The sequence below is a fragment of the Glycine soja genome, chromosome 15 (assembly GCF_004193775.1).
Source record: "Glycine soja cultivar W05 chromosome 15, ASM419377v2, whole genome shotgun sequence".
Lineage (NCBI taxonomy): Eukaryota > Viridiplantae > Streptophyta > Magnoliopsida > Fabales > Fabaceae > Glycine > Glycine soja.
The window spans coordinates 25404489-25476577 of record NC_041016.1 but is presented as its reverse complement, the minus strand read 5'-3'; the positions used below and the strand labels follow the sequence as shown (position 1 = coordinate 25476577).

The 72089-nt window shown below is 33.1% G+C and overlaps 2 protein-coding genes and 1 pseudogene across 2 annotated transcripts; 2 read left to right on the top strand and 1 right to left on the bottom strand.

The window, feature by feature from the left end:
- Positions 1-20314: 20314 nt before the first annotated feature.
- Positions 20315-20721, bottom strand: LOC114387802. The gene has a single exon (XM_028348006.1). The coding sequence runs from the start codon at positions 20711-20713 to the stop codon at positions 20327-20329; it is 387 nt and encodes a 128-aa protein (XP_028203807.1). The 5' UTR covers positions 20714-20721; the 3' UTR covers positions 20315-20326.
- An 8536-nt stretch (positions 20722-29257) lies between these two features.
- Positions 29258-30956, top strand: LOC114387315 (annotated as a pseudogene).
- Positions 30957-68045: 37089 nt separating this feature from the next.
- LOC114386829 lies at positions 68046-71219 on the top strand. The gene is made up of 5 exons (XM_028346884.1): positions 68046-68668; positions 69433-70185; positions 70281-70339; positions 70438-70512; positions 70766-71219. Exons 1-5 carry the CDS (start codon positions 68336-68338, stop codon positions 70926-70928), a joined length of 1383 nt encoding a protein of 460 aa, XP_028202685.1. The 5' UTR covers positions 68046-68335; the 3' UTR covers positions 70929-71219.
- Positions 71220-72089: the final 870 nt, after the last annotated feature.

Here is a 72089-nt window from a genome sequence, read left to right as displayed (position 1 = left end):
AAACATTGTTTTCTATAAAATAAAATCAGCATGCAACAGGGACAGGCAGATATTCTCATAGCTAGGTTCCCTGACCCTAACTATGGTGTCAAAATGGTAAATCTTATAATAAACTCCCCTCACCTATCGTGAGCTTCCCGTAGGTTCCTCTTTGCATCACTTAGAGACCTCTTTCTCGTTCACGCTTGTTGGTCCAACGCGAGTTTCTATTACGCCAAAACGAAGGAAATTACTATGGATTTCAAAAATAAAGCTAGTGACAATATTCTGAGTCAAAACCCTTGTCAAAACGTAAAGGGCTAAAGGGCGTTTTGGATTTTAGAAAAGGAACATCATTTGAAATTCTGATCACGCCAATGTGACCAGGATTCAGTGAAGGTCACGAAAATAACACCCATTTCAGAAAAAGATAATGTTTACAAAGTCTCTTTCTCTAGGGTTTTTCACAGGAAGCGCAAAACATACAATGGTGGTTCCAAAGTCAAAAAAGATGCAATGACAAGCTGAAACTAACAAGGAACAAGCATAGAATCACATTAACCTCAAGGAAAACCACGAAGGTCAGACCAGGGCTTCATTCTTAACCAAAACCGCGAGGCAAGTTTGGAAGATTCCGCTTCGGTTGAAGGATTCCTCTCTGTGTGGGGTTTCAATGGAGAACAACGGTGGTCCGTGGTGGCCACCAGTGGTTATGGGTGATGGAGAAGGAGCTTGGGACGTTGGAAATGGTTTTGGAAGAAGGAAGGAGAAAGAAATGGCTATTTTCTAAGGTTACACGAAATACAAAGGCTGAAACACTCAAGTGCTTCTACTCTCGGGAAAAGAATCGTTTCTCACATACCAGAAGACTTATCACAGATCTCAATGGTCTGATCGTTAACATCTGTCCTATGAACCTGTAGACCAAATTTCAAGAAGATCCAATGGTTAACGAATGCAGGAGGGCACTTTTACCGAGACAGTTTCGGACAGCTTCCTTGAGAAGCTTCATTAAGAGGCTTCCTCGAGAAGCTTCCTCGTGAGGCTTCTTTGAGAAGCTTTCTTGAGAGGTTAACGCTTTAACTACCAACACTCTTCTAATAATTAAACTCACCTTCTTGAAAATAAAACACAGATAAAATAGCACAACAAATATAATCAAACATCAAATATAATTACTAATAATATTTCAGGGTGTTACATAACCTCATGTTAAAAACCCCTGTTTATGCCATTAAGATCATCGAAGATATGTACTCCAACCCTTATAACAACTCAATGGATATGAGGATTATGAAGAGAGATGTCAACCAGGTGGAGAAAGATGATTCCCAAACTAAATTGGGAAAACATATGCAAGCTCTAACACTGAAGATTGAGACACTCATGAGAGCTCAAGCCCATGTTCCCATCACTACACCTTTATTCCTAACCTATGATAGATGTGGGATTGTGCATGGGCCAGGAGAATACACTATTGATTACAAACTAGCTATTTCCATGGAAGAGATCAACTTTTTTAAGGGAGAAAACAATTCTTACAATCAATATCCCAACAATTTCAATCAAAGACAAGGCTTCAGGCAGAATCAAGGGATGTATAGGCCTTAACCTATGCAAAATCATAAGCCTAGACAAGATGAGAGAAAATCCATTCTTCAAGAGACCATGCTTCAATATATGGCCCAAAATGATCAAAGAATGAAGTTGGTGGAGTCGCAACTGACCAACATACAATCCCTCTTGTCACAAAGATAGCCAAGCAACCTCTTTTCACAACCTGAACCAAATCCTAAGAGGTAGGATGCCAATTTATGATGACTAGAATCAAGAGGATTCAATAGGACTCCAAGGAGAAGGAAGGTTCTTTTCCAAAAGCTATAAATGGCATCCTTACTGAGAAGGACCAAGCACCTAGGAAAGTTGAGGTTCCTACTAATGGGAATCCAATGGCAAATAAGGAGAGTGAGAAGGAGATACTGACACCTCTTCATGTAAGTGTTCCCTTCCCTCAAAGATTGAAAGACAAAAGTGAGGATGGACAACTTGCTATATTTGTTGAGATGCTTAAAAAGGTGCATATTAGTGTCCCCTTCGCTGAGGCAATTTCTCAAATGCCAAAGTATGCCAAATATTTAAAAGAACTTCATATAAAGGAAAGTTGGGGGACTTTGTTTCATTTGGTCTCAATGAATAATGCTCTACTATATTTTTAAGGAAATTGCAACCTAAGCTTAGTGATTTAGGTAGTTTTTTAGTCCTTTGTACTATTTGCAAGTTACAAATTAATAGAGCTTTATACAACATTTCTCTTTTGCTAACAAACAAGACTCTTACTTATCCATGAGGAATAGTGGAAAATTCACTAGTTAAAGTTGGAATTTTTTTTTTCCAATTGATTTTATGATTTTGGATATGGAGGAGTGATAAATGTCACATTTACCGTATTTTCTTATGTAATTTGAGACATTTAATTGATACTTTAGGCCTTGTTTTCAATCAAATTTGTTATGTTTTCAGTTTTTAATATATTTTAGCTAGGAATTACGATTTTAGAAGTTTTTATAGAGAAATGAGGCAATTTAATAAGGTAGCCTTGCTCAAGCGAGGTATAGGCCGCTCAAGCCATCTCAAACAGAGGAAAAGATGAAATTTTACAGAAGATATCTCACTTAAGCGAGGAGTGCACCAGAAAGTGTGTCCATAAACTAAATTAATTCAAAACAAAGATGATTATGGAGATATAACTCGAAGATAAATGAAGAAAATCAATTGGAAGATAATTGCAACAATTAAAACATATTATATCAATTGAAGAGATAATTTCCTTGTATAGATTACATTATTTTGTAAATTAAGGAGATTATTTGTCTCTATTAAACAAATATATGATCCTATAAATAGAGAAACATAGGAAGCAGCAAAAAAACCCTCTACACCCCACCTTTCACTGAAAACCCCTATTCTCTTCTCTCTTCTTGTATTTCATGAGTGGCTAGTTTCTTTCTTAGCTAGAAGAGGAAAAGTTTGAACCCTATTCGATGTAATTTTCTCACATTCATATATTGTTTGAGTTCATTATTCGCCTTCTATACTTAATGCTTTGTGAGTCTATGCACCTCATAGATGATTCCAGGAATTGAGGTGCACTTTGGCAAGTCTCATTGAAACCCAAACTGAATTGAATGCTTAATTGGGATTATCTCTAGGGATAGAATAATATTGGTTAGGCCTCACTAATTCCCAAACAGTAGTGTTGATTGCTTGTGCTGGTTTGCCAAAGGATTGGGAATCAAGGCAAATGATTTAAGGTCTATCACCTAAGGGATTAGGGATAGAATACATTAGTAAATTGGGGATGAACGATATAACGACATAGAAGTGTGAGGAATTGCAGCAGAAAGGGGGGTTTCGAGTACAATCTCTGCATCTCAACGTTATTGTTTTTGTGCATAATTATTATCGCGTCGACAAGTAACTTCTTACCTTTTCTTTCAATTTCTATTATTAAATGTTCATAACATTAATCTCTCTAGAAAAAATATATCTTTTATTTTCTGTTTTGATTAGTTTTAGTTTTAGGTAGTTTAAAATATAAAAACAAAAAAAATGTCTTTATCCAAAAAGTTTTAATTTGAATATTTATCCTTGCATTATTCCCTTAGGAGACAACCTGAGCTTCGGTTCATTACTACAATTGGGATTCAGTTACACTTGGCCGACCTAAATCCTAACATAATTAAAATGTTAACAAGGAGGATGAAGAAATCCCACTTATTTGGGACAACCCTTCCTCTACATAGGAGGGGTTTTGATTGATGTCCAATAAGGGAAAATAATTTGGAGGTTGGGTGATGAGGAGGAAGTGTTTAAAGTGTTTGATCAGACAATTAATTCCTCTTCCTCCCCTACAATGTAATTTTGTGCAAGTCACCAACAAGATGAAAACTACTCTGGCTAAGCCTCATCCAATTGTGGGGATGGAAAACCCTCCAAGGAAGAAAGTCATTCCAAAAGACCATGGAAAGAGTATAAAAAGGGAGATAGCATCACCATTCAAGCTCTTGGCTATGAAATGGATGATTATTTTAGAGGATCAGTGCAAAAAGGGAAAATCACCTTGTTCGAGGGTGGTTGATTTTCTTCCCTTTTTCATCCGTTAGGCTCGAGATGTTAAACAAGCACTTCTAAGGAGGCAATCTAATTTATGTTACGATTTTTCCTTAAACAAGCACTTATGTTTTGTTTTAGTACATTTTCCCTTTTTATGTATTTTTCATTTTTAATTTAAGTGCATTGAGGACACTGCACTATATAAGTATGGGGAGAGGTATTATTGCTTCCCTGACTTTGAGCTCTCTGTGATATATGTGATCTTTTGCATTGCTATGGTTCTAGTATTATGAAAATCTCTAGGGTTTAAAATTTTGTATTTTTAGTTATTCCCTTGATAAAAAAAAATGTGAGTATTGGGGTGGTTGGAAGTTTTCTTCAGGAAGGAACATTAACATGCATGAATGATTGAGCATTTGTAGTTTAGTATTTTTTTATTCTTCTTAGCTTATTTGACCTCTCTTTGACTCCTATTTTCCCACCTTAACTCATTTTTGGTCTTAGACAAATGATCGAGCTTAATTGAAATTGTTGCTTATTTTTTTATTTTATGCTTACTTGACCTATTTGCCTTGTACAGGTCCTATAGCACACTACAGAACTCCAAATGGAGTAGGTTAGTTGTCCCTGGAAAGCTAAGAAAAAGAGCTTCAATTTTGTCAGAAATACGCTTGGGCCAATTCTTCCATTTGGAGGGCTAAATTTAGCTTGAAAGTCAGAACCTCTGCACTTGAATAATTGAGCCGCGAATTTAGGCTTTGCCTTGTGTAATTAGTTTAATTAGATAGATTAAATGGGCCTAATCAAGGCCCATCCTTCCCTTCTTGAGTAGTCACTGTATATATTAGTGGATTTAGTTGGTTAATTAGTTAGTTACTTCCTTTTGTACAAAAACAAATTTAGAAACTTGTTGTGCAAGCTTTAGGATCAAACTTTTTCTCTCAACTGTTCTTCATTCTTCTTCCTCTTTTCACTTCTATTCTTCCTTTTTCTTGCAAAAATTTTGTTGTTCTTCCACTGGTGATGATCATAGAAGGCTAAACACTCAATCAATTCAAGGATCCACTCCGAGCAAAGTTGAATTTCAGTCATGGTTTAGTATTTATATTATGTGTGAATGTTCATCCTTTTTTAAATCATATTTTCGATTTTCATGATTATAAATATGCTTAGGATTGAAAATGAATTAGGTTATGGATTCATTTCGTAATTTTGAAATTTAATCATAGATTGTTTGGATGATATTCCCACCTAATTTGCGATCTCAATGAATTTAGGGATTAATTCGATTAAACTAACTCTAATGACATTGATTGAACTTTCACAACATGAACATTCTCTGTAGAACCGTGATAATTCGAATTGATTAGTTTGGTGAATTGGATTGATGATCTTGAATCTATTTTACAACCTATTTGTCCAATTCTAGATCTTTCTGCAATTTCCTTTATGTTTTTGCAACTAAAACTTTGTTTCAATTTAGATTTTGCACTTATGTTATGTGTTTTTGTATTTCTTTTCATTTCCTATAAACTATTCGTTGAAATTCCCTCTGTTGTTTATTAGTGAATTGAAGTAGGAACCAAATTTAATCGTATCTTTGAGTCAACCTAGGTTAATCCTGTACTGTAGAATTTCTTAGTTTTATTTGTTTTGAAGCGATTTGAAAATCGTTATCAATGACTATAAACTGTTCTTAGAGCTACCCTCAAATATGTGAATATTGAGCTTTGATTATTTTAGTGTGGGTGAATTGATCCTTTCTTTAGCATTATTCTATTCTCTATTTTGACATGCTTATCCTTGAATAACTTCTGAATAAACAGAAAAGATGAGACTCTAATAGGCTTTCTTGAGACCTGCGAATTATTTTGATTAGTTTTTTTCCTTAGTTGACCACTTTGAGCCTAAATGATTATTCTTTGTTGGTCCTTGAACTAATATACATTGCAACTTATGCTAGTAAATGAATCTCAAATCCTTCTCTCAAGTGAAATCGAAGACAAAAAGGGATTGATAAAAAAAAAAGAGAAAAGAAAGAAAGAAAATATATGTGTGAATTATTGCACCCCAAAACAAACAAAAAGATGTAGAAAAATGATCAAGCTGAATGTTTTGATGATGCCAAAGGTTCACATGCATCTCAAAGCTTTATTCAAGACAAAGAAATTAAAGATATTCAAGATGGATGATCAAGACAGTCTCTAGAGTCATAGAAAGGGTATATTAAATAGGAAGGGAATTCCAAATGAAGTAGCAAAAGGTTTGGCCAAGAAATTTAAGTTAAAAAAGTCTTTTTCAAGAAATTTACTCTCTGGTAATCGATTACCAGAGGATGTAATCGATTACCAGTGGCCAAAACTGATTTACAACAGCTATTAAAATTTGAATTCAAAATTTGCACTGTGTAATCGATTACACTTATATGGTAATCGATTACCAGCAGTTTCTGAACGTTTTAATTCAAATTTTAAAGCTTGTAATCGATTACACACATACTGTAATCGATTACCAGAGGAGTTTTTCAGAAAACATTCTCAACAGTCACATCTTTTTATCTGTTTCTTAAATGGCCATCAAAGGCTTATATATATGTGACTTGAGACACGAATTTAACAAGAGTTTTCAAGAACAAAAAGGTCTTATCCTCTTAAAAAGCAAAATCGTTTTATCCTCTTACAAATTCCTTGGCCAATACACTTGTGATTCAATAAGGAATTATTTGAGTGCTGAAATTGTTCAATCTATCTCTTTCAAGAGAGATTTCTTCTTCTCTTCTTCTTTATTCTGAAAAGGGATTAAGAGACTGAGGGTCTCTTGTTGTGAAAGAATTCTAAACACAAAGGAAGGATTGTCCTTGTGTGTTTAGAACTTGTAAAAGGAATTTACAAGATAGTGGAACTCTCAAGCGGGTTGCTTGAGGACTGGACGTAGGCACAAGGGTGTGGCCGAACCAGTATAAATCTGAGTTTGCATTTTCTCTTCCCTTAAACTCCTTTATTTATTATTGTTTTATATTCATATTCAAATTGTTCTATTTGAATCAATATTTAAGAAATTCATTATTAAGGGAATTTATAACTTGAATAGAAAGTTAAATAGAATTTTTAATTGGGAAAATAATTTGTAATATCTTAATTCAACCCCCCCCCCTCTTCTTAAGATATCTGAGGCCACTTGTCCAACAAAAGAGAGAAGGGATAAAAAGGACCAAAAGTTAAATGAAAAAGAGAGATGCAAAATCAGGTAAAAGTTCCCCTGATTTTCTGAGTGTTTTCATATAATTGAGTGGAGTCTTTTGATTAGTCTGTTTCTTTCAGTACCTATCTTACATTACATGCCTTGCCCTATTACAACCTAACATGTCTAGCTTATTTATAATTTTTGGATTTATTTGAATTAAGTTGATTGATTTACAGAATTGTGAGCTTGCTCATTGAATTGTAATCTTGAGTTTAATTGTTTGTCTATATAACATAGTAAACATTGAGGGATGGTGAGCTATATGAACTTGAAGCTCTTTTAAGAATTTTTGCAAGTTAATTATAAGCCTAATAAATTACTAAGTAATTTTTTTATGCCCCATTGTGAGTTTGTACTTGTTGAATAAATGATAATTTTTGTTGCATGAGTTCTGACTTAGGAAAATTTGTTTTGATTGAGAACTAGAATAATTGCTTGAGGACAAGCAATGCTCAAGTTTAGGAAGGTTGATAAACTACTTTGAGTGGTATTTTGTGTGAGTTTTTGGACCATTTTGCATGCATTTTCTTGGCAGAACTCACATTTGGACACTAGTTTTGTATTCTAAAAGCACAACTGCTCAATTGAGTGAAAGAGTTGGAAATTACACAATTTTATGAATATTTGAAGACTCTGCACTTGAACACAATCGTTGTAATCAACATGTCCACAATCAGATGATAACAACCCTATAGAACAGCGTCAAAGATCCAACAGTGGTCATGGTAAACTCACCATGGTCGTGGTCAATCAAGAGGGCCATAGTCAATCCATAATGGCCCAAGGCTTTAATGTCACTTTCGACCACAGTCGTAGTGCGCCTTTTCATGTAGATATATCTAAGAAAATATATATAAGTCTCTAGAATTTGCAAAAACAATCTTTAGTTTTATTCTTATCCTTTTACGAATTTGAGAGAAACTTAAGGGCTTTTGAGAATGGAAGAGCGTGGGAACACCGCTAGCACGAATCATGATCATCATTCTTGCCTAATGATATGTCAATGTTTATCTTCTGTAGGATTGCTAGTTTTGCTTTGACCATAAGCGGCTAGTCCCCCTAGTCTGGGAGTTATGATGTAATTGTCCATTTGTACCCTTCTCTTTCTTTTTAATGCAATTCCTCATTGTTTTATGTTAATTAATTTTCTTCCTTGTTTTACTGTTTATTTGAAATCGACCATTCTAATACTCAATTGATTGCATAGTAGTTATCATCTACATGTAATTGGTAGATCTAGGTAGAGAATGTTTTTCTTCAAATTGCATTATCAAACTATTTGGATAATCTCTGATAGATTAGTTAATCTATAATTAATCATCCATAAAATTGATTTGATCCTTTAACTAAAATAAAATGTATAGATCCATGATCATTGGGGTATTGATTTAAGGCAAAGAGCATCTTCTAACCTTAATCATAGGTTTTAGTTAATTTTGGGAACTGGTAATTAACTATGGAAGGAATTTCATTAAGATTAGGATCTGGGAAAATTGGTACTAGTGAGTCATAACCCCTGTCATTCTTATCATCACTTAAACCTCTCATTATATGTATTTATTTGCTTTCTTATAAAAACCAAAACCATAAAAATATTTAAATCCTTTTTTTATCACCTATACTATTAGTTCAATAAACTTAACTAATTGGAAATACAATTGGTTCTTTAGGTTTGATATATAGACGTTCAAGTCCACTGTTATTATTGTGTATGATACACTTGTCCTTGTGCAAGTCTAACATATTTTAGGCATCAATATGGATGATTAACATTGAAACTAGTTTGTCAAAATGACATTTTTTATATGAGAATACTTAACCTTTTATACTTCCTTCACCTTGTTACTAATCTTTTCTCATCAAAATAATAGCCATAAGAAAGGAACTAAGTTTCCCAAACTTAGAAATTTTTCATAACAAAAGTAACAATGATGCACATGAAATATCATATAAGATTAAAACTTATCTTATTCTTATAATATCCTATTCTTATGGTGCTTTCATATCTTCTAACTTATTCTATCATATTTTGGTCACCAAACAAGTCTTTATCTCTTTTTCTCTTTTCTCTATCTTCCTTTGCTCTTTCTTTTCTCTTCCCTCTTGTCTCTCTTTTTCTCCTTTCTCTATCAATATTGTCGTAGAAGTACCATTATTTGTATTTTTTGAATTATTAAATATTAAAAATTATTTTTGAATTATTAAATATTATATAATATTCAAATTATTTTTAAATTACTATATTTAAAAATTGACTAATTTTTATTTTGGTAAAGTATAATTTAAAATTTTGATTTTTAAATATGTATCAAAAACATAAATTTTACATAAATTAAATTTCTTGTTCAAGCTAAAACCTTAAAATTTAAGAAATTTTGATTTATCTAAACAAAGCATTTAATTTTTTTAAAATTAATGCAATTTAAATTTTAAGCATTTCAAATCCTCTAAATTTTAAAATTTCAAATACTAAATAAATGAACATAAAAATGAGCCAAATTAAAACAAACAATTAGAAAATTAAGGTTTATTTTTAAAACCTCATCGGATTAGGTGCACACTGCTAGATGGACCCATAATTATAATAGCCCAGAATGCAATTTTGGCAATTTCTTCCTGCACCTCTCAAAAAGACTTGAACATACACAAATACCTCTGCCTCTCCCAAGCAAGTCCAACCTCCACTGAAGACCACCGTCAAACCAAACACTGCTGCCACAACCACCCACCACCATCGTTGTTGACTTTCGCAAAGAAAAAAAAAAGTGTTGACAAAGTCGAAAAGAAAAGCTAGGTACAAAACTTGACCCTGTTCTGAAAAGACCTTTCCAAAATACATTTTTTTTACACTTTTGGAAGGGTCTTTCTGGAGATACATTTTTTTGTTACTTCTGGAACAACCTTTCCATAAGTAAAAAATATACTTTTGGAGAGGTCTTTCCGGAATATACTTTTCCTTTTTACATTTATGGAAAGGGTTTTTTGAAAATATATTTTTTATACTTTTGAAAAGGTTGTTCTTGAAGTTAATTTTTATAGTTCCAGAAAGGTCTTTCAAGAATGCAGAAATTTTCTTTACTCTAAAAAGATCTTTCCATAAGTATAAAAATTGATTTATGAAAAGGCCTTTCCAGAATATTCTATTTTTTTGTCTTTCTAGAAAGGCCTTTCTGCAAGTATACTTTTATACTTCACAAAAGATTGTTTTGGAAAGGTGTTTGGAAAAATTAAATAAATGTCTTGCCAATACTCAGACATCGTGGTGGTTGAAAGAGGGTAATATCAAGACCAAGCTAGGAGTGGAAAGAAGTAGAGTTCCCACTCACAGCGGATGGCAGATTTGTAGAAGGGAAGGGTGTCGGTGGAGGGGATTGGTGCACAGGTGCCATTCTGGTGAAGGGTAGTTCTGTCAATTCAAGTCTTCAGGAGGTGCAGAAAGCAAAATTGGTGGTGCAGGAAGTAATTTCCTGTAATTTTAAATCCAATATTGTTCCAGTCTTCAGGCCCAACTACTAAAACCCTTACCCTAGGCTAAAACCCTAGCCTTCATGAATGTTACAGCTGAAAAATGAGTAAATTTTGATCGTGAAAAAATGGCATGTATCTCTCGATTCTCTCGTCTGGCCTCCTCCGTCTCTTCCAAATTCACCACCCCCACTTGGAAACGTGATTACTACAATATTCCAAGAGTGAGACGCAGTCAAAACGAAAAGAATCCAACACCACCAACAAACACATCCCAATCAAAAAAGAGGCTTCTTGACCTGATAGGAGAGGAGATTCTGGTTATTGGGATTTAGACCGATTGGGCACACAGTAGGATGCTTCTGTGTCCTGGCCGAGTGGTGGTGCTCGCCTTATCCTTTGACATACTTAAAGAAGAAGAAGAAGACTATTCTTATTTATGGAATAGAGGAAGTACTGGAAAAAAAAACTAAAAGAAAAAAAGGTGGGGCTCTTGTGATGATGACCTATGGAATAGACATGTCATGGTGACGCTGCGTCTGTTTCCGCATTGGATCAATTCGATGTATATCAAGATCATCAAATTCATGGAGATAAAGCTTTTTTCAGACCTTGCTATACATGAAGCTGATGATGATGATGATTAAGACGAAGAGGAAGAGAACGATTTACATGATGATGAAGATGGTTAGATACCTAGAGACAGAAAATATAGGTACTTTGTCTAAATTATATCATTACTTATGTCTAAATTATTTACGTACTTTGTTTATGTTAAGAGTGATGCTATTTGTTACAAAAATTGAATTCACGAATTGCACGAAAATTGAAATGAGCGGTGATGATTTTTATGGTAGATATTGATTAAAAAGAGTTAAAAACGTAAGCCCCTTTTTGATTGAAATCACTAGCAGTGTGTTTTGACGAAAAATGCTTTCATAGCAAATAGTATTTTCCTCATGTTAAACGTGTCTATCAGTAGTTGCATATCAGATTTTCTGTTACAACAATATTTTAGGCAGGATGTATATCATAAATAGATGTTTTTCCAATTTAACAAAAATCTTACGTCAATACATAATTAACTTATTTTCAACATTATCATGATGCAAATAAATATGGAATTAAGTATGAAAAATAATTTAATAAGAAAATAATAAAAAAATGTCAATTATCAATTTAAATTGATTTGTATAAAAATAAATTAAATCAAAATATAATTAAAAATAATAATTTCAGCAGAGTTTGATGGATCAAAATTTAGTCATTCATGACATTTAATGCAACAGTTGTTTTTGGAATTATTTAATTTAAAATGAAATTAATCATAAATAAAATGAAGCTAGGCGTTTGAGTGTTATAAATTGTTTGGTCTTCGAATCCTACATATAAAAAAATCATAAATAAAAATTAAAATTTATATATTTGTTAATTGGAATTCATGTATTTATGAACACACACACACACACACATATATATATATATATATATATATATATATATATATATATATATATATATATATATATATAATTCATTACATATAAGTTTGTTTATGAAATAATTCTATCTATAGATCAATAAGTTTGTTTATGAAAACGCTTATTTTACCTAAAATAAGTTGTTTTTTTTACTTATTTCAAGAAGCAAATCTTATATGCTTATTAAAAAGTATTTTTTTTCTATTTTAAAGTTGTTTATTCAAGTTTGAACAAACTCACCATTTTTATTTAAACTGTTTTTACTTAAAATAAGTAATTTTTGTTTATTTCAATAAGCAATTCCTATCTGTTTATTAAAAAGTGCTTATTTTAAATTTATCTTTTAAGTTTAAATAAACTCACCCATTGTAATTTAGAATGGATTGTTACTAATGAAAATACATTAATGTATAACATATATTTAAGGAAATAATTTAATATAAAATTGTTTTTTGTAATAATTCAAATTGAAAGGAAAAATGTCATAATAGAAATAAATTTGGAATTAAATTTTAAAAATAATTTAATATGAAAATAATCTAGATAGTATAATTGAATTAACTAGTTTTGATACTTAATTCCATATTTGTCAAGTATCAATGAGTTGAATGAACAACTTTCACTTTAAAATTAAATTTTCAAAACTTTTAACTGACTCGTGCACTATTTTTACTATGCATATTCATTTGTAAAATGGATACAGAAAGACGCCTTTTTTATCTAATAAAAATCAATCATGATTAGTTGTAGAACTTATTTGATATAAAAAAAATATGTTTTTTCTTCTACCATATCCTACTATTTAATAGTAGGATGTAATCCAAGTTTACTCACTAAAGCGAAATAAGAATATTTTGACTAAAAAAACAAAACTACACGTGACTACAATAAAAATAATAATGTTGATAATTTCAAATAAAAAAATGAGGATAACAATAATTTTAATTTAAATAAAAAAAAAATAAAAAATATAAATAGATCGAGAAGGGATAAAAAAAGTTGTAAGATTTGTTCCCCTTTGTGTAAAGATTACAGAAATACATCCAGACTATCTACTATTGGTATTCGGGAAGACTAAAACGCAAAACAAAAAATTACACAGAAACTAAACAATCAAGGAGTTGGAACTCCCTGTAACATCAGAAAAAAAGAAACCGGCTTAAAAATTAGCATAGGGTTGCTAAAAAATCAAGGACCTTTTTCCCATGTTGCATGCATGATTTGCTAGGGTATTTTCACATCTATTGGCTTCTCGGTAAATGTTCTTAATGTGGATCTGCTATAGTTGGAGTCTAATATCCTGCTAATGGCTTGTATTAGGCCCCAACCGAAAATACTTCCTTGAACAAGTATCTAGCCACTTTATGAGCATCTATTTGAATTTCTACCACAAGATTAAGCCAAGGAAAGACCTTCGTGTACTCCGCATAATTTTATTTTATTTTATTAGTACGAAGAATTTAGTAGTTTTATTAATAATTAATCATTTCTAAGAAATTTGATTGATTGCTTTTAATAAAATTTCTATTTTTATATATTTTTTTCATTCACAATACATAAACTTAAAATCTTACCTAACCAGGAGTAGGTCTAATTCCTATAATAATTAAAATGGTTTGCTTTACAACCCACTATATATTGGATACCGCTGTATCATTCATTCACTAATTTTATTTAACTTTTCCAATTAATTTCCAACCTCAGGGGTTCACATGCATGATTGGGATAGATCTTTGTCCCTATCCTTTCAAACAATACTTCAGAGAATATCAATAGAGGTAGTGAATGCTGATTCTGTGCAACTAATAAAAGGGGTGAATCCATTAAAAAATGATTTGTCTCTTTATCCCTTCACTTAACCGTTGACTCGACAAAACCAAGTGGAGGACCTGTTCGGGGAGCACATTAATTATTCGCCCTATCAATGTATTCCGGTCCGGTCTATAATTGTTTTGCAATATAATTTTATTTTGTCTATTCTTTTTTAATGTGAAAAATATTATTCTTGTTCATATAAAGTGGTAAATAAAAAGAAGCTCGACATATTAATCATATATAAGCGGGACTATTCACATTAATTTGATTTCTTTTTTTTAAGGCACTCACATTTCTTTTTTCTTCTTTTTTTCTTGATAGAGACCACCATTTATTGGTATCTTTACCTCATTAGTCCATAGACTAATACAACTCATGTTATTACTAGTTCAATAGAATTTTACACATAAAAAAAAATCGAAGATAAACACGTGTTTTTACAAAAATGATAATTCTCCCATATGTAAACACATTTATACCATTACATCAACCAAACGGGCCACTCACATTTTATTTCAGATAATGTGAATAAAAGATTATTAAAATAAATAAATTTCACTTTAATTATTTATATATTTTAAAAATATTAATGCTCAAAGGTTGATTTAAAAAAGAAAAAACCCTATGCATAAAAAGGATTAGAGACTTTTGGATTAAAAAAATAAACATAATTAGAAAAAGACACCGCACTGAAGAAACTAGCCAAATTTTTAATAAAAATTAATCTAAGATAACATTAGTAAATACTTCACATCAGTGCATAGAAAAAAAAATATTAAGTTTTATTTTAAAAGTAATTACTAAGAAAATACATGTCTATTTTCATACTGTTGATAATTTACATTATATTTTAAAATGACAAAACCATTAAAAAGGATAAATATCATTTTAATCCTTTACATTTTTTTCATTTTTCTACCTTACTCTTTTGATTTATAATTTTCAATTTCATCGTTTATGTTTTTAAAAAGACTCATTTAAGTTCTAAACCTAACAAAAAGAACAAAAATAGACCTCTTTAAAAACGTAAAAGATGAAATCTAGAATTTTGAGACAGAAAGGGATTAATTTTTTAAAAAAAAAACATAAACGATCAAAATAATAAATTATTTCGTGTACGTAAAACAAGATCTTTTTTAGGTTTACATAAAACAAGATTTTAATTCTTGACTTACGCGGGAAGTTTATTTATTTTACTAAGACTAAGGTAGTATTGGCTAAGGTTTTTTTTTTTCTTTTTTTGTTTCCCACCTTAAAAGGAGGAGTTTGGTCAAATACATTGGAGGAAAAGTTTTTAAAAGATTAAGGAACTTATTTTCAATAAAAAAAAAGTGAGAAAAAAATTAATGTTAGAAAGGAAAAAAAACTAAAATAACTTTTAAAAATAAGTTATATACTTTAGTTACTCTCTTCTTTTTATCATGAACTAATTGATGTCGGACAATGAAATGCAATTTTTAATTCAAGGCTTCTAAGATAAAACTGGGAATTAAATCACTTTCACTTAATTTATTTTTTAAACTATAATTTTAATATAAATTTTAAGCGGAGATAAATACACCATTTTATTTTTTTATATAATTAATAAGAAAAAATAAAAACTTTAAATTAATAAAATCTTACCTGTAATCAATAATGTCTCAAGAAAAGTGGAATAGATTGTCATTTTATTAATGAATTATTTTGAACTCCTTAATGAAAAAATTAAAATTCAATAAATTACGATGATTTAATGAGTAACTTTTATTTTCTAGCTTTGATTGTCATATTTTTAGTATAAAGAATTCATTGTCTTCATCGATAACTAATTTTTGCGAGAAATCTGACAGATTAACTTTAGTGAAAAAATTTTCTTCTAACCATATTTTTTCCCTCCATGTATAAGGCTTGAATCCAAAATCTTGTTTAAGGAAATCAATTATTTGTTGGTTGAGTAACTTTTATTTAAAAATTCAAATAATAAACTCTAAATAAAATATGATATATTTATTATTTAGAAAGAGGCTTATCTTAAAATATATTTAAAAACTAAATATACATTGGACCACTTCTCCAAAGAGTCAACAGAAAATCATATATTATTTTAACAGGCATAAACACATTAATTCTTATTAAGAACATTTCCCATCAGGAAAAATGGACCCTAATGAATCAAGGTTTTTAATTTTTAATTTTAAAAAAGCAACCTTTGTATACATAAAAATTTCATATTAAATAAAAGAATACTCATCTTGATAGTGATTCCTGAAGAATAAAAATTTAGAATAAATTAAAACATCCTATTCCTTTGTAAGAATTTGGAATCACATAATGTGTTTTTATATACGATGGCGATATGGAAGATAGAGATTAAGGTTCGGATTTCTAAACTTATGTTTAATCATATTATTTATTTTAAAATAGGTGTAATTTTAAATTTTTTTATAAATATTTTAATTAATTAAGGATTAATTTGAAAAAAAAAAGTTGATAGGATGAGCAAAATGAGATCCAAAAGAAAGAAAATTAAATAGTTTAAGGATTTTATTAGTTGGAGTTAAATTTGTATTTTATAAATTAAATTTTTATTTTAAATAATGAGATGTTGACACATGGATAAAAAGTTTGTATTTGATTAACACCAATTAGGAAAAACAATTAATAAAGAATATTAATTTTATGTGTATCTCTTTAATGGTATATTTTTTAGGAGTAGTGTAGCATACTCTCTTTGGTGCCTATCAAAAGTTTGTTTTATATAATGAGAAAATAGATAACATGATAATTTTTTTGGTTAAAAAATCAATAGTATTAAAATCCCACAAAATTTTGGGGTACAATAGAAACTCTCACGCTTTGTATGCACATTTTAAAAATCGTTTCTAAGAATCTAATATTCTCACGAATTATTTTTTAATTGAGTTTTCGAATGACACATTTTCATGAGAGGAGTGAGAATCTAACTTTTCTAAGTTAAAAATAAAAATTATTGTAATAAAACCAAACAAACTTTAGTTATTTCTAGTAATCATCATTTTCAATTTTCATAATTCTTAAAAATCAATGATTATCGGATATAAATTTTTCCCCTTATATCAAACATTGCCTATGTTTCAATTGTCGGTAAATTGAACTTACTATGATTTTGAAAAGTAAAATAATTAGTTTTATGATTAACTCACCGTGATTTTACACGCATCGTGATTTTTTGCCACCAAATCAAACACTAAGAATATGTTAAAAGAGTGTTCCTATTATTTCTCTTAAATAAATAGGAAAAAAAGACACTTCATTTAAGATACTTTTATAAGTTGTAAAGACTGAAGAGTAGAAGTGTCGAAACATTACCGTTAAAAAACTGTGAAAGCATTGCAAGCAAGGAGAAGTTGGCCTTTTTCATTATTTGGGAGTATTTTTTTAAATTATTAAATCGGGTTACTTTTTGAATTAATTTTCATTCAGGGATAAATAATAAAATAGTTGTGAATTTGTATAAAGATTTACCAGTTCTGTTTTTGTAACTGCTTTCACAATTTACTCTTAAATGAAAATTAATTCAAAAAAATATCCATATTTGATAATTAAAAAAAAACTCTGAAATGATAAAAAAAAAAAAAGACGAGAAGTTGTTACTTATTAGATGGCATGGTAGGTGAGTCACGATGGATTTAATTGGTAAACGTGGTGCCGTGCACATAGTAACTGAATTTGAAATTCCTTTTAGTTTCCTTTTCAATTCCAACTAGGGAACCTGCCTATATGCCTGTCATTCACGCTTTCTTTGTCACCATCTGTGTAGCTTGTAAAGAGAAATGTTAAGTGAATTTTTAATTTATTGCAAATCTTAATTTTGTTTGATAGATTTTATTTTTCATTTAAATGATTTTATTTATTTATATTATATCAGAAATAAATTCTATCAAAATTAATGATTTTTAATAATTTTTAATCAATTACAAAGAAAGTATTTAAGAGAGAATGTCCAAGAGAGTGTCAAAGTAACCAACAACTTAAAAAAAATCAAGTAATAGGCTAACAAGCAATGAGGCGGTTCAAGTTGCGATCAAATGAATTCGTTCATATACTAAAAACAAATTGCTTTTTTTATATTTATGCCAAATTGGCAATCAACTTTCACCGTTTATAATATATTTGATTCACGTGTATACTGAGTACAATTTCACTTGTACGAATAACATTTTGATACTTTTTATTTATAATTAGGATATTAGTATGAAATAATTTTTGTTAAAATGTAATTATTTTTTTTTCAAAGATTATAAATATATATAATATGATTTATTTCCTATTTAAAATTAAAAATTTAAATCTTAAACTACTTAATTAAAAAATATAAGTCAGTTGTCACTCTTGAACAACCATCGTTGTTGGTTAAGATTCTGATACTATACTTCTAAAATTAACAATAAGAAATTATTAACTTCTAATTCCCAAACGCAATAAAAAAACAGTACTCCTGTATGAGCTTTCAATCTTGAATGAGAATATTATATTTATTATTTTATTTTCTTTCTTCTTTATTATGTCACGTCATTTCTCTTACACTAAGTATATAATTTTATTTTATTATTATTTTTTCATTATTTTTTAGCACTATTACTTTAAAGTTTAAATTTTAATTATTTATATTGTGTCACTATTATGAACTAAACAATAGCTCAATAATTGTTAGTATTCGAGGTTTAGGACCCTTCTAAGAAGAAATGAAGAGGAGAAATGAATTCTATTATTTTCTCTGCTGTTTTCTATTACATGATTCATTCATATATATATGTACCAAATGCTAAAGGCTGTTGTCCGATTCCAGCACATTCTAACAAGCAACACTAACCATGTGTTTGGACGAGGGATTTAAAAATTTCTAGGAAATTCAAATGCACATTATTTTAATTGTCTTGATTTAAATTCTTTTCATTTTGTAAATATTTTGTTTGAATTAAGCAATTCAATTGTTTGTCTTTTAATTTTCTTGTTTGGATAAAGTAATTCAATTTTAATGAAATTCAAATTTTCATTTTTAAATATTTATTTAAAAATTAAAATTTCAATATTGAATGAAAATAAATATGAGTCATTTTTTAAATAGTTAAATATTCAAAATAAATTTAATACTATACAATATTTAATAATCATTTTTTTAATATTTAATAATTAAATAATCAAAATAAGCATTAAACGAGCCCTACTTTGACCTCTTCAACTCGTGGATGGGCTCCAACTGCTGTCTCAACTGGTACGGCATCAGTTGCGACGCCACCACCGGCCGCGTCAGCGACATCAACCTCCACGGGGAGTCCGAAGACCCAATCTTTGAGAAAGTTGGTCGCTCCGGCTACATGAATGGAAAATTCTCACCAGCGATCTGCGGCGTCGACACCCTCACCACCCTTGTCGTCGCTGATTGGAAAGACATTGTCGAGGAGATCCTCGCCTGAGTCACAGTGCTTCCCTCCCTCCGCATCCTGAACCTCATTGGCAACAAGCTCTCTGGCGAGATTCCCGCCGATGTCGAAAAACTCTCATGTCTGACAGTCTTGAACCTCGCCGACAACGCCCTCAGCGGCAAAATTCCAGCGTCCATCACCCGACTGGGCTCACTGAAACACCTCGACCTCATCAATAATCAGTTCTACGGTGAGATTCCGGAAGACTTCGGGAATCTGGCCATGCTGAGCCGCATGTTGCTGAGTCGGAACCAGCTAATTTGTACGTCGCTGAGAGAGAGTTACGGAGAGTACGTATGGCTGAGAGAGGGAGAGAGAGCTGGTGTGCGTTGAGGAATTTTAATTCCTTTGTTTTTAGTGAGAATTTGAAATGTTGTTAAGTTAGTATATTAAAATGCTTTTAAAAAATGATAGTATTTTAATTACTTTTAAAATATCTCATCCAAACAGATTACATTATAGGAAGGCATTTTAATATCTCTGTTGAAACACTTTACCTGCTTTAATTTCCCCATCCAAACACATTGTAACAGAATTTGGCAAATAACAGAAAAAAACATAGATGACAGACAACATATGCTTATGAAGCCAATGAATTCCTGCCAACTCAGCACTGTTGTTGGAGTTGGTTACATAGAATCATTTAGAGATATTGTGGCTTGGTTATCTTCCTCTTGGGCCTTTGGTTTGGGCCTGCTTGTTGTGTATCTGGTTGCTGCTACTTTATTCCATTCATAACATTCCTTGGCCCATCAACAACACCTTTGTCCTCAAGGTGTTGGGGCTTCAAACCATGCTTCCAAAAGTAATACCAAGATCCCAAGGTCTGTCCCGGCAAAACTCACTTAGTTTAGCAGCCGTCCATAGTGCAAAAGCAACTGGTTGGCGCTTGCGTGCGACCATGGCAGACCCATAGGACTCAACTACCATCTCAAACAGTGCAATGTCTCTATGTTCCAAAAGCTTGTCATGTGGAACCGCTGCATGACCATAATGAACAACAACACTTAAGAGGTTGTCGAGGGAAACAACAACACGAACGTGGTCGAGCTGGTTGAAGACGGAGGATAGCCCGTGGGGCACTTGGTGCTTGCTGTTGGCGGCAAGGTGAGGAGCAGGCATGGGTGCTTGGCTTTGTTGCATCGGCACAAGGCATAGAGGCGCAATCGGCATGGAAAGCGAAGCCGATAATGATGCGGGACTTGGTTGCATGGGTGCGAGGCATGGAAGCGGAATCGCCATGGGCGACAGAGTCAGCATGGACAACAAAGTCAGCATGGGTACTTGTGCAGGGGGTGCCTTCGCAGAGGAAGAAGATGGAGGGTATTGGCTGATTAATAGGTTATCCATTTTTAGGAGAAGGAGATCTAGTTTGGTAGTCATGGAGGCTTGGGTGACAGCGAGATTAGCAATGGCGGCCTCAAGACGATCCAAGCACTTTGAGAAAAGTTTGTCGTCTGCCATTGAAGCTCTCAATGAAAACACCAAGTTGTTATGAACTGAAAAACAACTCAATGATTCCTAACATTCAAGGTCTAGGACCCTACTAAGAAGAAATGAAGAAGAGAAAGGAATTCTATTACTCTGCTTTTTTCAGTTACATGATTCATTCATATATAAGTACCAAATGCTAAAAGCTGTTATCCGATTCTAGTACATTCTAACAAGCAACACTAACAGAATTTGGCAAATAACAGAAAAAGCATAAATGGCATACAGCATATGCTTATGGAGCCAATGAATTCCTCTCAACTCAACACTGTTGTCGGAATTGGTTATGCAGAATCATTTAGAGATATAGTGGCTTGATTATCTTCTTCTTGGGGCTTTGGGTTATGGCTCCTTACTGTGTATCTGGTTGCTGCTACTTTATTCCATTCATAACCGTCACGTTCATCTTTCTTATTTCAAATAAACTAAATTTTAAGATTATTATAATTGTATTCAATTTTAATTTGAAATTGGTTTGTATATTTTGACATACAATACGGATAGAGATGTTATATCTTAATTCCAATAATTTGTTTTCGTATTTTTCATTTTAAATTTTTTATCTTTCATTTTATTTTTAAAATTTATATAATAAAATAAAATATTTGCTATTAATATTTTTTTTGGAAATACATTATTAATAATAATAATGACATACACCATTTTCTTTAGTTTTTATTTATAAATTTTACTTAAATTTAAAAATACTCGTATAATTTAAAAAAAAAAAAGCTTGTTAGCCCGTAGTTTTTTTTTTTAAAGTTCGTAGTTAAATATGTATTAGAAAAAGTTCTAATTAAATCCAAGAAAACACAATGTCCTTACTTTTTTCAGATGAGAATGACATGTCATCGTTATCATAAACTTTACCTACATTTTGCCAGTAGTACTTTTTGGATCTCAATCATTAACAATCTGTATTTAAGGAAAGATCATGCAATAGCTTACCAAATATGTATGGTAATTTTAATGAAAAATATTTAAATAAGTTAATATTAATTTAATATTTTAAATTTAAATTTTATTTTAGGGATATTTATAGAATTAAATGTTTTTTAAGGTATAGAACTAAATTATTGACACTAACTTAATCGCTTCTAATTTTAAGCCACCATTTTTTGGTGATTTCAACAAAAAAAAGACCACCAATTTTTTTTCCACTAGTGATTGTATCATGAAAAAAAAAAGAAAAAAAAACCTATAGCAAGTCATTTAAGGCTTGATACAGGTAAATGAGTTATGTCATGGTTGGTTGAGAGAAGAAAAATAGGATGAATAAAAATAAAATAGGTGAATAAAAATATGTGAAAATTAAAGATGTTTGATTCAAGAGAAATAGAGAAAAAAAAATAAGGATAAAAATAGAGAGATAAATGAAAATAAGTTAGAAATAAGTGTATTTTTATTCTTTTTAAATAAAGCTAAATTAAATTTAAATATTAGAAAACCACTTTTTAGTTTTACCCGCATGAATTTTATTTTTTTAAATGGTTTCTACTTTCTATAATTATTTACCAATGATGTAACATACACTTCACAACATTATTATTATTATTATTATTATTATTATTATTATTATTATTATTATTATTATTTTGCTAATTAAAGTGATAGGAGGGAGAGGCATTCTCAATATTACTTGATAGGACACTAATGACATGTTGCAGATGTAAACAAAGCCAAAAGATCGCCTAAAGGATTATTACATAGCTACTCATTTAGTCCCTTGGCATTAGAAGATTTTCCTCAAGAGAGTTGCCCATCAAGCGAGAAAAGCAACGTGAGAGGCACATATATTTGATTACGCTAAAATAACATGTGATGTGATACTACTTTCTCATGTAATAATCGTTGTGGAAAAAGAAAAATAATAAATTTCAAAATAGTGTTATTTAAATTTTTCAATATAATATTAATTATTTTTTTTATTTATATCCCTTACAATGTTAATGATGAACAACAAAAATTAAAAATGAATTAATGATAATAAATTTAATTTTATAAAATAATTATTTTTCTTTCATCTACTACTGGTAAAATTAACTTATAAATTAGCCGAAAGTTTATAAGTTATAAGTTTGGAGTTGAAAAGCTTGAAGCTAACCGAAAGTTTATAAGCTAGTTGAATTAATTAAAAATATTTGATAAAACTAGTTGACGAAGGTTAAATGATATAAAATGATATATTTAATATTTCTAACATGTAAATTTAATTTTAATAACTTATCATCTAGTAGGGTAATAAAATGATAAAAATTTGGTGATTTTACTCATATTATTTAAAACTAAAATTTTCATTTTTTAAAAAAGTAGTATTAAATTAAATAAATTTTATTAGAATTATATTTTTTGAAATATTTTTTGAAATATTTAAATACTTCATTAATATTATTATTTTAAAAAATAATAATAAAATGTAAAGTTGATATTGTAATGCCCCAAAAAATAAGTAGAGATATTTATTTTAAAAAAATATATTTGATTTTCGTTATTCGTTAAATTGAGATTCTTTAATGTTGCGAATTTTATGCAATCATCACGTGAAATACAGTTTCCACCCCAAATCCTAATCCAATACCTTATCAACCACAATATTATCCTTAGTTCCATTATTTGCACTTATCAGATGTAACCTAAGACACTTTAGCTTTATCCCAATAAGAACAAAATATATTTGAACCAAACACATCTTCTTTTACCCAACTTCTTTTTGTACCATTTTCACCAATTTTTTTGACTCAAAAACATTTAATGCTTGTGAGGATCATCCTCACACATGCTTTAGTACCCTTGCAATAGAGCCTTTCTCATCAACTCGACCAAACGCGTCTGAGTTCACAACATAGTCAGACTTACCTAATGAAGAACTTGGCCCCTTTAGTGAGGACAAAGATGAAGTTCTTCATAATCAATCCCAGGAGGAAGATGATGAGGAAGAAGCCCGGCTTGTGTCACCAATCACAACCATACCACCATGCTTCATACCACCCCACATGAAATTTTTTGAAGAATTCTATTTTCAAGATTTTGAATATGGGCATAGCTTGGATTGCGAAGAAGTCCAACATCTGATGGGGACTCTCTTCAAAGGGATGTTTTTCCTGACAAAATAAGACGTACAAAATGTTTTGCAGCAGTATCATGTGAGCAGAGGAGCTAACTATTAAACCCAACAAAGCTAATTGTAATTTGTAATGACGATAGTTGTGCTTGGAGGTGTAGGGCATCATACATCCTTGCCTCCAAACAGTGGGAAATAAGAAAGCTCTATGAACCCCATCGAGAAAAGAAAAGAAGTACTAAGGGTTATCCTATCTCCACTCGTATCCACACCGAAATGAATATCTGAGAACTGGATCAACCAAAGCAATGTTTTGTGTGTCGGATTATAGGTCATTCAAAGAAAAATTGTCCTCACCATATAGGCTTAAGCCACCAACGTTAAATGTATGTCATATTGTTTGTATTTATAAAATTTTATTGTATAAATTCAAATTTAAATATTTTGTTTAGTTGTTGGTAATTTTAAAAAAATTTGTTTGTCATTGGTTACATATTTTTTTTCTAATTTCAAATATGTTTTTTAATAATAAAATAAAATGAAAATATAAAGGAATAAAAACACTCCTGTGGTTAGTGTGTTGTGTTGAGGGACATATCCGCCCATGATCCTTATTTGACTTTTAGTTGTAGTTGTAAGAGCTATTGCTACGTGCTTTATCGGAGAAAAAGGCCAACCTTCAATTCCAATGAAACTAGCTAATGCTTATGGACTTATGAGAATAATAAAATCCAGAAATGTTTCACCTGTCTAGTCCCATCACACATGCTAGCATGTGCATGTAAACTTGTATCAATGAACTTGTTAGTCTCCCCTACATTGATTGAACACACCTCCCCGCCTTTGCAAACCGAGGGATTCTCAAGCAAATGACCCAAAAAACTTTTGGAAAAATTCACTTCAACTTATATTTAAATAAATAAATTATATTTTCATTTTATAATCAATAATTAAAATTATTATATAAGTTTAAAGATGAAAATAAAAATAAACAACTGATTTAAAAGAGATAGACATACATTAAAATTATGAATATGAAGAAAATTACTTTAAAAAATTCTATTAACTGTTATATATATATATATATATATATATATATATATTAATTTTCATTTAATCTATTTAAAAGTTTTATTTGGTCTTTTAATATATTTACAAATGTATTTTATATTAAATTTTTTATATAAGTCTAATTTTTCTTTATATTGGACAATAGACTCATAAGTAATTGAGAAAAAATCTATGTTAAACAAACTATAATATATAAAAATCAAAGTTATCATTACTCAAAACATGATAAAGATGAAAATAATAGGAATAACCAATAAAATAATATAGTAGAAGTATAATCTTAAAATTATTTTTTAACAACACTTTCTCTTAAGTCAACTTTATTTCATTTTAAACAAAAAATAAAATTTAAAAATAAAAAAATAATACAAAGTATTCTCAAACTAAAAATTATTTCCAATTTAAATTTTTTAGATATAAACATAATTAATTAGAAAGGAAAAAAATAACAAAAGAAAATCAGGAACTGATTTCATAACGTGGTGTTTTAAAAAAAAATAAAACCTTAGTTTAGAAATTAGTTCCCCTAGAACTGATTTCTTAACTAAGGAAAAAAAACTATTCACAAGGAATCGATTTCTTAACCTGAGCAGTAATTTGTATCATTCACATAAATATTTTTCTACTTGTATTATTTGCGTTAATAATTTATTTTTTTGTATTATTTACGTCAAAAGTTCAATGCTTCACATTACAAGAGATTGAAGTAACTTCTTTTAGGAAGTAGTATATTTGCATATGAGATCAAGCTTATGTTCCACATTATTGAAATTGAGCTAACTTCTTCAAGGAAGAAGTATATCTCTACATGAGATCCATATGTTTGGTTTTATACCCACAAGAGATTGAGGTAACTTCTTCGAGGAAGAAATATATCTCCACATAACATTTAATGCCTTGAAATTGGTTGATTTAACATTTATTGATTGTGATATAATTAATGATTAATTATTGTTATGTGAAAGGATTGTGTGATGACGCTATAATATCTAATTATGAGAAAATTATTATTTTATGATATTTACATTCTTAGTATGTTACTTTTGAAGAATACATGTACTATGGTTGATTTTCTCGATTGTCGCACCAGTCGAGAACAACATTATTTGTGAACTATTTTATAAATTAAGTGTTTTATTCATTGAGATTATATATCTCATTAGTTAGTGTTGTTTTCAGAGCATGGAGACAAAATCATTAGGACTAAGGAGGCTTGAATGATTACTATCTCATTTATTTAGTTTGATTTTAGATTGGTTAAGATTTATTAGAATAAAGGGTCTACGTGACTTAATAAATTTTATTGTTTCTTATTTAGGATTGCTAGTAGTCATTCGTGTTTTGAATTTCATGATTAAGTTTATATACAAATGCATTATATTGGATATTGTAATATGTCTTGATTGTTGTTTCGAATCTTTTTGACTTTTAAAATTTAGTCTTTAGTGAATTTTATATATAATTTATTATTGTAATGAAAGGATGTTATAGATAATATTTAGCAAAATTGTAAGGTTCATATGATTCAAATAATTTCTAATAGTAAGGAATGATGTAGTAATGACAATTGACAAGTTAGCCATCGGGAGCGTAAGAATGTTAAATTAGATAAAAGGGCTTTTCTAGACAAAAAAAAAAGATAACCACATTTTTAAATTAAATAAAAGAGTAAAATGAAATTTCAAATAAAATAATAAGGGTAAAATTGAGAACAAAAGAAAACTAGTAGCTTATAGGTAGCTTATTTTTCATAAGTTACTTCAAGTAGCTTATGAAAATAAACTACTTGAAGTAGCTTATGGAAAATAAGCCACTAAAATAAGGTCATTTAGCAAACAAACTTATTTTGGTTAAAGTAGCTTATAAGTTAGTCCAAGAAGCTTATAAGTTCCTCAAAAGCCTTATCATACATATACTCCTCTATCCCAAAATATTAGTAGTCCTAAGTTGTTTTACACATACCAAGAAAAAATAATAACTAGATGAAAGAGAATAGTAGTTTTATAAAATTAACCTTATGTCATCATTAATTCATTTATAAATTTTGTTTTTTTACCATTAATATTATAAGGGATATAAGTGAAAAAAACATAATTAGTGATACACTAAAAAGCTAAAATAACAATTATTATGGGACAATTTTTTTCTCTTATATGACAATTATAATGGGACAAAGGGAGTATTAATTTTCTTGGTTTATGTAAAAAAACCTAGGATGACAATCATGGCTATGTTTGGCAAAACTAGCTCAAAGGTGAAAAATTTAGTGGGAGTTGGAAGTTGAAAAGATAACTTATTTAATTATAAGTGTTCAGGAAAACTATTTGTTGTTAAAGTAGCTCAAAAGTGTAAAATGATAGAAAAATAATAAAATTATGATTTATTTAAAGAGGATAATCAAGAATTTTGATAAATATATTAAAGATAAAAAAAGAAATTATAAAAAGCTAAAAGCTAGTGTTTTAGAAAATGCTACTTCAAGTAACATTTCAAAAAATGTTAAAAGCTACTAAGGCTATGCTGAAAAGTTAGCTGGGAGCTGAAAAATAAGTTGGTAGCGAAAAAGCTAACTTACTAAATTATAAGGCTATGTTTAACAAAACTGACCGAATGCTAGAAAGTTAGCTTTAAAAAATTACTTTATTAAATTATAAGTGTCTAATAAAACTAGTTATTGAAGTAGTTGACAAATGAAGAATGAAAAAAATAATAAAACCATGATTTACTAAAAAAAGGTAATCAGTAAAATGAATAAATATATTGAGGATAAAAATAAAATAAAATATAAAAAGTTAGAAGCTAAAATAAGCTAGCATTTTAAAAAATGTTACTTCAAGTATCATTTCAAAAAAATGTTATAAACTACTAAGAAGCTACTAAAAAAAGCTTGTTTACTTAACAATGAAACAAGGTATTCAACTCATACAAACACAAACTAGAAGCTAACTGAAAATCCTCGCCGAACGTTACCTTAAAAATTACTAAAAAAAGTTTATTTTCTGAATAGTCAAACAAACTTTTTAACTGATAAAAAAAAGTTAAAAACTACCTAAAATATCTTACCAAACATAACCTATAATGAGATGAAGCTGGGGAGCATATTTAAATGCATGTCAAATTATCAATAAAAAAAGAAATTAAATATGATGACCATAATCAATAGTTTTTTTTAATGACTAAAATTAAATTTAACTATACTTATACAAACTAAAATCATATCTACTTTAATTGAAAAATCTTATGACTGAGGAATATTGAGTACAAGAAACTCAATCTAACTAGTAAAAAGCTGGTTAATTTTCTTAACAAAAAATTAATGTTTAAATTCTGTAAATAAAGAAAAAAACAAGGGTAAAGCCTTTTCCTCTAAATAAATTAATCCAAGTTGATTCAAACTAATCAGATAAAAAAACACTTAAAATACCTGAAATAGACAAAAATAAAATACTAGATACACTGATACAGGGAGTAGAGAACAAATTTTTCAGTATTTTACAACCAGCCAATCTAAATGATACTGAGAGGGCAGAAAAAATAGTTACATAATAATCTGTCCAATATATTATTTTTAATGGTTGTACGAATCTAAATGTAGCCGTTGAGAGGTTTGATTGAACATTATGACAACCCTGCACGGATCAGCAACAAGATACTTTGTAAGATACAAGAGAAATGTCCATAACACATTTTCTTAAAATAAAGTTTTTATTATTAATTAAATTTAAGATAAAATATATTTTCAATCCTTTTATTCTCATGAAACTTGGTTCTGCACTTTAATTTTAATCAATTTAATCTTAAACTAATAGTTTTTGTCTCTTCTTACTATAAAAACTGTCTATAATAAAGGACAAATCATTGTTGTTCTAAAATTTAAAGATTAAATTAATCAAAATTATAGTTCAAGGATTAATATTAATTTTTATTAAAATAGAGAACTAAAAACATATTTTATGCTCATAAAATTACGCAGATTCTATTTTTTATTTGATGAATTTCAGTGTTTTTTTAATTTTTTTAATCAAATGTGTGTACCAGTGCCACAGACCCGTTTCTAAGGTAAACTATGTAGCAAGAAAATCTATCAAAACTGGTGGCCTAATTTTGTCCTTCCACTTTTCCCATAAAGTAATGGCATTATGGCAATAGCTGTGGGATACCAATTCCTCCTTTCTGGCTTTGACAAAAAACAAACACATTCTGCTATCCAAATCGATCCACCTTTCCACTCATCATTACCATGATATTAAAGAACAAGTCCATGGCATAAGAAGCAAAGGGTAATGTATTCATGTTCATAGTTTGTGAACTTTTGGTACATGACCAAAACACAATGGCTGGAATGCTTCCTGGAGTTGAATGTGCTAGAAGGAGAAGGTTACATCGATGTTTGGATTCAAATTCAACTTCTTTAACTTCACATGCATCCACAAGGCGTTCTTCTTTCTGTTTGTATGCTAGTAACCACGAATGTCGCCTTTCCTTATCCTCTTCACTGGTTTGTACTAATTTCCGATAAATTAAATACCCTTTTGATTTCTATACATATTTTTCATCATCACTGTTGATGGGGGTGTGTTAATTTTTCTTCCTGGATTTGAATTGAAACAGCAAAGAAGCATGTTATACCAGCCACACCCTGATGAGAATATGGGAGGAGTGGTCAGAGAAGCCAACAGAGATTGGATGACAAGTTCAGAGCTCATAGGAATTCAGAAAACAAAAGGTATAACAAAATTAAGACCGAGGAAGTTTTTACTTTTACACAGATCTGATTGTTTGAGTGAAGCATCGGTGAAAAATAATAGATATACAAAATTAGTGTGAGATTTTTTCCTTTGTCAATCAATTAAAAATTATCATTAGTAAGACTTTTAAGATGATCATTAAACTTATCATATATAACATTCTGTGATTAGATTACACCATACAAATTCTTATTTGTATGTCTTTGTCTAATTGTTTGTTTTTTTTTTAAATTGTTGATTTATGTCATAGTATGACTAAAAAGTTCAATTTCAGCATAAGATACATGATCCTATGCATTATATTAAGTTCAATTTCAGACTCAAATAAAATCTTGTATGAAGTTTTTGGAATTGTTGGTTCATGACTAAATTCTTGAATCAGCATACAAGATAATATGATCCTATTCATTATCCTCACTTCAGGCTCAAATAGCTCTTGTATTAAGTTTTTGGTATTATTGGTTCATGACACCTCTTAGAAGAATCCCTCATAAGCAAGTGATATTTTATCTATTTGTTTTTGAAATTTATGATCAAATTAATTACCAGGCAAAACAGCACAAAATGTGTGGAGGGCAGAAGAACACGCATAGCAGAGTTTCACACAGAGGTATATGGGTCGAAGAAAAGTGGTTCAAGGAGGTTCAGTTGGACCAAATGGAGCTGGAAGGCCTCAGAACAAGAGGATTGTGCTGTGTGCTTGGAATCATTCAGAGTTGGAGAGACACTGATCCATCTTCCTTGTGCCCATAGGTTCCATGACAGATGCTTAAAACCATGGTTGGAAAATAATTCTCATTGTCCATGCTGTAGAACCACCATTTTTTCCCTCTAGATTTTACTTTTCCTTGTCCGCAATTGAAGACTTGGTTGGATGAATGATGAAATCAAGAATTTTGACCATGACTTGCAGTTTCTTAAAAGGTTGGTTGGATGGTGAAGGTTAAAGGAAAGGAGGAGAAGGTTCTGCATTCGATTCCTTCTATTAACAAAAACAAATATTTTAACAATTAATATTTATTGATAAAAAAATTGTTTGTTAAGAGGTCCGTGTCCGTAGTTTGAACATTTAAATTTTGAAATCATCCTTATTTTCTTAGATTCAATCCTTAAAAATTAACTTATAAGATAAAAATTATCCTCTATTTATATATATATATATATAGTTTATAAGATAAGAATTATCTTCTATTATATATATATATATATATATATATATATATATATATATATTATTTTAATTGTATCACTTTTGATTTGGGATCTCCAACAACATGAAGATCATTCACTAGTTATTTGGGCAAGCAATAGTTTATAAGATAAGAATTATTTTTTATTTTATATATATATATATATTATTTTAGTTATATCACTTTTGATTTGGGATCTCCAACAACATGAAGGTCATTCACTAGTTATTTGGGCAAGCACAGATCAAATTATTATAAAGTTGATACGAAATATCCACAGTGTCATATTAAAGTTGATGTGAATTAATCGAATCTGTGATCTACAAAATTGTTTGGAATGGAATTTTGGAACCTAAGCTCAGCTGGCTAGAAAAACCCTGATCAAAACAGTTGGGTACGAGTTATATGCATTATGCAAGTAGGTCTATTAGTCATTCGGTGCCTCTCTTTCCTCGTATAAAATGAGAGCCACATGTGTAAAATTTTTAGATGCTATATTCTAAGAACCACGAACACTTATAAGCGGTACTCCTTGTCTTAACATGGACACTTCACACTCCAAATACTTTTGTTGCAATTCTTAATTTTCTTTTGTGAAATTTATACCAATATCAATTGAAATATCACAATAATTATATAAGTTGTAATATGAAGATATAAGATTTGGTATAGTAATTAAAAAAATTATGAATTTGAGAATCTCCCACTAATAAAAACTAACAATAATAATAACTAACATTTATTGATAAAAAAAATACAAATTGTAGTATATAAATGATTTAAAATTTATATTGTATACCAAATATTTAGATTCAGTTTATATGTTATATTATAAGTGACTATAGAGATTTTTTTTTACTATCCAAGCATTTGTGTTTAGTCCATAAACATTTTTTAAATTTGATTTTTAGTCTTTGAATTGTCTTTTGTTATGATTTAATTCTTTGAACAAAAGTTTGACCAGTCAAAATTTTTAAACTTTTGAAAATTCAGTTTAATCCCTAAAATTCCATTAAATAGTAAAAAAATAGGTTCAAATTTTTCTTCAGAGACTAAAAATTGAGTTTTAGAAAGTAGTTAGATATCTTGATTGATCAAACTTTTGTTCAGCAACTAAAATCTTTAATGAAAAAAATTGAGATATCTTATGCAATCAAACTTTTATTTAAAAACGAAAACCAAATTTGAAAAAATTTTAGAAACTTAAAACTTAACTAACCCTTGTAAATAATGGAATGAGGGTTTGCTTTTGTCAAATAAAAAATCGTATTTCTTTGCCTTTCTCGTTTCGTATTTGTGTTTTGTGTTGTATTCATACTTCGTAATCTTCTCTTTTTATATACCTATAATTTGAGAGTATGCGATAAGATCTATTTTATTATAAAATGTTTAAATTGTAATAATAATTTTATTCAATCATATACTCATTAAAAAAATTCAATTATATTTCATTCCCATCGTTAGACAAGAGGACTTTAAAGCGGTTCTAACTATTTTGTTATAATGGTTTGAACTGCTTTATAGATAAGCGCCATAAAAAATGTAACACTTTATAGTTTATATAAGGGTTTTAATTGCTATAATAAATGTTCTGTAAAAAATTGCTACAATAAATGTAACATTTTATAGTAGATAAAAATCATTATGAAAATCATTTATAATATATATTTTAATTTTTCAAGGGACCTTCATACAGTGGTTCATCAATAGAATTGCTACAAAAAAATTTACCTATTATAATCACCGTTTTTAAAACTAAACCAAATCGATCGGTTTAACCATTTATTGATCTAAAGATCGATTCAATCGCTCTAAAATTAGATATTTTAGAATTGGCAAAAATCAATAAAGAATCAATCCAAATCGATGTTAAACCAAAGCAGAGAATCAATATGAATTGATCTCTTCAAATTTTTATTTTTTTAATTTAATCTAAAATATTTTAAATAAAAATAAAAATAAAAATACATACACTGATGTTAGATGATAAAATATGTAATTAAACCTATGTATGTGATCAAGTAATCCGGACACCAACAATGATCAACACTCAATGTTGGTAAAAAAAATCAATTAGCGTCGATTTTTTCACATAATAGTTAATATGAAAAGTGAGTGCAGATACCACCTTACATTAACATGTGTCAAAACCATATCTTTTCCCTCCTTCTTTTACTTATTACTAGTATGCAACTCGTGGGTATGGAGGGATTGTTTGTTAAGTTATTTTATAATTTTTTTTAATTGTGATATAGAATTAAAATTAAATTTACAGGTAAATTATGAACAAAGTTAATATTCATAATGTTGAAACTACATTATTTAGAAAACATTTCTCAAAAATTGTAAATTACAAAAAATACTTTAAGTATTGAATAAGATGTGCACAAATTATATTGTTATTTAATCACAAAATTATCATAATAAATTTATTATTTTATACACTTAGTTAAGATAATATACTTAACACACGGCTGTTATTAACCCTTTTTCTTGCTTTCGGGAGTGATTCTCTGCTTCAACCTTATTTCTTGGAAAACATGTGTCAAGTGACTACACTCTCTGTTATGGCTTTCGCAAAAATTCAGCCAAGAAACTGCTGCTCTGGGAGCATCATTAACAGCATCCTCCAATGTACTGAGAGCAGATTCAAACCTAGCCAAAACATACAAAGGAATGAATAATATGTGACCTTTGTCATCACAATTCTTCCTCGTCTTCGTAAGTTATCCCTCCTGTTCATTTGTATCAAGGTTAAAGCTTCGTAACATTTAGCTAGAGGGAGTGTGCTAGAATATCTCAAAAACATCTCAATATCATTATTGTATGAAGTATTGAATAATTCAAAACAACATCTTAGGATTTATTTTCATACTCCATTATATTCCATGGTTTGTTTTCCTAATTAGAATTATGAATCTAGTGTCAGCATAAATAAAGGTTATTGCTTTGTATTTTGTATCAAATCAACATCAATTCATGTTAGTCATTAGCTTATTCTCTCGCTTTTGGGACTCATTAAAAGGGTAAGATCCTTAGTATTTTTTGAGATTCACATGAATTTTATCCAATAGTTCAGAATGTATTAGAAAATACGTGCTACTCTTAACACTACTAAGAAAATCATGGCTGTAATATTATGCATACTAACTTGAATCTTGGATGATGCATAAATTATGTATTTCTATTTTCAGGAATTGTTGAGGTAACGGTGCTTTGAAGATTTGCAAGAGACACAACTGGATGCTGTAATCAGACATTTGTAAATATCATTCATATTCATTTCTCATTTAAATCTAGCTAGAGTGAGTAACTTGTACAAATGCAACTGATTCATGTGAATGCAATGGAGACTTTTGATCAAGAGGTTTTTATTAATTTTGCAGTAGTTGACCTTGTCCTACGTAAAGAGTTAGAGTTCTATCGTGCCACTTAATCTTTTTTCAGTTTGATTTTGAATTTGGAAGAAATATTCATATGAAAGTCTAACTACATATTCAAGTACTGATAATTTTTGTTGTCTATATATATATATATATATATATATATATATATATATATATAGTTTATTAACTTCTTTCGTGTATGATCTTACGATGTATGCAAATAAATGCGAAAGTAGCTTAATTACTACTTTGGGGTTCTCAACCTCACAAACATGTCCCGTTCTACTTTTTGACAATTAAGAAGAGAAGTTTTAAACCAACAACGGCATTAAGGATATTTGCAAAAACACGTTTTGAAGAACATCAACACTTTTTTTCTTCTAAGATTTGGGTGATAAGAACACAGGTTATAGCAGCAACTGATAGTAGGATAAGATGAAACTTACACTATCTGGTGGTTGTTCCAGAGAATGGAATAGGTGTGGTAGTCCTCTGTGGGGTCAAACCAAAGCATGCGTCTAAATCAAATAAGACTCTCCTGTTCTGTTCCCGAAAAACTCAAAATCAAGCCCATCTCTTTCTGGCCCCGCACCATTTCTTGAGCACATCTGCAACAATTCCCCACTCATCACAATGGAACCATAGAAACATAGAGGGAAACTCATCAAAAAATGAACAATGTATAAGTGGATAAAACATAGAAGAAGTTTATTTGATGTTGTTCTCCGATTAGAATTAAAGTATTACTTCAATAATTTTTATAATAAATGTTGCGTTTAAAAAACAATATAGTTTGCAGAAATGATACTGTAGTTCTGATTAAAGAATAACACTAAAAACATGTAAGGGGGTCTGATGACCTTGCTGGGGGCGACGGACACTCCGTAGAACTGATAGAGTCCCGTAATCAGAGCTGGAAACCCTAGGGCCCTGTTGGACTTCTCCGGGTCCACTGGGTGTCTTGTGGGCGCGATCCGTACAAACGGTACATGACATCAGAAATCAGTTGAGCCACGTGCACACTCACCTATGTCATGATGACATAAACCAACTGACACTTCGGCAGGGGGAGATCGGAGTTGTGGTCGCTAGGCAGAATGTTGCTAAGTAGCAAGGTTATCCATATCTGGGTAAGAGTGGTCATGTTGGTGCGCATGATCCGCACTCGTCTCCCTGCAGCGGTCCAGGCAAAAAGCTTGCATCTAACAAGACATGTAGATGAACATTGTCCAATAATTATTTCACACTTACTATCAGGGTTCAAATTTTTGACAATATCATTCAGCTCAAAAAGGGAGCAAAGGATGCAATTATCATTCAAGGTAAGCTGTTTGGTCAAAAGAGCTTGTGTATGTACAATCATGGCCTTCATCATGTCCTCATTTATACATTTCATTCTAAAATTCAGAGATTTATGCAAACATTATTACTCACAGCTAGTCGTTCACTCACAGTTTAAGGTCACACTCTCACCGATTTTGGTTCAAGCTTTTCTTTCACAATCAATATGTCTACTGACTAACAATTCCAATTGCAAGTTCACATTCTTGTTCTTTCTTTGTCTAGCATGCATATTTGTTCAAACTCATGAAAGGAAACACAAACTCCATCACAATCATGCACTCAATCCAAAATACAGCATGCAACCTTTTTCACAAAATAAGTAACTGCTTCACTGCCATGCCATTAAAAATAAGTCAAACTGTTCAAAATGCTTCAGGATGAGCAAACTAATTACTCATAAATAAAACTAGTAGTATATGTAGACATAAAGGAAATATTGTATGAAAACCAAAATTATAATAATAAATCAAAAAGCAAAAAGTATCATCAGGAATCAAAATTCTTGTGACTGGTCCTGTGTCTGACCATCCTTCTCATCTGTTAGATGCCGTATTGGAGTAGCTGGAAGAGAAGTGTCCAAAGGCAGGACTGGCATGGTCTGGCCCTCATGTATCTCTATGACAGGAGTGAAAGAGTTTGTTGTGTGCTGAGGTAAAGATGGATCCACTCCTGGAAATGATGCATCAGCTGATGCCGACACTGGTCCAGGATGACCAGCCTCATTGGATCTCGTCTCTAATCTTCTTTTTGAAAAATCAATAACTCCAGGGATGGTGGCTTTAGATGAGTGATCGTTTTGTGGTTCTGGCTCATGCTGTTGAGGTGTTTGGACTGTAAAACTTTCATTATCTCCCACAAAAGAAGGTCGGGCTACAGGCCAGGCCACCTTCTCAATGAACTGCTCTACACTCATAATTGGCCTCTGCTGAACTAGTTCTTACAAGCTTTGTATAATGAGAATCTGTCCTTCAAACAAGCTTTGAAATTTGGCATCTGAAGTCTAAGAGCTCTGGGCAGATAAGTCTGTTAAAGCTGGAAGTGGGGCTGAAGTAGAAGATGAAGGGATGCCAGTTATTGGTGCAAAGGAAGAAGGAACATCAGCTGCTCTGAGCTTGGTCTTCCTTGCCTTTGGAAAATTAACTGTTTGGTCATTCGCATTTCAACAGTTCCTTATGATATAAGCTAAGCCAATGGCCGGTCTTAGGTTTTCATAGGAGGTAAGGGCATCAGATCCCATTCCCCTCGATCTACACAAGGTTGTGATTAAAGCTGGGAAGCCTAAGCGAGAAGAGTTAGACTGAGCTATCATGGTCATTTGTCCAGAGATCAAACCGCCAATGTTCATGTCCATCCTTGTGATTAAGCCATAGACCAACCTAGCTCTGCCTGTGTTCAAATTTGAAGTGCGAGAGGTAGGAGCTAGGTTTGAGTATGAGAAGACGCTCCATGTTTGAGCCAGGGTGGTAAGATCTTTTCTAAGGAGCTTTCATGGCTGGCCCTCCGTGTTTAGAATAAAGCCCTTGCCTGGAATACACATACTAGCCTCCATCTCTCTAGGATCAAAATAAGTGGGTAAAGATTCCCCCTCCTCTAATAACACTGGAGTCTGGAGGAACTCATTTAAGTTGTCTGCATCTATCTTGATTAAATGACCTCTTATTTTAGCATATTTAGGAGCTTAATCTGCTGGACTATAGAAATTAGCATAGAATTCCTTAACCACTGCTACATCTATGCTTCCTTCCTGAAGGTTGGCGAGACGTTTGTGAAGGTTTCGCCTCTCCAATTCTATTTTAAACTCGTCAAATTCAGAATGATACAGTTCCACATTCCTTTTCGGAAGGATCCTTCGGTCTAAAATATTATCGATATATCGGTTCCAGGCTTCCTCTGATTGAAATCTCCTGTTATCATTCTGATACTGTGGTCTAGAATCACTACTCTTACGTTTCTTAGAGGTCATCTGCATATAAAGGAACCAAACAATTAATCAGGACACAATTATTCAAAATTTTAAAAACTGAAAAATAAAATTGAAAAAGACATTGGCTGCTTAGCGAGACATGGTCCGCTTAGCTGGCCTTTGTAAAAAAACACTATCGCTTAGCGACACGTAGAGCCGCTTAGCGGAAGTTGCAGAATTTTTAGATTCTGCAGAATTGGCTTAGCGGGAAAGCACCCGCTAAGCTGAACATGTGTCGTAAGGATTTGCGCTAAGCTCCTTAAAGGCTGTGCTTAGCTGCACCAACTCTTCAAAAATTTCACTAAGTGTTGGGAGCTTAGCGAGTGAAGCTCACTTAGCTCAACGGATGCTACAACCAATTGCGCTTGGCTCAGGAAAGCTCGACTTAGCGCGCAACTATCAACAAAAAATTTGATTAAGCTACCTGGGCTTAGCGATTCAGTCTCGCTTAGCCACAGGTAGTTCAGGAAGAGGATGAGTGTTCATCCTCAAAAGATTACCCCGCTTAGCGTGGTAAGCACGCTTAGCGAGTTCTTCAGAGAAATGCTTACATACAATGAGTATTGGTGAACTCGCTTAGCGCAGCATGCTCGCTTAGCGAGTTCATCGCATTTTCCAGAAAACACAGAAAATGCAGCTCATTTTCTTGCACTTTTCAAGCCTCTAAAAGGCATATCAGACATGCAATGTGTGCGTCATACTCAATTAAGTATACAAACGTGTATAGCCCTAATCTTAAACGAATTCTAACAAAACATAAAAACCCTAAAAATCTAAAGCTACAGTTGAAGTCTTCTACCCTAAAGTTAAGACACGAAAAAGAGAAAAAGAATCAAGGAACTTACTTGGATGGTGTATGATTGATGCTTCAAAGTCGAAAATGCACAAAGAAAGCACAGATGCAAAATGAGCAAATTTTTGGAGAGAGAGAATGTAGAGACGAAGTTTCTGGAATCTAGCTAATGTGAGTGTAACTACTGTTACACTCACTTAAGCAATTTTTCGATACTTTCGCTTAGCGGACCGCTGCGCTAAGCAAGCAAGAGAGACGTTTGGTTTCTCAACCAGGCTCGCTTAGTGCACCCATGCGCTTAGCCGACGTTTCAAATTCAAAATCAGTTTTTTTTTTTTTTTTTTTTTTTTTTTTTTTTTTTTTTACAGAGAAACTCAGCTTAGCGCGAGGGTGAGTTTGCTTAGCGAGGTCTGCAGATTAGAAAAGCTGCAACTCTCACTAAGCCAGACTCTGGCCAGCTTAGCTAAAATGATGCATCTTCAGTATAGAGGAGCATGCGCTTAGCTGAGAGGGACTCACTTAGCGCTCACATTGCTGCAATGAATCTCGCTTAGCTACCATGACTGGCGCTTAACATCCTGGACCTCAATTATGGCCGTAAGGAATTGCGCTTGGCGACAATAGGTCACGCTTAGCCACGGATAAGCTGTTGCTTAGCAATCAGGTTGAAGCTTAGCTGAATTCAAATCTAATCGAAGTTAGCTTAGCTCAACCTTGGCCAGCTTAGTGGACCAAATTAGCCTCAAATGCAAGGGTTGGGCGCTAAGCGCTTGAGACTCGCGACTTAGCGCATGAACAAAGATGCGCTTAGCGCGAGGCTTGCGCTTAGCGAAATGACTATTTTTCAGAAAAAAGTTTTCTAAGTTATTTTTCAGTCCTTTTTCCTTGAAATTGAAACCCTTATGTTAAGCATTCAAAGATAGGCTGATATACTCCTATGTACAGACTATATAGCAAGTTCCAAATGATTTAAATGCATAAAAATCAAAGATAACAGAAATTAAAACTGGGTTGCCTCCCAGGAAACGCTTCTTTAACTTCATTAGCTTGATGCTTTTACCTCACTAGGTGATCTTATGTTTTGGTTCCTACTTTCAGAAGGCTTGTAAGCAAACATTGTGTTCTGGAGCAGGCTTGTCTTCAACAAACAAATCAAAATCAATTTTATGATCTTCAAAACCTAGCTCTAGCTTCCTCTTCCCCGTATCAACTATGCAGCTTGCGGTCAACATGAATGGCCTTCCCAATATTACAGGGATGTCAGTAGCTTCAAAGATATCCATTACCACAAAGTATGCCGGAAAGATAAAATGTTTTACTCTAACCAAAACATCTTCAATTACTCCATATGGCCTGGTAATGGAGCGGTCAGCTAATTGTAAAGTCATTCGAGTGGGCATTATTTCCAACTCTCCCAATCTTTTGCACATGGAGAGTGGCATCAAATTGATACTGGCTCCCAGGTCAATAAGAGTTTTTCCCACATTGACTTCCCCAATTGAACAAGGAATCGTTACACTCCCAGGATCTTTATGCTTGGGTGGAAGGATCTTCTGGATCACAACACTGCAATTTCCTTCCACTATGATGTTTTCCTGATGAATATATTTATGCTTCCTTGTTAACATATCTTTCAAAAATTTAGAGTAGAGTGACATTTGCTGCAAAGCTTCTCCGAAGGACATGGTGATTTCCAGTTTCCTGAAAATATCTAAAAATCTCGCCAGATGACGATCTTTTTCTTTCTTGGAAGGTACCACAGGGTACGGTACTGTCACACCTTCATCCACAGCTTTTTCACTCCTACTCTTCTTTGCATTCTTATTATTTTTTTCTTCTTTTTCATTTTCTATTTCTTTTTCTTTTTCTTGGTCCTTCAATTCTTTATTTTTGACCATTATTTGTTCCTCTTTTTCTTTATTACTTTCACCTCTCACCTCATTTTTCTTGCCATTAGTACTTTTCTTGTCAGCAGTTTTCTTCTTATGCACAACACTGTAGAAGCAAACTTCATGGTGAATCAAAGGTGATTCAAAGGTGTTTTGATGATAACAATGATGATAACAAAAGATGATGACAAAGGTGATGACAAAAAGCTCAAAGATCAATCAAAGAACAACTCAAGTGAATCAAAGATCAATCAAAGAACAACTTAAGTGAATCAAAGATCAATCAAAGAACAACTCAAGTAAATCAAGAAGAATTCAAGACTCAAGAAGAAAGTTTAGAGTCAAGAATCAAGATTCAAGGTTCAAGATCTCAAGAATCAAGATCAAGATCAAGATTCAAGACTCAAGATTCAAGAATCAATAGAAGGCTCAATCAAGATAAGTATGAAAAGTTTTTCTCAAAAATTGAATAGCACATGATTTTTCTCAAAACATGTTTACCAAAGAGTTTTTACTCTCTGGTAATCGATTACCAAATTGTTGTAATCGATTACCAGTAGTAAAGTTGTTTTGAAAAAGTTTTCAAATTGAATTTACAACGTTCCAATTAATTTCAAAAAGTTGTAATCGATTACAATGTTTTGGTAATCGATTACCAGTGGCTTTGAACGTTGAAATTCAAATTCAAATGTGAAGAGTCACATCCTTTCACATAAAAGCCTTGTGTAATCAATTACACTGATTTGGTAATCGATTACCAGTGATTGTTTCTGAATAAATCAAAAGATGTAACTCTTCAAAAGGTTTTTGACTTTTTCAAATTGGTTTTAAGTTTTTCTAAAAGTTATAACTCTTCTAAATGGTCTTCTTGACCAGACATGAAGAGTCTATAAAAGCAAGACTTTGTTTTGCATTTTCATTCATTCTATCAATCAATCTTTTCCAATTCATTCTTTACACAAGCAAGTTTTCCACATTGATTTCTGAGTCTCTTTGAACTTCTTCTTCTTCTTCCTTTTGCCAAAAGCTTTCCATAGTTTTCTGGTTTTTCTAAACCTTGAAAACTTGTGTTATTCGTCTTTTTCATTCCCTTCTCCCTTTGCCAAAAAGAATTCACCAAGGACTAACCGCCTGAATTCTTTTTGTGTCTCTCTTCTCCCTTTTCCAAAAGAACAAAGGACTAACTGCCTGAATTCTTTTGTGGCTCCCTTCTCCCTTGTCAAAGAATTCAAAATGACACAGTCTGAGAATTCTTTTTATTCTTTCCATTCCCTTATACAAAAGTGTTCAAAGGACTAACCGCCTGAGAATTCTTTTGTATCCCCATTCACAAAGTATCAAAGGTTTAACAGCCTAAGATCTTTGTCTTAACACATTGGAGGGTACATCCTTTGTGGTACAAGTAGAGGGTACATCTACTTGGGTTTGACTGAGAACAAGAGAGGGTACATCTCTTGTGGATCAGTTCTAGTGGAGGGTACATCCACTAGGTTCAAAGAGAACAAGGGAGGGTACATCCCTTGTGGATCTTTGCTTGTAAAAGGATTTTTACAAGGTTGAAAGAAATCTCAAGGACCGCAGGTCGCTTGGGGACTGGATGTAGGCACAGGTTGTTGCTGAACTAGTATAAAAACTCTTGTGTGTTTGTCTCCTTCTTCCCTACTCTTTTACTTTCCGTTGTGCATTTTAATTTCCGCTTTTACTTTTGCTTAAGTTTCTTTTCTACTCCTTATTCTCTTAACAACATAAGTAAAAGCCTTAGAAGAGTAAATTTTTAATTAGTAAATATTTAGGAATAATTAATTCAACCCCCCCTTCTTAATTATTCTGAGGCCACTTGATCCAACAAACACTATCCTCATCCTCAGCCTCCACAAACCTTTTACTCCTTGTCATTACAATTTTGCATTCCTCCTTAGGATTCTTTTCTGTATTTGCCACAAAACTGTTGGATGACTTGTCAGCTATCTGCTTGGCCAGTTGTCCCACCTGGACTTCAAGGTTCTTCAGTGCTGACTCAGTGCTTTTATGATTTTACATTATTACCTGCATAAACTGAGTCAAGGTCTTCTCTAGCTTAGTAGTTCTCTGGGATATGTTAGGTCCTTGTTGGATTGGCTTGTTTGAAGGCCCACTATGGTATTTGTTGAACTGATTGTTAGGGTGTGTCCTCCACTATCCTTGCTGATTATATGGACCCTGCTAGAAGCCTGAAAATCCTCCTTGAGTATACCCTTGCCGCTGTTGATTTCCCATATAATGAATTTCTTGAGTGTTTTCTTCAGTGGGAGTACATTGGCCTGTTTCATGATCCTCACCATAGATGGTACAACCTGTAACCTGCAAAATAGAAAAGTGTGTAGGTTGATCCATAGACAACTTAGTTGGCAGCTTACCAAGTGTTTCTGTTAAAATTTCCAGTTGCTTAGAAAGCAACTTGTTCTGTGCCAATAACGCGTCATGTGATGATAGCTCTATCAAGCTTTTCTTCGTGGGTTGGTGGGTTCTGTCTTGTAGAATGACATGATCACTGGCTGACATGTTCTCAATTAGCTCCGTTGCTTCTTTCGGGGTCTTCAGTTTTATCTTTCCCCTTGCAGAAGCATCTAACAGTTGCTTGGTTTATGGTCTCAGCCCATCTATAAACATATTCAATTGGATTGGCTCGGAAAACCCATGAGTGGGAGTTTTTCTTTACAAGCCTCTGAATCTCTCCAATGCTTCACTCAGAGATTCATCAGGAAACTGATGAAATGAAGAGATTATAGCTTTCCCTTCTACAGTCTTGGACTCTGGGAAGTATTTCTTTAGGAACTTTTCAACAACTTCTTCCTAGGTTTTCAGACTGTTGCCCTTGAATGAGTGGAGCAACCTCTTGGCTTCTCCTGCCAATGAGAATGAGAAAAGGCTGAGCCTAATAGCTTCGTTTGGTACACCGACAATCTTAACAGTGTTACATATTTCAATGAATGTTGCCAAGTGTGCATAGGGGTCTTCATTAGGTAATCCTTGAAATAAGTTCCCCTGTATTAAATGAATTGAGGAATGTGTATAGTTGATGTTGTTAGCTTGCACTTCAAGACGTGCAATGCTGGTAAAAAATTATGGTACTGAACTACTTGAATAATCCTCAAGGGTAATCCTCTGGTCATTCTCTTCTGTCATGGTAATGGCTTCAGGTAATTGAGTGGCAGATTCCCTTGATGATGGTGAATCAGGTGATAATAAGTCGGAGAAATGAGTCTCCTCCTCAAGAATGGATGCAACTGTTCTGTCTTGCAAAAGTTTCCTTCTCCTCTCGGCCCTGTTCCTTCGCAATGTAGCTTTAATTTCTAAGTCCAGAGGAACTAAATTGCCTATGGGAGATCTATGCATATACAATACTAACAGAAAAGCGGTTATTCAGTTAAACAAGAGAAGACAAATAGAAATTATGAACAAATATTCATAAAAAATAATCAAAGAATAGACACCTAAAAATGAGCTAACTTCCCAAATAAAAAGAAGTTCCCTGGCAACGGCACCAAGAACTTGTTCAGCTTCCGGCAAATGCACCAGATCGCACAAATAGTATAAAACGGTAAGAACCAAGTATCGAACACTCAGGGAACTTGTGTTATTTGGTAAGCTATTTCAGCAAATAGGCGTCTAGTGTGTAAAAGTAAGTGTGAATATGAACAAATGTATAGACTATCTATGCAAAAAAGAAAGAAAATCACATGAGAGAAATGATGTGCAAAAACAAGTAGAGAGCACGTTGGTCTTCCTAATAGGTGCCTGATGCTAAAAAGATATTCTCTATCTAACAATGCTCATGTGTTCTTATGGTGTCTCCGGAGATACTAAACCCCGATTCCTCATGATAGTTTAGCCTAATCCTGATCAAGCATCGTCTGCAGATTCCTCTTGTAAGACTAAACTCAACCAAGACCGAATTAAGACACACATACTCAACTAACTTATCGCACCCCGATTCCTCGTGAAAGCACGACAACTCAGCCCTGCACTATCAAGGACTTTAGAGTCAGACCAGTTTCCACTGCTGAATGACCCTAACAAAGCATGCATCTACGTGATCAAGGTAAAGGCATACTAGAATGAAAAGCAGATAGCACAGAGAACACACAAAACATCATTAAATAGATAGAAATATATTTACATCAGGTACCTACAGGAAAGATCCAACAAATGATTTAGCTTTCCATACCAGGAAGCCTTCTTAACAACAAAGAGAAGAACAAGATGAAAGATTGCAAAAATACAAGTGGTGAGGATGTCTCCTTCACCTCTAGGATCTCACAATCACTCACAAACTCATCTCAAGCTCTTAAACCGGCTACTGCTTCAAGCTCTGGTCTCTGCAGATCTTCACTCAACAAAATCTCTCAAAACTCTCAGGAACTTGGACCTTTCTCTCTCTAGAAACCCTAGACATGCAAAGCTCTGAATCCCAGTCCAAACTCCGTTCATAAAATCTGACTTTAGGCTTAAATAGGTGGTCTTGTTCGTGCTCGTGCGCTTAACGCACGTTAGTGATTTTTGGCTTAGCGCGCCTTTCTCGCTTAGCGGATGAACTGAAGCGGTGCGCTTAGAGAGATGAAGCGGTGCGCTTAGCAAACCTGTACACCTCATCTTCTTCTGGATTCTTCCTCACGCTTAGCCTAGGAGTGTTACGCTTAGCAGACGCTCGCTAAGCTAGCATATTGGCTTAGCGAGAAGGTGAAAATAGCCTTTTCCAAAGCTTGCCTAATTAACCTGAAATTGAGAGAAAATGATTATTAAACACACAAAATGAAAATACTAAATATTTATTACCTATACTTAACAGAAAATACTTATAACATTACAAAATAACTATAAATTAGGAGAGTTTGATACAATTTATACAAGTTTTATACACAAAAGTTAGTCGTTTTCACCGACTAACAACTCCCCCAAATTTACAGTTTTGCTTGTCCTCAAGCAAAAAGAGAACAACTCACTTGTCCCCAAGTGACAATGACATGCAGTGACTATGTACAAAGGTGTATGATACAAAGTGACTAATTGCATGATAAGAGAATGGAGTAAAATGCCCTCATCACCTCACAAGGTATGTAGTTATCCAAAAAGAAGAATAAAATGTAACCTGAACAGATAGATGAAGTTAGGCACAAGACAAATATCAAGGAAAGTAGCTTAAACCATAGTCTCACGGCTACTGTTTCACTCAAGCACAAGTGTTTAAGCTATTCATTAATAAAAACTAGCAAGAGGTCCAATCTTTGAATTTCGTCTCATACCATAAAGTCAAAAATGTATAAACAGAATCAGAAGGACTTTCTTAGGTTTGTAGTGAGGCTTGGCTACAAAAATTCATTGGTTTTCTAGGATTCAAAGGCTTAGATTCTAAGAGAGCACAAATCCTTTACTTATCCCAATGGCCTTGTATTGTACAAGTAGCTTTCTCACTATCTTTTCATCTCAAGTTGCTTTTGACCTTATTGTAACAACACAATTTATTCTTTTCTTTCTCTTTTTTTTTCCTAACATACAGCTTATTTGTTGTGTGTGCTGATGCTTAACCTTTTTCTTTTCATTCTAATTGACTTCCCTCCGCCAAATTTAGAGTAAATTTTCCTTGAACCATGTGCTCTCCTAAAATCTAAACAAGGTATCAGGAGATAATTATTTAAGTTCAGGGTTCAAATTTTTGACAATATCATTTAGCTCAAAACGGAGCAAAGGATGCAATTATCATTCAAGGTAAGCTGTTTGGTCAAAAGAGCTTGTGTATGTACAATCATGGCCTTCATCATGTCCTCATTTTTACATTTCACTCTAAAATTCAGAGATTTATGCAAAGATTATCACTCACAGCTAGTCATTCACTCACAGTTTAAGGTCACACTCTCACCGGTTTTGGTTCAAGCTTTTCTTTCACAAACAATCTATCTACTGACTAACAATTCTAATTGCAAGTTCACATTCTTGTTCTTTCTTTGTCTAGCATGCATATTTGTTCAAACTCATGAAAGGAAACACAAACTCCATCACAATCATGCACTCAATCCAAAATACAACATACAACCATTTTCACAAAATAAGTAACTGCTTCACTGCCATACCATTAAAAATAAGTCAAACTATTCAAAATGCTTCAGGATGAGCAAACTAATTACCCATAAATAAAACTAGCAGTATATGTAGACATAAAGGAAATACTGTACGAAAAATAAAATTATAATAATAAATCATAAAGCAAAAAGTATCATCAGGAATCAAAATTCATGTGTCTGACCATCCTCCTCATCTATCAGCTGAAGCACTAGAGTAGTGGGAGGAGAAGTGTCCACAGCTAGGACTGGTGTAGTTGGATCCTCTGGCATCTGTAGAAGAGGAGTGGAGGGGTTTGCTGCAGGCTGAGGTGAGGGTAGGTTTACCACTGGTGCAGAAGGCTCTGAAGTAGCCTCAAGGGATCTATCAGGAGTGGTAGCAGCTACCTGTCTCACCTATGTCTCCTCTGCCTCTTCTCCTATATCAAATGGCTCTGGGATGGTGGTCTCAGATGACTCATCCTCCATAAGAGACAATCGAGTCCGATAGCATGCGAAGACACCTCATCGTTATCCGCACCTTGTCATCCAGAGACGGCGAGTCCGATGACATGCGGAGACACCTCATGGTTATCCGCACCTTTCGTCAACCAAAGGCAAGTGATCCCGTTGACACGGAGAAAACAATATGGTCATCTGCTTCCTCGTCAAAGATACGATGTCTATCGATCGAGACTACTTTAGTCTCACCCTACTCATCCGGAGATGACAAGTCCGATGACACGTGGAGACACTTCATGGTTATCTGCACCTTTCGTCAACCAGAGGCAAGCGAGCCCATTGACACGCAGAGACCAATATGGTCAACTGCTTTCTTTGATGAAGACTCGATGTCTATCGACCAAGACTACTTTAGTCTTACTTTTGCTATCCAGAGACAATCGAGTCTGATAGCATGCGTAGATGCCTCACAGTTATCTACACCTTGTCATCCAGAGACGGCGAGTCCGATGACATGCGGAGACACCTCATGGTTATCCGCACCTTTCTTCAACTGGAGGCAAGCTAGCCTGTTGACATGCAGAGACCAATATGGTCATCTGCTTCCTCGTCAAAGACACGATGTCTATCGATCGAGTCTACTTTAGTCTCACCATTGCTATCCAAAGACAATCAAGTCTGATAGCATACGGAGACGCCTCACGGGTATCCGCACCTTGTCATCCAGAGACGGCGAGTCCGATGACATGCGGAGACAACTCATGGTTATCCGCACTTTTCGTCAACCGGAGGCAAGCGAGCCCGTTGACACGCAAGGACCAATATGGTCATCTGCACCTTTTCATCGAAGACTCGATGTCTATCGACTGAGACTATTTTAGTCTCACTTTTGCTATCCAGAGACAATCGAGTCAGATAGCATGCGGAGACACCTCACAGTTATCCGCACCTTCATATCCAGAGACGGCGAGTCTGATGACATGCAAAGATACCTTATGGTTATCCGCACCTTTCTTCAACCAAAGGAAAGCGAGCCCGTTGAAATGCAAAGACCAATATGGTCATCTGTTTCCTATGTTGAAGACTCGATGTCTATCGACCGAGACTACTTTAGTCTCACCTTTGCTATCCAGAGACAATCGAGTCCACTAGCATGCGGAGACACCTCACCGTTATCCGCACCTTGTCATCCAGAGACGGTGAGTCCGATGACATGCAAAGACACCTCATGGTTATCCGCACCTTTCATCAACCAGAGGCAAGCGAGCCCGTTGACATGTAGAGACCAATATGGTCATCTACTTCCTTTGTCAAAGACTCGATGTCTATCGACCAAGACTACTTTAGTCTCACCTTTGCTATCCAGAGACAATCAAGTCTGATAGCATGCGGAGACACCTTACGGTTATCCGCACCTTGTCATTCAGAGACGGCGAGTCCAATGACATGTGGAGACACCTCATGGTTATCCGCACCTTTCGTCAACCAGAGGCAAGTGAGCCCATTGACACCCAGAGACCAATATAGTCATCTGCTTCCTTTGTCCAAGACTCGATGCCTATCGACCGAGACTACTTTAGTCTCACCTTGTCATCTGGATACGGCAAGTCCGATGACATGCGGAGACACCTCATGGTTTTCTGCACCTCATCATTCGAAGACCCCAAGTCCGATGATATGCGGAGACAATGTATGGTTATCCGCACCCTTACTATCCAAAGACAATCGAGTCTGATAACATGTGGAGACACTTCACGGTTATTTGCACCATTGTCATCCAGAGACGGCGAGTCCGATGACATGCAGAGACAACATATGGTCATTAGCACCCTTGCTATCCAGAGACAATCGAGTCTGATAGCATGCAGAGATACCTCATGGTTTTCCGCACCTCGTCATTTGGAGACCCCAAGTCTGATGACATGCGGAGACAACATATGGTCATCCGCACCCTTTCTATCCAGAGACAATCGAGTCCAATAGCATGCGGAGACACTTTATGGTTATCCGCACACTTGCTTTCATTGTTCTGAGTATATCAAAATCCCTTTTTGATACAATCCTCCCTAGGAAGGGACCAGTCACTAGAGCCATGAGCAAGAGGCTCCAAGAGGATTGAGCTAGAGTTGCTGAAGAAGGCCCTCGGGTTCTCATGAACCTCAGGGTAGATTTCTGAGCCCATGGGCCAAGGTTGGGTCCAATTATCTTTGTACATATTAGACTAGGATGTCATTATATTTGGTCCTTGTATTTAGGGCTCCATAATGTAGGTAGGGTACCCTATAAATATAGGAATTTTCAGCCCTTGTATTTTAGGGCACCTAGACTAGTTTTTGTATTAGGGGTAGTTTTGTAATTTCACATGCACTAAGTGAATATTTGATGTGTGTGGTTGGAAATAAATTTAATTGAATTGGTAGAAGCCCAATCCAATTAAATTTTAGAGGGGGATGTGAGCATTTGCTTACTACATCCCATTGCCACATCATATAGTCACACTTCGTGCATGTCCTTCATGTTTTACATGTCTCATGACACCTAAGCACACTTAGTGGAGAATCTTGAAATTGATCTTGGATTAGTGGGCTGAACCATAACTAAAATTACCTAATCATAATTAGTGAAATTTTGGCTCCATAAATTCAATTTCAAATTCAAGGGAAATTTGAATTGAAATTCAAATTTCCCTCCAATTCTGTGTGACACTTAGGCTATAAATAGAGGTGATGTGTGTGCATTTTTTGGAACTTTGATCATTTGAAAATTAAACTTCAGATTTCGGAGCTCTTTTAGAGCACAAAATTCCGTGCTCTTTTCTTCCTCTCCCTTCATTCATCTCCTTCTTCCTCCAAGCTCTTATCCATGGCCTCCTATGGTGGTGAACTTCTTCTAGACACATATTCTCCTTGAAGTGGTGTCTCCTTTCTCTCTTCCTTCTCCATTCTACTTCCATTCATCTTCCAAGAAGCAAAGGAATCCATTGATGAAGAAGATCCTAGGCCTACAAGCTCCAATGGAGCTTACATCACTTTCATCATCCAGAGACAAACGAGTCCAATGATATCCCCGATGATGATGATGGTTGTCCGTTTCTAATCATTTTGGAGACTTTTGCAGCCTCCTTTTGTCGTCTAGAGGTAATCAAGTTTGCTGACACGCAAAGACTCTCTTTTGTCATCTAGAGACGATCAAGTCCGATGACACGCAAAGACTCTCTTCTACTATCCAAAGATGATCAAGTCTGATAGCATATGGGGACATCACGGTTATCTAGTTTTATCACTTTCAAGGTACCAAGGCTTTTGCTGATGCACCTGATGTCTTTTATGCTCTTTCTTTTGATAGGTTTCGCTGATTAAGCTGTTGGTTAGTTGGGTGGAAGTCCGGCTCGAACGAAATTAGTGTCTTATCTTTACTTCCCTTTTATCTCCAATAAAAGAAAAGTAAAGAAGAGCAACTGTCATACCCTAATTTCGTCTGGGGACAATTGTTGTCGGCATGCAGACCTTGGTTGATCACTTTGAGACGCTTAACACACATCGCCGCGTAACCCGTAAAGTTTCGCGACATTTGGGAAATAAATCAACCAAAAACACAAAAATGGAGGTGAACTTATCAAACTAGGGGTATAAATAGAAATTATCAAATCTGGGCCCATATACAAGATTCTGGCCGCTTTGTTGCTCCAGGTGGAAGCAACTCAGCTGTGCAGCAACCACCTCCCCCATTTTGTTAAAAAATGGCATAGGGGGCTTCCGAAATGCTTCCGTAACATTTCCTTAACCCTTGGTAAGCATATTTCACTTAAATTAATGGAAAGGAGGAGAAAGAAGAAGAAAATCAAGGATGATACGCTTCCTTAATGCTTCCGTAACGTTTCTGTGATCAATTCGGGAGATACAAAAGGGGGGTGAACTAATCAATTTGGGGGTGTGTTCAGGAAACTTCCCCAAGAAGCCACCTGCTCGCCTGGGCGAGCTGGGCAACAACCTCCTCCCCATTTTGGCTATTTAAGGGGCATGGGAGGTTGAGGGAAGGGTGCTGGCACCCTAGGAACTCATGAATCACTTAAAATTAGTGAGGAGAAGAAGAAAAAGGAGAAAAATTCAAGCCGAGGTGCTTCCGTAACGCTTCCGTGATGTTTTCGTGAGCAATTCCGTGGAATTTCTTCACCTTTCTTCGCCATTCTTCGTTCGTTCTTCATCGTTCGTCGAGTTTCAAACGGTTAGTTTTCGATTTCAAAACTTTCAATTCATTCTATGCACCCTTAGTGGTACATTCTTGCCTTGTTTGCTTTCCTCTTCATATCGTTTACTTTCGGTATCCTTTTCTTCCGTTTTTAACGAGCTTCGACCAATCATTTAAGTCGTTATCTCATTTAATAAATGGTAAAATGAATTTCAACCGATCATTTGTGTTGTAATCTCATTTAATCACTGTTAAAATAAAATCCAACTGATCGCTCATGCCATAACCTCGGTTAAATAAAAAGAAACAAAATAATAATAAAATAATAAAAATATATGAAAATAATAAAATAAGTTCCAAATCAGACTTTTTCTTTGGAAGTTATTTTGAACGAGTTGACAAATAACAAAGTGAAACTAAGGCTAAAATCAACTCACAAACCAAGCTACGTAGGTCCAACACCATAAACAATCACGAAGGCTAAAATCAACTCACAAACTAAGGCTAAAATCAACTCAAAAATCAAAAGATCTTTTAAAGGTTCAACGCCTTAAACAGTCACGAAGAACTATATAGGTCTGATTTCCTCATCGCAATTGAGGATACGTAGGAGCAAAAGCTCCGCTTTTGTCGACCCCATGAGATCATTAAAGGTCCAATGCCTTAACGTTTCTCACTCAAAAGAGATCGTTCAAGGTCCAACTCCTTAACGTTTCTCACTCAAAAGAAATCGTTCAAGGTCCAGCGCCTTAACGTTTCTCACCTTTTAAAAATAAATAGATCATTTAAAGGTCCAATGCCTTAAACGGTCATGAAGAACTACGTAGGTATGATTTCCTCATCGAAATTGAGGATACGTAGGAGCAAAAGCCCTGCTTTTGTCGACCCCATGAGATTGTTAAAGGTCCAATGCCTTAACGTTTCTCACTTAAAAGAGATCGTTCAAGGTCCAACGCCTTAACGTTTCTCACTCAAAAGTGATCGTTCAAGGTCCAACGCCTTAATGTTTCTCACTCAAAAGAGATCGTTCAAGGTCCAACGCCTTAACGTTTCTCACTCAAAAGAGATCTTTCAAGGTCCAGCGTCTTAATGTTTCTCACCTTTAAAAAAATAAAAAGATCGTTTAAAGGTCCAACGCCTTAAACGGTCACGAAGAACTACGTAGGTTTGACTTCCTCATTGCAATTGAGGATACGTAGGAGCAAAAGCCCCACTTTTGTCGACCCTATGAGATCGTTAAAGGTCCAACGCCTTAACATTTTTCTCCTTTCAAAAACAAAGAGATCGTTAAAGGTCCAATGCCTTAACGTTTCTCTCCTTCCAAAAAACAAAGAGATCGTTAAAGGTCCAATGCCTTAACAATTCTCGCCTTTCCAAATTGAGTGATCGTCCAAAAGGGTCCAGCACCTTAACGATTCTCTCTTTTCAAAAATCAAAAGATTGTTCAAAGGTACAATACCTTAAACGACTTTTGTTCGGCTAAAATCGATCTTGCGAAAAAAGATCAAAACAACTTATCCAACGTTCAGTTCTTATGAAAGAACTACGTAGGTATGATTTCCTTATCGCAATTGAAGAATACGTAGGAGCGAGGGAAACACCCTTGTCGACCACAAAAAGATAAAAATACAAAAATCCCATAAAAAGCTAAAAAAACATAAAAAAGGGAAAATACGTAAAAAAATATAAAAATTGAAAATACAAAATTTTGAAGTCATGTCTTGCACACTCGATTAGAGGCTGTCGTCCCTTGTAACGAACGCGTGAGGTGCTAATACCTTCCCCGTGTGTAAAAACAACTCCTGAACCCTCATTTTCAAAAATACGCAGACCATTGTCTTTTTGGTTTTTCTAACGTTTTCCTCAAATAAACGTTGGTGGTGACTCCACGCATTTTTCTCCCTTGGAAGACGCACCCGTGAGTCTCGCGTCGCCCTCCCACTGAAGGGTAGGTCGCAACAGGTTGCTTATTTCTTTTTCTTCTTGTTCTTCCTTTCAATCTTGGTAATTTCTAGATCAAATAGCGATTTATCTACAAGAAATTTACCTCACAAAAAGGAAAAAGAACACACTACAATAAAATGTAAGCACTAAGGTTAGCGAAAATAAAATATAACAAGAGAGAATTTATACAAAATCAAAATAAAATAAATAACTAAAGTAAGGAAAATGGCATATTAAACTAAAAAATTAAATCTAAAAGAAACTAAGTGAGTGACTCAAGTCCCCGACAATGGCACCAAAAACTTGTTTGACTATTCACAAGTGTACCAATGTCGTCGCAGGTTACAAATTTTATAAAAGAGATAATCTCCACAGAGACTTAAGTTACTCAGTTTCTCTAGATAAAAGTAATCAGTTCACTAGTTATATACAACAAATTCAATCGAAATATCACAGGTTTAACAGAAATAAAAAAAATAACGAAAGTAACAAAATAACATAAATAATGAAAACAATGGAATTAGTGTGTAGGAAATACAAAAATTATGAAAACAATTTAAACAAATTCAATTAATTCAAGAAAAAAGTAGGATTAGATTTCACCATTCATACCCTTAGTATCTTTATGAGATTAATATATATGAATCATTTTCTAATATCACTAATGCACAAATTAAATTACTCTGAATCGATCCCTCACACTCAATAATCCTAAGAATATTTACTGAATATTGATTCCTCGCATATTAGATAAATATCCCAGCATTACAATCATAATCTTTTGCTTTTTGCAATCAAAGTAACGTAAGGAGTAAATTCATTCAGTTCAAATTCTAAAAGTACTTTCCAGTCGAACTTAAAATCCAATTTTATAAAATTAGTGATCAAATAGAATCAAGCATTACGAGTAGAATGAAATCACCAGTAATGAGTAGAAAAGATTCATACATATATAAAATATCAAAAGAGATACATAGGGGTACGAAGATTACATCCAATCCTTTGGAGAAACTAGCCAATCATTGTGTAGTGCACAAGATCAACAGGAGAAATCATGAAGGAGGCAATCCATGGTCACAAATCTACAACTCAACGCTCTTTTCTCTCCTTTTTCTCACCTCTTCGTGAATCTTCTCCCTTTGGTTTGCACAACACTGATATTGTTGGTTTGCATGGCTTTTAAAGCAAATGAGCCAAGAGGTGCCAGACCAACTCGCTTAGACAAGGTGTACTCACCCAAGCGAGTTGGTTGGCTAAGGCTGAAGAAATTCCACTAGCTCAAGCAAGCTAGTTGCTAGCTTGGGAGAGTAGTACTCTAAAATATTACAAAAATGACCCTTTTGCCCTTCATCTTGGCTTGGTTTCTGGATCCAACAAACAACCATCAAAACATAAAGAATACATGGATGAATCTTCCATATTTAAATAAAAACTTTAATAAATGTACACTATATAAAACAACTAGAATTAAGGGAAGTTTATAAGAAAAGCATTACAATTGAAAGATAAGTGTTAACATTTTAATCCCAAAAATAACTAAAATATGACACTTATCAACATGAAGCTTTGCGGTATTTTTTTAAAAAGCCTAATGCTAATCCTAGATTGATCAGGTGGATGCTTCTTCTTCAGGAGTTTGATATTGAGATTAAAGATATGAGTGGTGCAAAAAACTTGGTTGTTGATCATTTTAGTAGGATCGAGGGATGTGATAGAATTATGTAGATCATGTGTGATAGAATTATGCCTTGTGAGTTTTTAGGCTTTTGTGGATGGATTGCAGTATTATATTCATGCTCTTTCATGTGTGATTTCACCCTTGTGCTAGATTACTCTAGGTTTTGCCTTGTCTCTCTTGACATTCCTTGTCGCACATGTATTGGTTGAGATGATTTAGGCCTTCTTTCTTTTAGCCACTAGCCAAATAAACCTACCTTGCATTGATATTCATTGTCACTCTCTTTGAGCCTCTAACCCCTTCTTTCATTTTGTAGCTCATTACAAGACAAAAAGTGGAAAATCATGTTGTCCTAAACTTTAGGGAGAAAAAGGATCTTGGAATTGTTTTGGGAGTAGATTTCAAACAAGTGTGGGGGATTTGTATTTTGCTTTTATGAAAGCTCCTTTATTATTTTTCATTTCATTTTCTTGTGACTTGTTGAAAAAAAAGCAAAACAAAGAAAAAAAAGAAAAAATAAAAGGAAAGAAAAAATGGAGTATAAAAAGCAAAAGAAAAAAATGTACAGACAAAGAAAAACAGAAGAAAAAAATGCAATAAAAGTGTTTTGGTTCATTTTCATTCTTGTAAGTTCTTTTTATTTTAATTTTGTTGTTCTCCACTTTGTTTTTTTTTTTGTTTCTAACCCTCTTTTTACTTGTTGGCTTACTCCCCATTTCCCCTATTTCCCCTTAGTTTTAGCCTAAATATCCTTCTCATATCCACCTTTACCTAAGCCATACATTACAAACCAATAAAAGCCTTTCTGATCTTTTAATGCATGTGTAGTTCATGTTGAATGGATTAGAGTCTTGTAAGAATTTGGATGTGCTAGTTACATGTGGTGCTTCAATGTAAACACAAACACATACACATTTGGTGAGGTTGAGTTTTGTTCCTTGAGAGATTTCTATTACCATGGTACATTCTTAATTTTCACTTGACTACTCTTACACTTTTCATTTTGTGATCATGTGTCCATGGATTGCTTGTTACCTTGATATCATTCATCCTTTTTTCATCTTTCTGACTTCTGTTCATTATTAAGATCCATTGAAAAATATGTGTGTTTTGTTCATTCCTTTCTTTCAGTTGTGGTTTTACTTTAGTTTGATTTTTTTCTTAGTCTTTCTTTTAGTTTTGCCCTGGAGTGCAAAAGATAAAGTGTGGGGGAATTTGATTGAGCATTTTTAGTTTAGTATTTTTCTATTCTTCTTAGCTTATTTGACCTCTCTTTGACTCTTATTTTCTCACTTTAACTCATTTTTGGTCTTAGGCAAATAATTGGGCTTAATTGATAATTGTTGCTTATTTTCAGATTTTGTGCTTACTTGATCTATCTGCCATGCATAGGACCTATAGAATGCTATAGAACTCCAAATGGAACATATGAGTAGTCCATGGAAAGCTAAGGAAAAGATCTACAATTTTGTCGAAAATAAGCTTGGGCTAAGTCTTCCGTTTTGAGGGTCATTTTAGGCTTGGACGTTAGAGCCTCTGCACTTGGATTTTGGGCTGTGAAATTGGGCTTTGTTTTGTGTAATTAGCTTAATTAGGTAGATTAGATGGGCCTAATCAAGGCCCATCCTTTCCTTATGATTAGTCACAATATATATTAGTGTAGTTAGTTAGTTATTTTTATTTTGTACAAAATAGAATTTAGAAACTTCTTGTGCAAGCTTTTAGATCAAACTTTTTTCTCCCTTTTTCTCTCAATTTTTCTTCATCTTTGTTCCTCTCTTCAACTTTGTTCTTCCTCTTTCTTGCACAAATTTCATTGCTCTTCCACTAGTGATGACTATGGAAGGCTAAACGATTAATCAATCCAAGGATCTAGCCCAAGCAAAGAGGTATTTAAGTTCTGGTTTAGTATTTCAAATTCTTTGCGAATGTTCATTTTCTTCTTCAATCCTATTTTCAATTTTCATGATTATGAATGTGATTAGGATAGTAAATGAATCAGGTTATGGATTCATTCCCTAATTTTGAATTTAATCACAAATTGTTTGGATGATATTTCAATTTGATTTGTGATCTCAATGAATTTAGGGATTAATTCGATTGAAGTGCCTCTAATGACATTGATTGAACATTTGAAATATGATCATTATCAATGATAATTCAAATTACTTTAATTTGGTGAACTGGATTGATGCTATTAAATCTGTTTTATATTCTGCTTTCAAAACTATGTTTCTATTTTAGATTCTGCACTTTTGTTTTTGTGTTTTTTGCATTTCTTTCAATTGCATGCAAATTATTTGTTGAAATCCCTCCTTCTGTTTATAAGTTGATTGAAGTTGGAACCAAATTGGATCTTATCTCTAAGTCGACCTAGGTTATTCTTGAACTGCAGAATTAATCCTAATTTTATTTGTTTTGGAATGATTCAGCAATCGTTATCAAGTAGTAAATTTGTTAAAAGATAAATTTGAGAATGCTTAAATGAAGTTTTGTTATGTTTAGATGATTTACCGTGGATCTATTTTTTTGTAAAAAGAGTTTGGTTTATTTAAGACCTCTATTTCATCAAAAGGTGTTTTAATAAATTGATAAATTAATATAGATGATCTTCACTTGTTTTTTTTAGTAATGATGATTTGAAGAAAAATAAATCTACCCTAACTTCGAGAAAGGATCTTTTAATAAATGAAAATTTATTTTATTTCCTTAATTCCAAAAATACTAAGAGGATTTGAAACCAGTAACAGTGGGTGTTACAAAGGTTTTAGAAAGTTTGTTGAATATGTTGATGTGAATAGAAGGTGTCAGATAGTTAGGTATGGAAGCAAAATGCTAATGGGGTGGTTTAGGTAAATTTTTCTTACAAAGTGCTAATAATAGGCATATTTTCTTTAAAGTCAATGGCACAAATTGTCCCATTAAAGGTGGAGGCATTTATATTGAAGTTAGCTCAAAACCGCACTCCATCATTGATGAATTTATCAACCAGGGGGTTATGCCAAGGTCAAAGATTTTGTGTAAAACGTGCCAAAAGAAGGAAGATTCAACAAATCACTTATTTTTTTAATTTCAAAGGCTTGGATGCATTTTTTTCAGGTGGTTGGGGATTTCTTTAGTATTACATCATGAATATATCCAAGTCTCATTCTGAATGTATGAATACATGATTTTGATGATGCCAAAGAAGAATAAAAAAGGGTTGTTTCAAAGGATAAGCATTGCTTCAAGATTAATACAAGGTTGTTTCAACAAACAAAGTCTAGCTTCAAGATTAACTCAAGATCAAGTCTTGCCTCAAAACAAAGTGTTTCTAAGACATCCAAGGCTCTGGTAATCGATTATCAGGTAGTGTAATCGATTACCAGAAGATAATTTTGAAAAATAGCTGTTAAAAAGGGTTTTGAATTTGAATTTTGAAACTCTTGAAATTCAAATTCAAAAGTAATGACCCTTCAAAATATAATTGTGTAATCGATAACCAGAAACTTGTAATCGATTACCAGTGAAAAAATTCAGAAAAAGCTTTTTGAAAAGATACATCTCTTCAAAACATTTTGAAAAGGCATGAAGGGACTATATATATGTGTGTCTGATTTCAAAAAGCAAGAGAGAGATATTCCAAGAAAACTTCATTGTCAAATGCTCTCTCAACAACTCTTGGGCAAACACTTGCAAATTTATTGAGAGTTCATCCAGGAACTTTGAATTGTATTATCCACTCTAAAGGAGATAAATCTTTCTGTTCTTCTCAAAAACTCAATTGTAATCAAGAGATTGGTTGTCTCTTGAATTGTGAGTTTCCTGAACATAAGGGAAAGGGATTCCTTGGGTGTTCAAAAGTTGTAAAAAGGATTTTTTACAAAGTTAGTGAAAATCTCAAGTGGGTTGCTTGAAGACTGGACGTAGGCACGGGAAGTGGCCGAACCAATATATTTGCATTTCTCTCTTCCCTTATCTCATTTATTTTATTGCAATCAATTTTGTCTTGCATGTTTAAAGAACATTATTAAATTGACTTTTGCTTCTTCTTCTGCATTCTAAGCCTATCATTTAGAAGGGGGTTAAAAGTTTGTTAGTGGAAAGTTAATTCACCCCCCCCCCTTAAGTTATTGAGGCCATTTGTCCAACAAGTGGTATCAGAGCGGGGTTCTTGTCTAAAGTTTAAAAACTTGAAGAATAATTATGTCCTCATCTAACTTTCCATTTCCTGAGGGAAATTCTATTAATAGGCCTCTTATGTTCAATGGTGAGGGTTATCATTATTGGAAAACCTATATGCAGATCTTTATAGAAGCCATAGATTTAAATATATGGGAAGCCACTGAATTTGGTCCCTTCATTCCTACAATGGTAGTGGGAAATGCAACTATAGAAAAACCTAAAGAAGAAAGGTTCAATACAATTTAAAGGCCAAAAATATAATCACTTCTGCATTAGGCAAGGATGAATATTTTAGAGTCTCAAATTGTAAAAATGCGAAAGAAATGTGGGATACATTACAAGTAACCCATGAAGGCATAACTGATGTCAAGAGTTCTAGAATAAACAATCTCACACATGAATATGAACTCTTTAGAATGTATCAATATGAGACCATACAAGATATGCAGAAGAGATTTACTCATATAGTTAATCATCTTTCACCATTGGGAAAAATATTTCCTAATGAAGATCTCATTAACAAAGTGTTGGGATGTTTAAGCAGGCAATGACAACCAAAAGTAACAGCAATTGCAGAATCAAGAGATCTCACTAATATGTCTCTTGCCACTCTCTTTGGAAAACTTTAAGAACTTGAAATGGAACTTATGAGACTCCAGCAACATGAAGAGAATGATAAAAAGAGGAAAGGAATAACACTCAGAGCCTCATCATCTTCTATTCAAGAAGAAAATGACAAAGAGGACTTGACTGAAATAGAAGAAGATGATGATTTTAGATTTTTTGTGAAGAGATTCAATAAGTTTTTGAGAAACAAAAGAAATCAAAGAAAATCAAACATCAATCCAAAGAAGAAAGGAGAAGATTCCTCCTTAGCCCCAAAATGCTATGAATGTGATCAACCTGGGCACATGAGATTCGATTGTCTTGTCTTTAAAAGAAGAATGGAAAAATCCGACAAGAGGAATTTCAAAGAAAAGAAAGAAAAGAAAGCATACATAATTTGGGAAGATAATGACATAAATTCATAAAGTGATTCAGAAAATAAAATCATAAATCTGGGTCTCATGGCGAAAGATTATGAAAGCGAAGAGTTGGCACATTGATAGTGGTTGCTCCAAACACATGGCGGAAAATGCATCAAAGATTATTCATATTTCTCCCAAAGATAGTGAATATGTGATCTATGGAGACAACAAACAAAGACCACTTGATCAACAAGCCCAACAAGTGGTATCAAATTATACAAAAAGGTCACTTGTCTTCGATTGATTACTTTTGATTATTTTTGCCTATGATTGTTAACTTTTGATTGTTTTTGATTGAGTTCTTTATTGTCTTTGATTTGCTTTTGATTATTGTTTTTGATTGAGTTTTTATTGTCTTTGATGATTGCTTTTGATGATTGTTTTTGATTGAGTTTTGATTGTTTTTTTATTATTGTTTTTTATGATTGCTTTTGATTGAGTTTTTGATTGTCTATGATGATTGTGTTTGAGAGTTATGATTGTCTTTGATGATTGATTTTGATGATTGTGTTTAAAGGTTATGTTGATTATTGATAACTTTTGATGATTTTTTTTATTATTATATATTTTTATTGTTTTATACTAGATATGTATTTTTATGGGTGCAAAATAGTTTGTTTTAATGCATTTTGGTATCACTTGACTCTCATATATTGCAACAAGAGGTAACATTTTCTTTTAGGCCATGAAATGATACTTGTATGGTATGGCATTCTCTACTCTTTTAATTCATTATAAATTGCTGAATGGTTTTCTCCTCTCTGCTCCTGATTTGTTTTTGATGTTGACAAAGGGGGAGAGATAGATAAAAGATAAAATAGTAAAAGAAATTATCTATTCTTTATGAGACAACTTTTTATATATGAAATCTTTGAAATCTTCAACTGTCTCATATAAGAAATCATTGCAAAATCAAGGGGGAGTAAACTATACAGATAGATTTTTTTTTTTTTGTTGTTGCTCCTAACCTACAGATGGTTGTCATAATCAAAAAGGGGGAGAATGTAAATCATGCAGGTTTTGATGATGTCAAAAAGAATTTGCTTGATAATGAGTGTCATCATAAAAAATGGAGAGAATGTGAATCATGCATGTTTTGATGATGCTGAAAAAAAATCACTTGATAATGATTGTCATCATCAAAAAGGGGGAGAATGTGAATGTATGAATACATGATTTTGATGATGCCAAAGAAGAATAAAAAAAGGTTGTTTCAAAGGATAAGCACTGCTTCAAGATTAATACAAGGTTGTTTCAACAAACAAAGCCTTGCTTCAAGATTAACTCAAGATCAAGCCTTACCTCAAAACAAAGTGTTTCCAAGACATCCAAGGCTCTGGTAATCGATTACCAGGTAGTGTAATCGATTACCAAAAGACAATTTTGAAAAATAGCTGTTAAAAAGGTTTTGAATTTAAATTTTGAACCTGTAATCGATTACCAGATGTTTGTAATCGATTACCAGCAATAGAACTCTTGAAATTCAAATTCAAAAGTCACGACCCTTCAAAATATAACTGTGTAATCGATTACCAGAAACCTGTAATCGATTACTAGTGAAAAAATTCAGAAAAAGACTTTTAAAAAGACACATCTCTTCAAACCATTTTGAAAAGGCACGAATGACCTATATATATGTGTCTGATTTTAAAAAGCAAGAGAGAGATATTCCAAGAAAACTTCATTGTCAAATGCTCTCTCAAGAACTCTTGGGCAAACACTTGCAAATTTATTGAGAGTTCATCCAGAAACTTCGAATTGTATTATCCACTCTAAAGGAGAGAAATCTTTTTTTTCTTCTCGGAAAGTCAATTGTAATCAAGAGACTGGTTGTCTCTTGAATTGTGAGTTTCCTGAACACAAGGGAAAAGGATTCCTTGGGTGTTCAAAAGTTATAAAAAGGATTTTTTACAAAGTTAGTGAAAATTTCAAGTGGGTTGCTTGGGGGTTGGACGTAGGCACGGGAACTAGCCGAACCAATATAAATCGAGTTTGTATTTCTCTCTTCCATTATCTCATTTATTTTATTGAAATCAATTTTGTCTTGCATTTTTAAAGAACATTATTAAATTGATTGTTGCTTCTTCTTCTGCATTATGAGCCTATCATTTATAAGGGGGTTAAAAGTTTGTTAGTGGAAACTTAATTCACCCCCCCTTTTAAGTTATTGAGGCCACTTGTCCAACACTCATTTCCTACAATTTTAGATATTTCTAAAGGCAAAAATCACAAGAAAAGAGTTGAATTCTAGTTTAAAATTTTTCACAAGATGTTTTGCAAAAACAACTATCATTTGATAAGTAGTTAAAAAACAAATGTTTTAGATGAAAGGTTTGACGATAATATAAAACTTGTTTTACTAAAAACTGAAATCACAACTCAAAGTCACTTAAATAAATAAGGAGAATAAAACATAAACACAAATATTTTATACAAATTTGTCTCTCCCACTAAGACTATGTTTAGTTCTAAGAAACCTGCCAAGTTTCCACTATCTTTCACAAAAATGTAGTTATCCAAGCTATTTCTAGCTTCTTCAAGTAGTTTTTACACTTAACCACTCAACGCTAAAATCCCAAGTATTGTTTCCTACAAAGCAACTTTTGGCTCTACACAAATCAACAAATTTGTTTAAAGTTGAGTGCACATAGACTTAAGCTAACGTCTAATAGACGAATATACAAATTTAAGCTCACAATCTTTTTCTATCAGGATTTGCAAGGTATTTTGAGAGTTTTTTTTTATAACTTAGCAAATATGTTCAGAGAGTTTGAATGCTTGTTTGATGTGTTCGTTCAAAATTCATGACTTGAGCACTTTAAAACTTTTGGTATTTATAGGTTTGTTGATGAAGTAATTGTTGTCTCTAGACGATCTTCTTACTATGTGTCTATTAATCGTTTGAAGCTGGGGTGCCTGTTGGAGCATTTATCCAACATTTAATGTTGGTCACCAATCAGTCACTTAAGACTGATAAAAAAACTCTATTTATCTTCCTTTAGTAGCACTCTAAATCTGGCTTTAGAGACCATATCACCTTTGTTCAGAGAAGTACATTGTCTTCAATGTACTTTGGTGCAACTTTTTATGTAGATGTAGCTTTATTATTTGACTTTTTTTCCTTTTTCTTTTTTGACGGATAATATGAAGGATATTTATGCATTCTTTGCAAAATAATAAAACACAAAGAGCATTAACTTGGTCTTAAATACTTACAAATTTCAATGCATGTCTGCTATTGTCTGATACATCAACATATGCAACGCATTTTGTTTGTGGGCATTTCAGACACAAACTTTTAAACTTAACAATTATTTGCATCAGTTCAAAATCATTGAGGGATCTGATTCATTTTATGAATCAATAGGATTGCTTTTAGGTAACCACACACAAAAGCCAAAGTGGCAATGTCACATTGTTCATTGTTATATAGGAAATCTAGCTTACAAGGAATTCACCCATTTTCTAAGCTATAAAGTTGAATTTGAAGCAATTGTTAGACACAGTTAAAGTTAAACATTGGCATTGGTTAAATAATACTTGTAGATATTTCAATTATCCTTTCTCATGTTGGTATTATAATCCTGTATAGCATGCTTGGTATGAAATCACCAAATTGGTAAAGCCACTTTTTGTAGCATAGAAAGTAAAAAATGGCATGTGGTAAAATCTACCCTACATTGCTAGACTTGTAAATTGGTTGGAGGGTGGAAATTTTGCAATGAACATTCAATTCTTAATCTAAAATCTTTGGCTATAAATATCAAGCCATTTGATGAGTTTCATCATCCTATCCAAGAGAAGAAAAAACTTGAGTTCTCTAGTGTTTCTCTCATTGTATAGAAGAAATATAGTCTCTTATTATAAGAGATCATGTTTGTATTTAGATAGAAGTTGTAATTTTCATTTGGTGAAAATATATCTCATCTTGCCCATAGTTTTCCCCTTTTAAATTGAAGGATTTTCATGTTCAAATATCGTGTATCATTTCCTACATTTCTTAACTCTAATGTTTGTTGTTGCCATACCCTAATTTCGTCCGGGGACCATTGTTTGGTAGCGTGCAACTTTCGTATGACCACTTCGAGGTATTTTGCATCCATTGTTGCACAATACGTGAAGTTCCATAACATGCCGGAAATCAAAAGGAAGCGTTGTTACACAATCCGTGAAATTCCGTAACATGCCGGAAATCAAAAGGAAGCATTGTTACACAATCTGTGAGGTTCCGTAACATTCTGAAAGCCAAAAAAGGGGTGATTACGTGATCCGTAAGGTTCCGTAACATTACGGAAAGAAAACAAGTATCGTTACAAAATTCGTAAAGTTTCATAACGTTACGGAAAAAGAATCACCAAAAAAAGAGCAAGGGGGTGTATTTGGTAAAAAAAGGGTGCAAATAGCAACCAGACCCACTTGGGCCTTCCAGGATGTTCCTCCAAAAGGCGGTTGCTTCTAGAGGAAGCAACCTGGCTCGCCTGGGAGAGCTGGGTGGCAAGCTCCTCCCCTATTTTCCTATAAATAGGGGGAGGAGTGAAGGAGAAAGGGGTTCAGCCCTCCTAGTATTTTGGGATCACTTGAAATCAGAGAAAAAAAATCGTTTCCGTGAAGAAAATTCAAGTCGAGGCACTTCCGTAACTCGTCCGTGACGTTTCCCTAAGCAAATCCGTGGAGATTTTCCGTCGTCTTTCGTTCGTTCTTCGCGTTCTTCGGTCTTCAACCGGTAAGTTCCCGAAACCGAACTTTTCAATTCATTCTATGTACCATTGGTGGTCCCCATTTGTTTCGCGTACTTTTATTTCCATTTTCATTTACTTTTTGTATCCCCTTTTGACGTGCTTTAGTCATTTACTTAAATCATTTTCTCGCCTAATCAAAAAAATAAAATAAATTTCCACCGATCATTTGAATTGTAATATCCGTTAATTTCTGTTAAAATGAAATCCGACCGTTTGTTCATGCTGTAACCACGTTGGAAACCAAAAAGAGGTAAAATAATAATATAATAATAAAAAAATATCTTTTAGTAAAATAAAACAAAAAGATCAATCGGACGTTTTCTCTTTGGGATTTCTCTTTCTTAATTGAATTGACTAATAACTAAAGTGAAACCAAGGCTAAAATCAACTCACAAAGTCAAGCTTGTCCGCAAAAAATCACTAAAATGGATTTTAAGGTTCAATACCTCAGTTTTTCTCACCAAGTAAAAATGGATCATTTTAAGGTCCAACGCCTTAAAAGGATCACCTTCCAAGTAAAAAGAATCGCTTGATTCGCCCTTTTGAAAGAACTACGTAGGTCTGATTTCCTCTTCGATGGAGGGTATGTAGGAGCAAGAGCCCCGCTTTTGTCGACCTCAAAAATTAAAAAGAAATAAAAGTTTAAATAAATAATTTCACACAATTCTAATTTAAGGCTGTTATCCTTTGGGATAAACGTGAGAGGTGCTAATACTTTTCTCAAACGTAAATACAACTCCCGAATCTGGAATATTCTTCATGACCGGTTTCCTTCGGTTTTTCCGACGTTTTCCACAAATAAACGTTGGTGGCGACTCCGCGCATTTTCCTCCTATGGGAGACGTACCCTTGAGCCTCGCCTCACTCGCCTGCAAAAGGGTAGGTTGCGACAGTTATTTTGTTACCCTAACACCTAGTAGTGGTATTAAATATAATAGGTTATTGACACTATTCTACTATGGTACACATTGGCACAATGTTAAATTTATAAGAAAATTTTGAGTATGTTTTGTAGTTGCAGCATAGTCTAATCTTCCATATCCAATAAGATTTTTTTTCTTGCTACGGATGTGATATTAGGTATAGTGTGGTAGTGAAAAAGTGCATGTTTAGGAAAGTTCTAGCTAAGAAAGATTTGGAGTGTGTTTGGTAAGGCACTCGAGTAGCTTATAAGCTCCTTTGACTAGTTTATAAGCCAGTTTGACCAAATTAGTTTTGTTTGGCACATGAGCTTATTTTTGTAGCTTCTTGCTTATTTGATAAGCTACTTTAGCTTATAAAAATAATCTAGCATATTATGTTTGATAAAACTAGCTTATAAGCTATATAAGCTAGGAGTTGAAAAATTGGAAGCTATTATAAGCTAGTTGATTTAATTAAAGTGTTTGGTAAGACTAGCTCATTAGTTAACTAATAAATGTCAAATGACGTAAAAAAAAACATATTTAATATTTTTAATATTTGAATTTGTTTGTAATAACTTATCATCTAAAAAGTAAGATAATAATTTTTTTAAAATTTTGTATTATAAAAAAATGGTAAGATTAAATTTATCATCTTAAATTATTTAAATAATTCAACAAACAATTATAAAGTTGATATGATTCAAAGAAATTTCAACCTTAAGAAATAATGTAATGGTGACAATTGATGAGTTGACTATCATGTGAGTCATGTGTGTGTAAGAACTCAAAATTAGATACAAGATTTTTGTTAGACAACGAACAAACGAGGATTTTTAAATTGAATAAAAGGATAAAACGAAATTTCAAATAAAATAATAAAGATAAAATTGAGAAATAAAAAAAAAGATAATAACTTAAGCTAATTTAATTTATTTTTCATAAGCTACTTTAAATAGTTTATCAAAATAAGCTTGCGTACAAAACAAGCTTATTTTAATAAAAAAAAGCTTATAAGCTAGTCAACATAATTCATAAGCTTCTTTAATAGGCTTACCAAAACTTTTCTCCTTGTTAATTTACTTGAGATTTTTTTAACCTTTTTTAATCAAGTAATTAATTATATCTGATCATTTTTTGTCATTTTACATTTACCAACTAATCAGATAATCTTACTAACACTTTTAATTTATTCAGCTAGCTTATAAGTTTTTAGCTTTTGGCTAGCTTATAAATTTTCAGCTTTTGACTACGTTATAAGATTCTGCTAGCTTATAAGCTAGTTTTACCAAACATTTTTATAATATCCGTTACTATTCATGGTTGAAATTGTGTAGGTCAGTTTAGATGTAAAATTATTTGGTGCAAAACCATGGTTTCAAAATTTGAGTTTGAAAAGTTCAAAAGGAGTCATTTCTGCATATGGAAATTGAAGATAAGGAAACTTGAGAGACAACTATCTAGATGCGATTGAAGGCAGACCCACAAATATTACCACTGATGAAAAGGGACAAAGATGGATGACAATGTTGTTTACCAATTATCACCTAGCAATGGAAAGTTCAATTTTGTCTAGTATTGCGAAAAAGAAGTCTGCAAAGGAGATTTGGGATGCTCATCGAATTGTATAAGGTTAAGTCACTTTACACCAGAATATTCTTAAAGAGAAAACTTTACACTTTGAATGAGTGAGTCCACATCTATGGTGAATCTCATCAATAATATGAAAACTTTATTTGCTTAGCTTACATCATCTGAATTTAACATAGTAGAAAATTAACATGTGAAGCTGCTATATAGAGCTTATCAGATTCGTATGATCAACTCACCATCAACATATCAAATAATAGTATCGTCAACTGTTTATCCTTTGATGATGTTGCTGTGCCTATTCTTGAAGAAGAAATTAAGTGAAAGAATATGGAAGAGAGATTGGAAAATTCAAAGCAATTAGAGGCCTTAACGATGACAATAGGCAAATCAACAAAACATGGTTCTAGATGTGAAGGAAAAATCTCGATTACTGCAATTGTGGCATGAGATGAAAGGGCACTTGAAGAAAGATTGTTGGCTCAACATTAATCTCTCTGAAAAACATGGCTTAACGATGATCATTTTTAATCTTTTATTTATTTTAATTCGTCAACATTAATCTCTCTGAAAAACTAATTTTGTCTATTTTTATATTGATGAATAAAATAAGCAAGGGACTAGAAATGGTAAAAAAAGGTTTATGGGGATTAAAAAACAGATGGATTAGAAACTTTAAAAGAAAAAGAAATAAAAATCTCTTCTAAGAATTTAGTCGGAGTGCAGGGGAGCCACTAGAAACGACGCCGTTTAGTTTCCGTGGGACATTTTGCATTCGCCAACCCAACACGCGACGCCCCCAACGGCTAGTTCCCGCATCATCATGTGACCGTTCAGCACAACACCCAACATTCAAAACACATCATTACAAGATTTAACAAACACCACTTCCATTATTATTGTTCCGCAAAATCCACTTTCTTCGTTCCAAATTTGGAGCTTGCAGGCATTGCTTTGAGCATCTCGTTTTGTTGGTCCCAATATTAAAAACAAATCATTGCTCCCTTGTGATTTGTTTCATCCAGAATCTTCACAAAAACACCATTTATATATATATTTGTAGGCAAAATTTGAGTTCCTTGTTAGGAAAATGGTGTATTCGAAGGCACCCACAGCGTACTACTCGACCCTGCACGACTCAATATCTTCTCTGTGCAAGACCATTTTACCCTTCGGCCTCAAGAAACATCGGTGTCTCGTTTCCGCAGAGCAGAAGCTGTGGCAGCTTCAATCCGACAACCTCAAATGGCAGCGAGATTCTCTCTATCAGATGCTGAATTTGGTGGCTCTTCACAGAGATGACATTCTTTCTGAAGCTGAGGTTTCGGCTTTCAGGACCCATTTGCTCGAAACCCTTCTTGCTTCTCCCCCTCCGCACCAGGATCATGCCCTCATCATCAAAGATAAGCTTATGTTTCTGCAGGTTAGTAGTTACTGCTAATTTTGCCAACATTCTAGTTCAATTGGCTTTGGCTCAAGCCTTCGAGATTCTGTTGCCTAGAGACTAGAGTGATTATATTTCTTTAGTAAAATGAAGGATCCTGGCACCAAGGATTCTAGTTGAGTTAGTTGAGTAATATCCGTGACTTATTATAAACTTTTTGGTAAATGAGTTGGATTGTTAGGGATTAAAAATGAAGGATCCTATTAATGAATGTTGTTAAATATTTTCAATTACTTAAAATAAATATTTTTGGTATAATGAATACTTTTTTGTTTTACATATACATTTAATTTTTATATATCTAGCAGATGTCCTAACGCTTTATTTTGATTGACAGAAAAAGGCTATATTGAACATAATAGGATAGAATTAAGGTTGTCAATTGTGATCATGGTTTCGATTGTGGTTTTATTGTAATCCTTAGTGTTTGCAAATAATTGTAAATAGATGAGTTGATGGCCCCGATCTCAATTGTATCTGCCTTTTCGTTGCAATATTTGATGTTGTGAAAAATTACAAACAAATGTTTCTGATTAGCCCAATTGTAGCATAGGCTCTACCTTGAATTTGCTACTAAGATCACAGTTATAGAACATTTTTAAAAAAATTTGGATAGATTATTAATAATAAGTTCCATTTTTGAATTGCTTAGTTGGAATTGAAACGTGACATGATTGCTTAATTATTGACACAAGTTATTATTTTCCTAAGATGAATTTCCCTTGTTGGTATGTTGGTGCCAGGAACTTCTTAATGCAAAGTGCATTTCGGAAGGGGAGTACCACTCTTCAAGAAGGCCTTTGCTTGTGAGACTTGCAGTTCAAGGAGGTGAGATTGAAGGCAGGGATGTGATCATTGCAGGGTCAAAAGACACCAAGCAAGATTCGGAGGAAGAATGGTCAGAGATAGACTTGAAGGATGAGCAGTGCTTGGTGAACAAAGAGAACTCAAATTCCAAGAAGACATCAAAACAGGCAAGGAAGCAGGTTGTTAAAGGAGCAACCTCGGTTTTCGGCTTTGGCTCTTCTTACAAGCCTAGCAAAAACTCGACGGAGAGGAGCATATTCAATTCACCCTCTTTACACAAGCACTCAGCACAATCAAAAATGTCTTCTCCATCTATCTATGCACAAAGTGAATTGAGGCATTCTAAGGAAAACAACCCCTTCTGGGATGGGCCGGAGAAGATGAAGAGGAAACCATTTAGAGCTCTATTTCATAGGGATAAGAATAAGAAAGAGGGGAATGGTGGTGGAGACGGTCTTGAAGCAGCAGAGAAATCAGCTAATAAACAATGGGGGTTTGATGGGTTGAGGAAATGGAAGAAAAGTGACACAGATGATGACACAGTTCCTTTGTCTCTAAATGAGAGGTCTGATAGTGTGGCATACTTGCCTTCCTATCAGCTTTCTTCAACAATTCCATATGGTGAGCTTTCAATGAAGAACAAGTTGCACTCTGGTCTATCACCATCTGATTTTTCCATGGATGATAAGGTTTGAGATACTTCCTTTGTTTTTAAACTGCAAATTACATTTTCTTTTGGAAGTGCTAATTTTGAACATTGAGCCAATTTTGTTTATGAATAAAGAAGGAGCTGTCTAGAACCCCTACAGAAATGAGGAGCACAAACACAAATCTCAACTTCTCGTATGTCATTTTCCATGTTTGATATACTTCTGCATAATTATTGTTAACTCTGTTACTTAGAAATGTCATTATTGCTTACTATTTATTGTATATAACAGGAGGGATCAGAAGCAAGCAAATTCTACCAAACTTCCAGATTACTACAAGGCCGAGTTAGAAAGTGACTTTCCCAAGTGAGTCCACATAAAAGATCTTATATTTGTATCTTGTTGTTGACCCCCCTATGATATGACGTGCTTAAGCTGTTTGGAAATTAGAATGATTAATGTGGCTGCAGCTGAATTTTATTTTATTTTTCATTATTCATAAACATACTGACATACTTTATAACGTTGGATAACTTAGCACTAGAATCTATTCTTATCTGTTCCAAAAGTTGTAAGTTTAACTAATAGGGTCCTTTCTTATTTTGTCTATGTATTGAAGGCCATTGGATGTGGTGAAGAAACAATTTAAAGACAGTGTTGGAGAATTTGAAAATATGCACAATGATGCAGAAAACTCAATGGGGTGGACAACATTTGAAGACGAGGAAAACCTTCACCCAAATCTTTTTGTTCATCAAGAAAAATCATTGCGCAAGCAGTAAGGATGAGCTCATAGAGTAAGGATGAGCTCCTCTAGGGAGTGGAGGAGTTCAAAGAAAAGGAATCCTCCTTGCCTGTTCTTAAAAGTACTGGTGGTTACTATTTTGAGTTATTTATGCAATGTATGTATTTATATCATAATGTGGTCTCCTAAGAAGAGTATAGCAAATATATATTGTTTAAATACTTGTAATTTCTAAATAATGTTTGAATTATCTAAACAATATTTATATTTATGTCGGCAAAAATCAGTTCATTTAATATTTTAATAGAAAAGCAGTCACTTAATTCGATGTTGAAAATTTTATCAGCAAACCCAAACCACCATATCCATGTTCAGAGTTAATAATCATCTTGTTCGTTTGCATCTTCCCCTTCATGTTCGCTTGCTGATATTTATTTGCAATGGTATTTAGTCTTTATTCTCATAACCAGTACTCCAGTAATCCCCCTGCACGGAGTGTGCTTTGGTTTATAACAAACATTTTTACCAAGTTGAGTTACTGAATATGCAGTTGAGGACTAATGGGAACATGCTTTTTTAAGCAATATGATTTGAGTACTAACAATGGGAAATTTCAATATTTAGAACTAAAACGTAAAAGCGAGAAACCACCCCGATCGATGATAATATCTTTAATTCTAAAAATAACATCTATAAATAAGATGATATATTCTTTTTAAATTTAAAAAATATCCTAAAGTTTTAAAATTACAAATTTAAATTATTTTCAGCAATCTCTCCCTCAATTAAAATAACATCTATAAATAAGATGATATATTCTTTTTAAATTTAAAAAATATCCTAAAGTTTTAAAATTACAAATTTAAATTATTTTCAGCAATCTCTCCCTCAATTAAAATTTTCAAGTTTCATGTTCAACCCCTAATTTCTAATTTCTGGATGCTCGTCACAATTATCTTCCACTCTTTGGTATGTTCTCTATAACACCGCAATTTCTATAAAGGACTTTCTTACTTATTTGAATTTTTTGGAGTAATTTAAAACTTTACTATTTTAAAAATATCCTTCAAAGCACATGAGAATTCACTTCACTTTTTAAAACTTTCACAGAAAATCATATTGCATAAAACTTTCACATAAAATCATGTTGCATAAAACTTACTAAAAGAGTTATTATTAGTTCCTACGATTCCTTTTT

Excerpts from the sequence above, each read along its gene's own strand:
- LOC114387802 (XM_028348006.1), bottom strand. The coding sequence starts at position 20,713 with ATGCCGATTGCGCCTCTATGCCTTGTGCCGATGCAACAAAGCCAAGCA.
- LOC114386829 (XM_028346884.1), top strand. The coding sequence starts at position 68,336 with ATGGTGTATTCGAAGGCACCCACAGCGTACTACTCGACCCTGCACGAC. Across the intron at positions 68,669-69,432 it reads ATAAGCTTATGTTTCTGCAG|GAACTTCTTAATGCAAAGTG; the intron begins GTTAGTAGTTAC and ends TGTTGGTGCCAG. Across the intron at positions 70,186-70,280 it reads ATTTTTCCATGGATGATAAG|AAGGAGCTGTCTAGAACCCC; the intron begins GTTTGAGATACT and ends TTATGAATAAAG.